Below are 60,948 nucleotides of genomic sequence, written 5' to 3'. Positions count from 1 at the left end.
TCCTTCCCGTCCTCTGTCACCTGGCTAGCTCCTGCTCCTCCTTCCAGGCTCAGCTTGAACATGTCTCTTAGGAAATGTTTTCTACGACTGGGTTAGGTGCCAGCAACACCCTGCATATTTTTCCAATGCGACATGTCTGCACCGTGTCATTTACCACACTGGATTGTCATTAGACCGCCAAGGTGAAGGCGGCAAGTGCACGGACCCTGGAACTGTACCGCTGGGGCTCCAGCTCCACTAGCAGGGCTACCCGCTGCGACTTGCCTCTCAGGGGTGCGGAGTCTCCAATGATGAAGGGCCCGTCTACGGAAGCATATCGAGTAAGTGTAGGCATATCGTCTTATGTCATGTCTGTTGATTCCGATGTTATTAAGTGTGATCCATTGGCCAACTGGTGCCCACCAGCTCCTTCAGAGTAGGAACCTCATTTAGTTCACCACTCTGTCCTAGCACTGAAAACGTGCTGTGAATATTGATTGAATAAATGGATTTATCTTTTCTACTTCATTGAAACCTTAATGGGGAACCCTCTAGTATGATGGGAGATGATAAACCTAGTGACGAAGCCACAATGTGAGTAGGTGGGGGGTATGAGTCACCTCTGCTGGATGCTAAAGCGATCTGATTCCGAATAGGATTACGTTTTGGTAGCACCACAGAACAGCGGTGACGTGGTAAATTACAGGGAAACCAGCATGCGGATGGAAATGGTAATTGATGCTGCGGAGTGTACCCACAGTCAAAGAAAACAAAGCAGCTCAGCCCCCTTCCCTCATTCAACCAGTAAGGACTGAGTCATTTTCTTTTCGGCCTGTCTGCCAGTATAGATCCTTCCTTTTCCAGTCTGTGTCTCACTACCCCAGTGCTGCGTCCACTGTGCACACCCCTTAGCAGGGCTCACAGTGTCATTCAGGACCTGGGCCCACGCCTTCTCCTCTCGCCTCAGCCACTGTCCTTTGGAGCAAGCATCCCACCCCACCCCCACCCCTACAGCATCTGGGGTCTTTGCTCGCACTTGACGTGCTCAGCTCCAATTCTTCACGACTCAGCTCTGGTGTCGCCACTGGGAAAGCACGCTCTGACAACCCCAGTTTCTTCTGTGCCCTGACCGCTTGCTGTGCAAACTCAGTCACAGTGTTACCTCCGCACGTGGTTGTCATTCTCCTGCCCGACTGGGATCAGGGTCTGCGTCTTCCCTGTAGGTGTCCCTAGCACCAAGCACGGTGCACAGCCGAGAGCAGGCGCGCACTAACACCACAAGTGTCCAACTGTGAATGAATGGTGGATAGATGAAGGGAAGGATGGAGGAAGGGATAGATGAGTGTATGGATGGATGGGACTTCCTGGCTCTCCGCCTCACACTCTCACTCTGAATGTTCTTGTTCTTTCTTCCGGCCTCACGGATTTATATTTAGCCTCTGAGGCCCACTTTTGAACAATCTGGGGTAAATGTAGCTTCTCAGAGTCTTATTTTATTTGTGAAATAAAGGTTACTTATGAATATTAAATAGATGGTTCCTGGTTTATTATAAGTTCCATGTAGATGATCATCTGCAAATAACAGTTTTGTGTTTTCATTTGGAATGTTTTATACCTTTGATTTCTTCCCGGGCTGGGATGGCACAGATTTCCAAGTTGAAGAGGAGCCGTGATACTGGGCATCCTCACCTGCTTCTAATCTTAGAGAGAGGACACCTGAAGTTTCTGCATTAGTCAGATACCGATTTACTCAAAAGCTTGTGTGTTACCTCCTGTTGAGTTGGCTCCCTCCTGTCGAGTTGCCTCCCGGTGATCCTGTGAATGAGTGCTGTCCACAGCGTCCGGTGGACTCGTGCCTACGGCTTCCTTCAAGGAGTCGATCCATCTCACATCTGGCTCCCTCTTTGAGTGAACTACCTATTTTTCTAGACTTTGGAGTACAGTGTTGAGTGAAATGTATGCCTTGGCTTATATTACGTAATTTTTCCTATGATTCATAAATTATTTCCCCCTTCCCCTCATCATTACGAGATAAGAAGTTCCAGGTTATACGAAGCCCAGCAAGGACACAGAGCCTTGTGCTAGGGCCAGGGGTATCGTTTGTGGGAGGCAGGCGGTTTTAGAGCCAGTGCTCAGCCAACCCCAAAGAAAAATCCCCTTCCCTCCCTCTGCTGCCTTTGATCAGATGGGAAATACTCTCACTTTCCCCTTCCCCAAATGCTCCTCTAGGGGTTATGACATTCAACATCTGAATACATTATATTTGAATGAAATAGTTACTTTCACATTGCTGATGGAAAAAAAGAAAATGGAGTCAGCAGTGCTCAGAGAGCCACGTGACACAAAGTGGGGAGGCCGTCGGGGAAGGTGCCTCGCACATCTCGTGTCTCAGTTCTCAGAACTGCTGTTGAACTGCCAACCTGGTGCCCAGCTCAGGATGCGGAGCCGTAATCGTCCTGGGACAGCTGCCATGTGGACATATATGGACTTCCTTGTGGTTTTCACTTCCCTCGTTTGCATATTGGAACTAACCAATGCCTGTTAACCTGGCCAGCAATCCTTATTTGCGTGTATTATATCCTTGTGCTTTTTCCTTTATGAACCCTGTCTTTCTTTGTTCTCTCCCGGAGCACAGTGTGGGTTGCTGCTGCCCGGATCTCTGTCTCTTGGATTGCAATCCTTTGCTCAAATAAATGCTTTTTACCGTTTATCACAGCCCGAACCTTTTCTCTGGTTAACATGGCACTATACTTTCATAAAAAGTTTACTTTTTAAAAAGTGTATCCAAGGGAAGTTGCCCACAAGTTAGCATGATGCTCCTCCCTTAAAAATGTTCCTTTATTAAATGTATTCGACAACCATCTTTTGAATTCCTGCTGTAAGTACTGTGCTAGACTCTTGGGACAAAACCAGGAATAAAACACACATAGACCCCACTCTGGGGAAGTTCCATGCTCGTTGCAGGAGAGAAACAAAAGGCAGGAAAACAAAGGGTCAAGTGTTTCAAATGTGAAGAAAAGGAAAGAGGAGCAGAGAAGGGGAGGCTGCTTGAGAGAGAGCGGGCAGGGAAGGTCTCTTGCTAGAGGAAGCGACAAAGGAGCTACTACTCTCTGAGAGGCTGGGGCTGGAGTTACAGCGTCTTTTCCTCTAGGCAGTGGAGGAGGGAAGTCTCTGAAGTGGGAATACAAGCTTTGAGGCTTAAAGGAAGAAGCCAAATGCCACCAGAAAACAAAACAAAACATAGCACCCAAAACTAAGCTTTACCTTACCTTAGCAATTTTCAACCTTTTTTTATCTCATGGCACACATAAACTAATTGCTAAAATTCTGCTCCACACCAAAAAACGTGTTATATTTTTTGCTGATCTCACAAAAAATAGGTGTAATTTTGATCCATTCATACCAGATGGCTATTGTTGTGCTGGCTATTGTTATGATTTTATTTGACAATCTAAGGGAAAAGAGGTCAGTGCCCCTGACTAAATAGTCAGCTGTCGCATGTTTTGAAAATTCTTGGGGCACACCAGTTGAAAATCGCTGCCTTACTTACTAATAAATGAAACAAGCTACTCGGTCACTTTCAGGGTTGGAAAACTTTTTAAGCAAAAGAGCCCATACAAGGGTGAAAGTCACGGCCGAGTCCTCCCACAGGTCAAGCACGCCCCGATCAAGGTGTTCAGTGTCGTTTCCATCCCAAAAGGGGCAGTTTGTCACACACAACCATAACCGGCCTGGACAACGCAATTAGGGCGCGGGCGCCGGAAACAATCGGGGGTCCGGGGAGGAGAGGGACTCTTCCCTGACAGCGTTGTCCAGGTGGGTCCGTCTCCGCCTTGTTCTCCTGCTGTCTCTCTCGGGGATCTTCACCAGGAGGAACAATGCAAAACACAAGGAATCTCTCAGTTTAGTTGGAACTACTTCTGTTGAAATAGGCAGAAATCCAAGTCAAGCAAACACGTCAAAAGAGACAGAATTGTGGTGGTGGGAGACTTAATTGTTCACATAACTGAAAAGTGTGGGAATATATCAGACACGGCTGAACTGAAGACCTCTATTTCCTGTTTCTTCTCTCTGCTCTGCTCTTCTCTGTTTTAACTCCACCTTTGGCCTGCACCACCCGCACCTTCAGGTGTGCGTTGTCTTTCCAAAAGACAAGTGCAACAGAGAAAGAGAGCTTCTCTGGCCTCAGCTTCTGCGCAGTACGCCCGTCCTGGAACAGACCAGGGGTCTGGGCATCCTGGTGGCAGCGCTGGCTGGGGGAGGCCGGGGTCACGGACCTAGCCCTGGAGCTGGAGGAGGAAGAGATGGGAGGAGAGGGAAGGGTGGCAGCCTCTTCCAGATAGGACTCAAGTTTCGGGGGAGAGTTCCTCAGAAGCTAAGTCAGGTGTTGTTCCAAGAAGTGGGAATACATGCTGAGCCATTAAATCAAGAACAGCCTTGAACGGCAGCCCACCCGCTTCCATACACCGTTTTAAAAATGTCCCCACTTAAAAGCATGCAATTATTCTCCACATGTGTGAAAATGCATTCACTCAAATTCCAAAGAGAAAGAGCCATTATTTTGTGTGTAGGTCCTAGGCCAGGACGTGAAATGATGTTCCCTCCCCCTTTCTGACAGCGATGACTGAACTACACATGCGACCGCTCCCCGCACAGGCAGTGTAAAGACTGCGGAGGGAAACAGGGGTAACTCCTGCCTGACAGCAGAGGAAAGGGTAAATGATAATAAGCAGGGAGACTGTCCCCTGGGATGGGTTCAATTCTGCTAATAAGAAATAACCAGAATTACCTGCTCCTTGGGAAACCGAGTTCTTTGGCCAGTTTAGCTATTTCCACTTTAATGCACAAGACAAAGATGCTTATGGACTATTTTCCTGCATGACCACAACTGCATTGGGAATTGGGGAGGGTCGCCCTCCGGGGACTGACCTGCTGTGCTCACCCACTTGCCAGTGCAGTTCAAATGTGTGAAGTTCATTGACGCTCTAGAAGCCCGGCCAGGGGCTTTCTGCCTCGTAAGGAAAGGCCTTAGGGCGGCCATCTAGACCTCTGCCTGGGACACGAGAAACAGTCATCTGGGGTTGAGGAGGACTAAATGGGTTGGCCTCTCGAGGCAGAGCTGTGTCCTGGCGAACAGCTCTTTCAATTAGGGCGACCTGTTTTAGAGCCATCCATCGGGTGTAATTATTAATAACACCCCAGTCACTCAAAATTGTCCCGTGCTGGGTGATAAATTATGTGTCCACCCTACTTCAAATGGGGTTAATTCTTCCCTCCCTCAGGCAGGGAAGACACAGCAGGAGGCGTTTGGTGCGACCCTGGTCTTTCCAGTATCCGTTTTCCACCCATGAGCCTTTGCTGTCACCCTCTGCAAAGGGCAGAGAAGTTCACTTCTCCAACCTGGCATGGCCCAGTGTATCTGACTCTGGACCGCTTGGCTTTGTCGGCTACAGGCAGAAGGACACCTCCGAGACGGGCTGTTGTTTCTTCCTCTGCTCTCCTCCACGGGCCTGTTTCAACACCAGCGGGTCTCTTTCTTGAGAACATTTATGAAAACTGCAAGTAGCCCAAACCTTCTGAAATCCTGACATTCACCAATCAAGGTTTTTAAAATGCCACTCTGGAAAGGCTGGGGTCTGAGACTCCTTTCCTTCTCACACTCCCTCCCTTAACTCAGGAACTGCACAGTTAGGGACCTGCACGGAAATGCCCCGTGCCAGCTGGACAGAACGCTTTGGGAAGCAAGAGACAGAATTCAAAATAGCTTCAGCCCAAAGGGAATGTTTTTGGCTGAAGCAACTAAAAGTCTGGTGGCATTCGGCTTCAGGCATGATCAAACAATATCATAAGGGTTTGCTTGTGTGTATGTTTTCTCTCTCTCTCTCTCTCACACACACACACACACACACACACACTTTTTCTCAGCTCTGCTTCCTCTAGGAGCTTATCCTTAGTAAACCAATGGAGTCACTTGATTGACAGGCCTTGATCACGTGCCCACTACTGAAATGGAGGTAGAGACAGGCTCTGCCCCTCCCTAAATCACAAGGATACAGGGTGGGAAGGGGGTTGTTTCCCCTAAAGACATTGTTACCAAAAAACAGGAGATGGAGGCTTGCTAAGGTGAGAAAAACAACAGATGTCCCGCTTATACTTGCAAGCTTAAACAATGTAGGCAAATCTAGCCAGGGCTGTTCCCCTTCTGTTTTCCTTTGTCCCCCAAAGTATTTTGTATATAGTTTCATATTCATTTTTAGTAAAACAAATTTTACATTAGAATAGTTTTTGAATGCAAATGTGAGGACATAGACTAGAAAAAAGGACATAAAAGCTTAGTTACAGGACATGATTCTTCCAAACATTAAACGTACAATGCTATAATCATTAAAACAACACTCCATGAAATATAGGAATACTAATAGGACATATTTTTTAAAATCCTTGAATATATCTAAGTGTACATAAAATTGGTTTTATTGTTATTATTGTTTTCAATGATCAACTCCCCTTTGAAAAGGTAAGGATGAGAAGAGTTATCTATTTTACCTTGAAATGAAGAAAAAAGAAGGTAAAATACTTGCTTGACTTAAAAATAAAATACTGCCCAAACCTCCAGACTCACAACTTGAGACCTTCCCGAAGCTGCTGTGTACTTTTGGAACCTGTCGGAAAAGGCTCCATCCTCCCACCCCGGGGGAGCCGGGGGCCTCCCTGTCTCCTCTTGACTGTTTTTCCATTACCTTCCCTCAGGACATGAAGGGTGGGGAGGGTGCGTGAGGAGGGAGAAAGGAATTCATTTCTGTCTGGGCTCAGACTGGCTCTCTCAGCTGGGAGGGTGCAGCTTGTTAATTCCAATTTCAACATCTTCAACACTGATGTGTAGCAGGAATTAGTTAATTCAGCAAGTATTTGCTGAATGCCTGATCTCTTATCCTTTCTTTCTCCTCTGTCTTCACCCTCTGCCACTCTCCCAGACCTTTCCCACGGGCATTTAAACATCCCCAAGGAGCTCCCATCGTAAAGACTAAACAAGTAAGAACCATATGGAACGCCCGCCCTCAGAGCTACCTTCCTTCCTTCCCAGCTGCCACCCCTTCACAACCAAATGTTACCCTAAGTTCCCTTTGTGAGATGTGCATTTTCTCACCTCGGGGCCCCTCCTCTGGTCACTCTGGTGCCACTCCTGCTGTCACTGGGACGAGAGAGTTAATGGACAGGGCATCACTTTCTGGGAGCACAAGCCTCTGCATGTGCCTTTGTCACAGCACTTAACATACTGTGTTAGTAGTGACTGTGTGATGCCAAGTGGCATGTGAGCTTCTGGAGGTCCACGCATGGCTCATAGTTACTCCATGAAACCTCACTGTCGAGTGTTATCATGTACCTACCCCAGGCATGACTAGCATGGAGTAAATGGGAAATAAATCGTTGTTGATGCAACTAATTGTCCTAGATTGGAGACGACAGAGAAGGGACAGGTTTGCGTGTCCTGGCCTAAGTTAGAAAAGGACAGGGTACTGTGTCGGAAGCAAGACAATCCCTTCAGCGAGGGCACATTCACAAGGGAAAATGCTGTTGGCAAGTGTATCATCTTTGCGAATCAAACACTAGAAGAGGGTGCTAGGTTTGCCAAGGATGACCGATTCTTTTTTATTTTTAGTTTAAATTTTTTGAGGGATGGAGGGCAGTTTCGCTAGTTGCTGCCAGGCTGCAAACCTTTGAGGAGCGGTAGTTGGGAGGGAACATGCAGGGATCACAGCACAAAGAACCCAGGCGGACAGCCCACGGCAACCTGCGATAGGAACTGCGGGGAGGCAGGTGCTCGAATCTAAGACGTGTGTCTCTTCCCCTCCGCGCCCTAAATGAACCCACCCCATCTTCTCCCTGTGGTTAAGGATCTCTGGAGAATGGGAACTACGGCAGAAAAGTGGATATACTTTTGTTAAATGTAAATTAAATCCCTCACTCCAACGTTCTAATTCGTGTGCACCTACTTGAAACGGGAGAGGCCGAGTGGGTGTGACGGGTCATTATGACCTCCTGTCTCTTCAGACGCGTTTCAGAGGATTCTAGAACCTCGTTTCCCAGCTCCTTGGGAGAGAACACAGCTTCTAGCCATTTAGTCTCCCTGTGGTCCTCCCTTGATTTTCCCACGAGGGGCCTGGGTAGGCAGTTCCATAATTAGACAGGAATTTGTGGGGGATGTTAGCGACTCTTGATAGGCTGGAGGTGGAGCTCCTCTCTGGCAGCCAAGGTCTGCCTTCCCTAACCGGCGCCCCCCCGCCCCCGCAGAAGCGCTTACAGTGGCGGTGGCGTCGGTGTGGTAGGACCCGGGGAGCCGCATCCTGAAGGTGAATGAGGGCGAGAGAAGCAGAAAGCCTAGCACGTTCCTAACTCAGTAGCACAGGGTTTTGTTTCTCTGGGTGTGTGTGTGTGTGTTTTTTTTTAAACGTGTCTTATTGTTCATTCATGTAATTTGTTTTCAATCTCTTAATTTAATTACTTTTCTTGAAAAGATGTCTGGGACGTGGCCAGCCTCGGAGGGAGGAATGTCACCAGGTCAGGATCTGGAAACAATCAGCCCTTATGGTTTTAAGGATACAGTGCCAGGATCTTAAGGAACCTGAATTCCTAGTGAGCGGTCAAGTTCTTTAATCCGCCCCCGGCAGGATTCCGGCAGTTAAAAAAAAAAAAAAAAAAAGGGAACAAGATAATCTATTTTAAAAACAAGTCAACCCAAAGTGAACCCACCCCAAACTTCTCCTTTCTTAAAAAAAAAAAAAAAAAGGCCTTTCCACCGCAGAGTCTTCCCGCACCGGGGACAACTCAGTGGCCGGCCCCCAGTGCCGGGACCGCCGCCAGTGCGCAGAGCGCGAGCGCCGGCTTGGCGACCGCATCCCCGCGAGCAGCGGGGCAGGGCCCAGGGTGCCACTCCCCACTTCACCGGAGCGCTTAGGGGCGCGGGGAGCCCCCTCTCCCCAGTCCCGGTGTCCCTTTCTGGTGTACCAGTTGTCGTGGCGGCAGGAAGTCCCCGGGAACTACAAATCGAGGCATGCTGGGAACATTCCCCCGCTCCTCCCAGGAAATGTCCTTTGTCCAGCCCCACAGGAAGCCCCAGTGAGGAGTCAGCCGGGCAGCCAGCCAGTCTGCAAGCGAGCCAGCGGCCGCTGCAGCTGCCACCGCCGCAGCACAAGGGCAGCCGCGCCGCGGGGCTCGGGCCGGGCGCTCCGTGCCCTCGCTTCTGGCTGCCGCGCTGCCGCGCAGGTAGGAGCGTGCCTGCGGCTGGGCTCCCGCGTCCTCGGGAGATGGGGCTGATCTGGACCCGATGCGACAGCTGTGGGGATGGGTGTGCTCCCGGAGTGGGTGGCGGACCAGCTGGGTGAAGTTGTGCCTCGGAGACTGCACCGCTGTCGGCTCCCTCGGGGCGCAGGGGGTGCTCTCGTGACCCCCAAACCCGGGATGAGCTTCCGCGGGGGGTCAGTGGCGAGGGGCGGGGAGGAGGAGGCTGAGATGCGAGGGAGGGGGCAGCGCTAGGAGAGGGAGTCGGACCGTCCCGCCGACCACCGAAGGGGGCATCCGAGACCCTCGGAACAACGAAGCCCAGGGAGGAGCTTGGAAGGCGAGGAGAAGGTGAAGGGCTTTGTGTGCAGCTGCCGACCCGCACCGACTGCGCTCGCATCGCCTCGTTTGTCCGCGCCCCCGGCCCCACTCGGGGCTGAGGGGGTGGGGGTGGGGGACTCCGAGGAGGGCAGCGCGTCCTCTTGGGTCCTTGTGAAATGTGTTCTCCCTTTTCCCCTCCGCTCCATTCTAGCCCGACTTAGATCAGCGGCTTGGGCTGCCATCAGACTGTCGAATGGCACAGTAAGGATGGGTGGTGGGGGGGGAAAGATGGGCAACAGCTCGCGGCCCTGGAGGGGTGGCCGTTTAGTCCTCCCAGAGCCAGAGGTCCCTGTCTGCTGGTGGGTGGGTGGTGGGGCGAGGCTGATGCCTTCACCCGGGGAGAATGCCGAAGCTCAGGACTGAGCGCAGAGGCGTGGGGTGAAGCGCGGGTTGGGAGGAGAGGGCGATAAGAGGCTGAGCCGGGAGCGGCGGCCACAGGGCGCTGAGTGTTCCTTATGGCCAGCGTTCAGAATCCGATTACCGCTTCCTCTGGGACGCCACACGATTTTCCTTTTCTCCTAACTGCCCTGCCCCACCTTCCATAGTGAATCACCCCACCCCTGGCTACACCCCTGAGCTTTAGGATGGGCTCGATTTGGTGATGTAGCCTCGCCCTAATAGCGGGCCTGTTTGTCCTTTTACCTGTAAGGGCGGCACGAATACCTTGCATTCCATTTGGCATTATCCTCCTCCGGTGGGACAGAGTGTGGTAAAGGCGGTTGGATAAGGGTTAGCAAGTTAATGGTCTCGGAGGAGCTGTGATGGATGAGCCAGCAACTGTGAGCAGGTCCAAGTGTCCCTGCTGTAACTCCGCTCACTCGCCTAAGGGGCCTCGGTGTCTCCCCTCTCCCTTCCCCTGTGGCTTTACTGCTGTACCCAAGTGTTCACCTCGGTTTCTTAACGAGCAGGCATATGAGTATTTTATTGTGGAACACATGTTGAGAGCCAAATGAACCTTCAACACAGCCACGTCAGTGGGGACACGGGAGTACCCAGGGCTCATGGTGAGATGGTAGGGCACAGACCTCTGACCCTGTAGCGATGGCTTGTGGGGGCAACAGACACTTTCCACAAGCTTCTCTAGGGGAGATGAAGCATCTGAAGTGAGGTGAGTGGCGTGGGGGAAATGGAGCGAGGGCATCGGAATCGTGAAATAAAGTGGAAAGGCGCTGAATTCAGGGCGTGATTTCTAGTTGGAAACTACAGGCACGCTCTCTCTCTGTCTCTCTCTCTGTGTCTCTCTCTCCCCCTCTGCCCCTGTGTTGGAGGTAGAGGTGGTAGTTGGTGGGAATTCGATGTCAGAAGTTCAGCTGGGCCCCAAAGACGAGATGGCACCAGAGTGAACCAAACTCATAAATGGGAAGTCAGGCTACCATTTACATTACAGAGAGGAAAACTTAGATAGCCTTCAAAACTGACTGGGATTAAAGGGGTGAGTGCAAATGAAGGACACTGAAGAACCAGTTGCTACAGCTGAACTGGAGTAGCGAGGTGACCTTGCTGGGGGCTGTGTGACTCGGGCTAATGGCTTTGCACACATGTCTTCCAGTCCCCCCAAAGCTCTCTGGGCTTCCTTAGAATCTACACACTTAATTTCTAGTGTCCTGTTAAGGAAAGGAGAAAGGGTAAAAGTTGGAGAAAGGTGATAAATTAAGGTACTACCTGCTGATGTAGGGTGCGGGGGTGGGGGAGCTGCAGTGAACTAAGTTCTGGAGCCTGAGCCCAACGTTAATGCCATTTTCTTTGCAGCTAAGACCCTGCCCCGCCCCCAAGTTTCTTAGTGCACGTACTGTATTGTTAAATGTAACCAGCAAAGGTGACTCCTGTGTTTGGCATTCACAACTCTTCACAATTCATTGCCCACCCACCTCTATCCTCCATTCGCCCCTGGCCACCCCATGTTACCTGCCCATTCTGGCAGCAGACAGCTCGCATCCCCGGATGTGAGAGACGTTCTTCCACCCGTGTGTCTCCGTCATGAATCCGTGCATGTTGGGCATACCTGCACTGTCTCAGACTATTTTCTCCAAATCCGAGCCCAGCTGATGGAGCACCCTTGTAGAAGTCTTCCAAGACCTCCCGGTCAGAATTACTGCCACCGTCCTGGCACTCGTATCCTCTGGATGGCACGCATCTTTGGGTTGCCTTGTGACAGGTGCTTATCTTTCTCCCCTTCAACCTAAACCCCTGGAGGGCAATGACGTTCTCTGCCGTGTGCTTTATACCCAGCAGGTGCACAGAGGACGTTTACATAGAAAACACCGGGTGAATGAAGGAATGAGTGAGTGAAAGAAACGGAAGGAATGCATACAACTTAATTGATTCCTTCCTTCTCTGTAAAGTTGTTCTTGTAGGCCTGTGAGGATTTATAGCAATTGCACGTCTGAAGCATCTGGTGCGAGACAGACTGGAGCTTTTCCTTCTGCTTCTGGGTGCAGAGACCCTGAAAGGGTCTATCAGGGTGCCTGGTGCAAAGACATTCATTAGACGTTTCTTGAGTTTTTCTTGGCCAGTCTAAAATGTCAAACTCTGTAAGCAGGGCGTAAGATGGATTAACCCCAAGTGGATAATCAGTGAATGACTCTTGTCATGCTCTTGGGCCAAGGAAGTGACACCTTTCGATTGTGAAGATGCCATGTGCTTTACAGAAAGCAGCGCCGCAGAGGCTGTCCTGCTATTTGGAACTAAGCCACCGGCACCCACCACGTCGCTTCCTTACTGCCCCCAGCGATCTGCCAAGATAAAAATGCAGCACATAGAAATGCAAGACAGATAAGACTCCAAACTTTTCCCTGAGGCATCGAAATTTGCCACCCCTCCAACTGGGCAATTTTTCATGCTTCCTTTTTATGTGATGACAACAGTTACTATTTCTTGAACAACTATTGAATTAGACAATTTACATGCATTGCCTCAGTCGGGTGATTTACATGTCATTATCTCTACTCTCCAAATGAAACTGAGGCTCAGAAGGGAGTTGAGAAACTTGTTTGGAGTCCCAGATTTTGAGCTGAAGGCTGCAGTGTAGGACTGTTGGCGCCCATGCCTGTTCAGAATGGGTGTCTGTGTGCGTTTCTTGGGGGAACACTGCCAGACCCCTTTCTTTCTTCCCGAGGTCCTCCACTTTCCAGATTTCCTACCAAGAATGCGCTGGGCTTCTAAGTTCCTCTCAGTGGATCTCTTTCTGAGAGGAACTTGTTTTTCATAAATTTGTTATTTTTATGCCCTTGAATGACAATGAGCATCAGTTGGGAAGATCAGGTTCCGAATCCCTAATAAGATCTCTGAGCACAGAACTGTTTGCCTGGAATTCTTTTGCATGTTCTCCCAGCCGATCTGAATTGTTTTTTCCTCCCTCCAGATCAAGTCCTACCCCTTCTAGGTCGCCTTTCTTGACACTCCATGCCACACTTGGCCTCTGCCTTAATCTTTTGCATTATCTCCAATACCTGGGCTATGAATATGAAAGTCAACTTGGGTGCACCCCCACATGGTGCTGGAATATTTGCACATCCCCTGCACGTGGCAGGAACTCTGTCCAGAGAACAACTCAACATAGGATGGGGTTGCAGGAACTGGGAGTTGATGGTGAATTGGTAACAACTAAATAAATGCAGAAACGTAGGCAGGAAACATTTGCGCATCGACACTTTGCAGGAGAGGGATCAGAGGGGTCATTTTCTTAGTTAATTTTGATCTTTTCCCCGTGACTGCAAGACAGGGAAGCACCTTCTGAAAATGTGCCAGAGCAGATGTGTGTGTCGTTGAGGTTCACGGGCTTGGCTCGGTCAGCACTCGGTGATGATGGTGTTTCTTTGATGTTGGGGGACGGGTGGGTCCGTTGCTTTAGTCTCTTCTCCCTTGCTGTCATGCCCGTCTTCTACCATATCTTCTAGAAAGCGCTTTTTTGTTTCACACCTGAGAAATTCCTTACCTCTGCAGATATTAAAAAAAAAAAACATGGAAAGAAAAGAAAGAAAAAGGGAAGGCTGGAGCGAGGAAGGAAGATACTTAACTCATTCCGGTGTTCCGCCATTCCCACCCCCTGCCCCCGCCCCCAGAGGAGCACGATGTGCCTGGCGCAGGGATCGGGTCTTCACTGCATCATGTCTTCGTGGGGATGGTGAGAAGAGCAGTGGCCTCCTCTGGGTAGAAAGGCGATTTTACTCACCGCAGGACTGAACCGACCTCCTGATGCTGACTAAGCCTTCTCTTCCCCTGATTTCAAGGCCTCACTTTGGAAGGCTCGGTGTATACAGACAGTTTGCCGTGGGTTGTCATCAAGCACCTTAGCCATTTTAAAGGAGTATCGGACAGTTCTGGGGATCCTACATTTGTGCAAGTCACGCACCCTGCGTCTGCAGACTAGCAGGCTGTTCCGACCAGGTGTGTGGGAGGGCGGCGTGCGGCTCTGCAAGCTCCCCTTCCTGCAGAGGGTAAAAGCGGAGTCCCTGCTGCTGGCTCTAATTTGCTAAAATGTGTGCAGTTAAGGGAACGGGGACCCCTTCTCTGCAGAGGGTTTTAGTTTATATTGCCTTCTGGGAACTTTCTCAGGATCTTACCGTAAGTCAGAAAACTGGAACCATTTCTCCTGGCTGTTACTAAGCAATGCGTGCTGTGGGCTCAGGGTCACAGTGCTGCGTCTACTCATGTGGTTGGCTCTCTGGTACTTGGGGACATTTAGGCCTTAGAACACATTTCCCGTTGTTGACCCCCACACACCTAGGAACCTTTGTGAATTGCAAAGAATCAACTTTTGTCCCCATTAAAAAATAATAATCCCTCAGGCAGGCATTGACAGTGATTTCTGGTAGCAGTAGGTGGCTTTGAAAGCAATGAATTTTTAAGATGATGTCATTAGAAAGGAAGCTTCACAAGGTAGAATCCGGAGTAGCAAGTGGGTGGCACATGGTAAGTGTTCCATTCATGCTTATGGAGGTAATAAATGTGTTGTATTTTAAAGTATTTCATTTTGATTCCCTCCTAATATGATGGCACTGCCAATTTTTTATAGTGAGGTATATGCTTATGTGTTACATAGACTGGGGAAATTATATATATGTAATTTACATATATTTAAATAGGCTTTCTCTTATCCTCACCTGAGGACATGCCCATTGATCGAAGAGAGAGGAGAAGGGAGGGAAGGAGAGTGGGAGAGAAACATTGATAGGTTGACTCTCATCCATGCTCCAACCGGGGACTGAACCCAAAACCCAGGCATGTGCCCTGACCAGGAATTGAACCTATGACTTTTTGGTTTATGGGACGACGCTCCAACCAACTGAGCTACACCAGCCAGGCTAAATGAACTTCATTGTCAGAGCCCTTTTAGATTCATAGCAATACTGAGCAGCAAGTCCAGAGTTCCAGGGTGGCCCCCACCCCACACATGCATGGCCTCCCCCGCTATCCACATCCTTCACCGGAGTGCTGTGTGTGTTTGTCCACATCCACGAACTCGCATTGACGTGTCTTATCACCCAAATTCATGGTGTAGCACTCGCTGTTGGTGGTGTCCATTCTGTGAGTTTTGACAAATGTGTAATGACACATATCCACCACGGTGGCATCCTACAGAATAGTTTCACGGCCCTAAAGGTCCTCTGTGCTCCGCCTATTCATCCCTCTCTCCTCAACCCCTGATTTTTTTTTAACCATCTCCATAGTTTCACCTTTTCTAGAATGTCATATAGTTGGAATCATATAGTACATAGCCTTTCCAGACTGTCTTCTTTCACTTAGTGAAATACATTTCATTTTCTTTTTTTTAAGATTGTATTTATTTATTTTTTTAGAGAAGGAAGGGAGGGGGAGAGAGAGAGAAACATCAATGTGTGATTGCTGGGGGTCATGGCCTGCAACCAAGGCATGTACCCTTACTGGGAATCAAACCTGCGACACTTTGGTTCGCAGCCCACGCTCAATCCACTGAGCTACGCCAGCCAGGGCGAAATAGATTTCATTTTCAAAATACGTTTTCATGGCTTGACAGCTCATTTCTTCTTAGCTCTGGAGAACGTCCCATTGCACCATGGCTTGTCAGTGCTTCTGCGGAAGGACATCTTGGTTGCTTCCACGTTTTGGTGCTTGCGAGTAAAGCTGCTATAAAGTCCCACGGGCAGGGTTTCGTGTGGTGGACATAAGTTTTCAACTCATTTGTGTACATACCAAGGAGTGAGGCCGCTGGGTGGTGCGGTAAGAGTGTGCTTACGTTTGTAAGAGACCGCCGAGCTGTCATCTGAAGTTCCTGTTGCTCCCCATCCTCACCGGCATTTGGTGTTGTCAGTGTTTTGGAATTTTGCTGTCCTGATAACTGTGTACTATCTCGTTGGTTTAATTAGCAGTCCCCTGATGCTAGGTGATGTTCAGCATCTTCTCATATGCTTGTTTACTGTCTATATAGCTTTGGTGAGATATCAGTTTCGCTCTTTTGCCCATTTTTATTTTAGATTATTCATTTTCTTACTGTTAAGTTTAAGAGTTCTTTGTGTATTTTGGGTAATAGTCCTTTATTAGTTAGGTCTTTTGCAAATATTTTCTCCCGGTCTATGGCTTGTCTTCTCATTCTCTTAATATATCCATATTTTTGCATATGCGAACTTTACCTATATTTTTCTTTGTAGGAGTGTACACGTGTCAGATCTATTTTAATATAAAACCAGGTTACCCCCAAAATGAAAAACCAAAGTGTGACATAGACTTGAAGAAATATTCCCCAACCTTTAAAAAAATAAGTAAATATCAGTTGAATTTAACCAGGCTGCAGCCACATCCTGAGCTAGCTTGGATGCAGTTACTACAGAAAATGTTTCTGTTTCCCCGCCCCCAAAACAGGTGTTCTTGTGCGGAGTGACAGAGTAGGTAGCTTGGAAAATACCTTGGTCACCTACTTCCTATATATCCTATAGCCTTTGTACAGACTTCTTGAAGAGCCTGTGTTTGTCTCATAGCTTAATTCTGGACTCAGAAAAGGGGTTTCCAGGCTGATGATCGTAAGGTGAGAACAGAAAGTAAGGAATGCCTGAATTCCCCGTCCTAGTAAGAAAAACAAAAGAAAACCCCAAACCCTTGAACACTGAGAATAACCTTTGGTCTGAATAGACATTTTTACTGTTAAATACACATTTTCCTGATTTTCAACTGTGCTCCCCCTGGTACCTCCCTCCTCTCCTGCCCCTCCAAGCAACCTCTCGCTTCGTCTCACTACTTCGTAAAGGCTGAATGGCGGTCTTTTTTTCATTCATTGTTTGGTTTCTGTGAGTTCTAGTCTGGTCTCCCCTGCAGGAGTGGGAGAGAAGCAGTTGTCTGTTCGGGCGAGGACAGTCTAGCAGCGTTGCCCACCACAGACGCAAGCACACCCTGTGCCCCGCTGCTCTGTGCACAGCTGACCCGGGCTGGAAAGCTGGGAGCGGAGGGGCCTTGCACAAGACTCTTTGATGCAAACAAGGGCTGTTTCCATCAGATGTCCCGGGCTGACATTTGGCCAAGGACACAGGATTCTTTTCCGAGAAGGTCCTAACTTCTGAAGCTAATCACCGCTCTGTATCACGTCTGTCTGCTCAGCAGCGTAATTAAGTGGGCTGGGCCCCTGGTGCTGACGGGTTATTGGATCCAGTTGGGAGAGCCAGGTTGTTTCCATGGCTCTGCCTTACCTGATGTGATCCTGGCCAGGTCGCTAGGTTTCCTGGTTTGGTTCTTATTTTTGAGACTGAGAGACAGAAATAATTGCACCTCATTGTATCCATTTCCATAAACATTGGAGGGCCGAGCATGTCGGGGAGCCACCCAAGGGCAGCGGACCGTCTGTTCCCACCCAGAGCTTATGTTTGGGAGGTGTTGCGAAGCGAGAGCCAGCAAACAATGAATGAGATGCAAATTCTTTTTCTTTTTTTAAAGATTTTATTTATTTATTTTTAGGGAGGGAAGGGAGGGAGAGAGAGAGAGAAACATCAATGTGCGGTTGCTGGGGGTTATGGCCTGCAACCCAGGAATGTACCCTGGCTGGGAATCGAACCTGGGACACTTTGGTTCCCAGCCCGTGCTCAATCCACTGAGCTACGCCAGCCAGGGTCAAATTCTTTTTCTTTTTTAATCCTCACCTGAGGAGATGTTTTCTTTATTGATTTTTAGAGAGAGAAACAGCGTTGTGTGAGGGAGAAACGTCCATTGGTTGCCTCTTGGACACGCCCCCCACAGGGGCGGAACCTGCAACCTGGACATGTGCCCTGACCGGGAATCAAACCGGTAACCTTTCGCTTTGTGGACAATGCCTAGCCAACTGAGCCGCATGGTGAGGGCACCATGGTTATATTTTAAAAACTGACACTAGGCAGAATATGATAAGGAAAAGTATCTGAAAGTCATACAAAGTGACATCATAATAATTCTTTCTGAGCAGTTAACAATAATCTTATAAAGTAGACACGGTTTCCCCCCATTTTATAGATAAAAAAAACAAGGCTCAGAGAGGTTGAGCAACTTTTCCAAGGTTGCACAGCAAGAGACTGAGTCCCCGGAGGTGGTCTAGCTCTCTCAATCACTGCAGGTGAGGGAGTGACTGCTTCCTGCTGATCCTGGCGGGCAGGATGGCAGGAGAAGAATGACATCTGTGCTGCCTTCCGGGGGTGGAGAGCAACCCTTTTGGCTGGAGTCAGCAGAGAAAGGTCAGGGAGAAGAAGGAAGAGAGCCTTGAGGAATTGGAGTGTGTGCTTCTCTGGAGACTGCTGGCGAGACGACCGGGTTTCCGAGCGGGAGCAAAAATGCAGCAGCGACGGCTGTGCTCTGAGACTGAGCCTGCGGTGAGTGAGCGACACGGGGGTGCACGGAGCTGGTAAGTGTCTACTGCCGTGATCCTGGCAACGGCCAAAAGAGGAGAGAAGTGAAAGGACGTTCTTGGCTACTATTTGACTGAAAGCGGTGAGGAGGGGTCAGAGTTGCCTCCAGGGTTTCGAGCCTGATGAGTAAGAACAGAGAGGCCTGAACAGAAATGGGCACCGACTGGAGAAGCCGATTTGTAGCACAGATGTGGGATGTTTTCCAATGTGACCAAGACTCCATACGTTACAAATGGAAATTCATTTAGTCTTTACAACGATCTTTCAAGGCGGCGTGTTTTCCCCATTGTGTGGAGGAGGAAACTAAGACGGGAGGAAACAGGAGAAAGAACTGTCTTGGGGGCTTACAGTGTGTAAGTGGCAAACTGGTGGAAACCGGGTCTGTTGATGAGGCAGCACATACTGCTCCCTGACCCCCTGCCTTCAGCTGCCTCCTGTCCTGCGCTCCACGTGACACGCGGGGCAGCGCTTTAGGACTGGAAGGGGCTCTTAGGTTCTTCAGCTGCAGTGACTGGTGCGTGATTAGATGCCGTGGAGTGCAGGTGAGAGGTTCAAGTTTCTGATGTCTCTGGACAGAGGAGGGGTTTATTTAAAACTAGGGGAAGGGGCCAAATGGTTGAAAGGGGAGTGAAGGGAAAGAAAAAGTAAACAGGGACTTTGAAGGCTGACCCGTTTTGGGAGATCAGAAGAGGAGACAGGGTGGTGAGTGAAACATGAGAATTACTAACACAGAGCAGTACTCTGGATACAAAGAAGGAGAAAATTCCCAAGGGGCGTGCCTCCATGGGGTTTCCACAGTCATTTACTGAATCCCAGTGTATGTGCCAAGCACTTGACAGTGTTGTTGGGGAGATCAAAGAACAGGCCCCCAAGTTTGGAAGACTGAAAATTACAGCTGATGCTGATGTGAGCCTGACTCACTGAGGTTGACCATTCATACCGTCTGCTGAGACGGCTCACACCTGGGAAGCCTGCACGGTTCACGGGGACACGAATGTGTGTGGTGACGATGTTAGAATTCAGCAGGGCGCACTGACATCGGTGCCTCTTTTCTCCAATGGCCTGTAAGACTCCTTTGGCCCGAAAAGGGCACTGCAGAGGGAAACGTAATATAGTTTGATCATTGGTTTGGGGCATTTAAAAAAAATGATACTGCAGAGGAAAGGGTCTCTGCTTTTAATGAGAGTTTCAGGGTTGATTAAAAAAAGTCCTTAGAAAAGATTTTTTTAAAGTGGCATAACCAGAACTAATTGTTCAGTTTGATGTTTCATAGGCTTTCTCTCCTCCCCCTTTCTCTCTCTCTCTCGATGACTTTTCTTTCAAATGCTGTACCAAGGACTTGGAATTATTAAATATTTACCATAACACTCCATTAAGCCTAGGCTAATTCAAATAACTGTTTTTTTCCCCCTAGCCAACGAAATGTCTGTTTTCTCTAAGACAAACAGTAGACAATCCAAAGCCTCTTAAATCAGAAACCAATTCAGAGGATCACAGGAAGTTGAGTTTAAAGAACATTTTCTACATAAACTTTTAGAGGAAAATAATTAAAATTACAATAGGAAAAAAAAATTAGCAGGCATCTGGGGGAGAACAAGAAGAATGGGAAGGAAGGAGGTAGAACCAGTGAAATGCTGTTGGTTATAACCAGAGCAGTTGACTCACACATGTGGCAGAGCAGGCTGGGAGAGCCTGGTGCCAGAGTGACTGAACTCGGAAGGAATCAGATGACCCCAAAGGCTGGTCCCAATCTGGCCACCCACTCCTACCTTTGTGAATTCACGTAAGGCGCTTCTCTAGTCCTCGTGGTCCTTATCTGTGAAATAAGGGGTCTGGTCAAGAAATGTTCGACAAAACCAAAAAGTGAAATTCTCTCATTGTTGTGGGTGTAGTCTCTTCGGCGAAATGGAGCTTGTCGTGGGCCTGCCACGTGGCCCACTTTTGCATTGCCTCCCCCACGGGGGACGGGCAGCAATGAAGACACAAGGAAAAAGGAGGCAACAGAAAAGAGGACAAATCTGTGAAACTGTCTGTAGCAATGGGCCACGCTGGTGAGCGTGGCTGGTGCACCTCCTACTCGCCATGAAACGGGACCTAGCTCCTTATATTGCAGTTGTGTGTCACTCCCAGCATCCTCCTCTTCTTCTGGGTATTTCCAGGTCATTATTTGTAGGCAGGACGGCTTTGCTAACACTTTGAGGATTTGTTAGGAATGAGCTGGTGACTTTGGCCAAATTTTTATTTTTTCCCTTTGAGGAGGGAAGGATTAACTAACAGCGTTTTGTGTCCTCAGTAGGTTAGGGCTTGATTAATGTGCTTTGACTCACTGCCCAAGTAAGCAGCTGATGGAGCCACAAACCTGGGATCACACTTGTCTAAATTAGCTACATCCCCGAGAGGCAGTGTGTTAGAGGCTTGAAGAGCAACTTAACTCCCTCTTAGTGCACCTGCTGCATAACAAACGATTAGGAAGCGAGAAGCTGGTGAACTGCCGATCGCCAGTGTGAATGTTTTAGCCAAGGACTGTAGGCTCTGTTGGGTTGAGAGGAGAGGGGATTGGAACAAAAGTTGAGATGTCAGGGATTTAGGCTCATCTCTGCCCTTAGCCTGCCTGGGCCACTGTTGCCTGACTCATCTGTGAAACAGTGCTGCTGGGTGAGACCGGCCGACGGGATCGGGCGGGGTGTGTTTGCTCGACCGTCTCCTGTTGAAATGTATCAATCTTGTGCTACTGCCTGGCTTGGGGTTTCCAGTCAGTCTCTCACCTCTTCCCCAGCCCAGCGAAAGGTTCATGGCAGATAGTGGTGAAATTGCTCTCACCCCCCTCCCGGGAAACCCCTCTGGATGACTTCTGAAATGCTGTGATCAGGAATGTATCTCGAGTCCTCTGCCATAAGAGGGTTTTTGTTTGTTTTTTTTGTGCAAGGAATCTGTTCAGAGGCCAAGGGAAAGCTATGGGCCTTCTCATCAGACACATTCACTTAAGGTTTCAGGGAGTTCATGGACTCTGAAGGCTCTTCGGCTAAGAACCCACGCCTTTGGGAAATTCCGTTATTCCATTTACAAGCTGGCATAGGACTGCCGCTCTCCCCAGGAAATGCTAGGCGCTGGGTGTAAAGCACATAAGGAACACAAACAGCCTGAACTTGACTCGGGAATTACGGTGTTCAAGCTGTCCATGAGCCCTGGACGCTACAACTTTGTTCTTGAGACATACGGGTCACTTCCTGGATGGCAGCTGTGTCCTGTGACTGGTTCTGTGCATCATAGACTTACCCGGCACTGTTGGCTAAGGTGGAAAATATCTGTGAGCTCTCGGTTTCCGACGTAAAGTAGGAATATGATATCGTCAAGCTGATCTCTTTGTAATGCAGTGAGTCAAGTTGTATGGCATCCTCTGAGTTTCTCTGACAGGGACACCGGCTAAATTTAAAAGTTCTCAGTTTGGGCTAGTCAAGTAACCGTTCCTGCCCGGGTTCATCGCATCGAGATCACAGGTTCAAATATCAGTGGTATATTATTTTCCTTTTCACTCACACCTTTACATTTTTCACCCCCTTACAAGATCATTCTGGGGATGACCCGTTCTCTGTGTACTTCATCTGTTGGCCACCCCCATCTTGTGTTGGTTTGACTTTCCTGGGGATACGGCACCCCTCCCCCAGAGCCGGCAGGGCCAGGCCCTCCGGCCAAGTTTATTTCCTCTCGGTCTCGAGTGTGGCTGCCGAACGAAGGGTGGACATAAAGAAGCACTGGCTGGGCAGCACCCCTCTTTGAGGTCTTTGGAAATATAAAAGGAGAGGGGAGTGGCAACAGGATTCTGATTCTACTTTGGATACAACAGCTGTTCTTCTGTCTCATAGAAATAAGTTGAAGAAAAGACTCAAAAGCACCAGGCTGGAGTTTCTTTAGCCTCTTTATCCTGTTGCCTTTCCCCAGCTCCCATGGGCTCTAGGTCCACCATTCAGCATTGTGATCACTTCTGATTTGGCACAGTTAGTAAAAGCGGGCTGACCCGTTTGTGGAAGTCGCTGACATTTTATTACGGCCTGCTCAGGATTTAAGTGAATATAATCAACTTTAAATTTCAGGAAAAAAAGTAACTTGCTGTGTTTTCCATTAAAATTTTTATCAGTGAATTTTCTAGCCAGTACAAAAGGAGGTAGCGTAGTAAAACAAAAGCGCGTGTGCCATCCCCCCAGCCTCAGCAGGGCCCGGCGTGTGACCGTCTTGTTTCGTCGGCATCCCGGCGCATTCCGCTTCGTCCTCGAACTCTCGACGCCATTTCAAATGAAGCAAATCCAGAAGTACCGTTTCACCTGTGAATACTTCATTATATACCCCTTAAAGATATAAGAACTCTTTGTAAACTTAACCCCAACCCCAACACCTTAAAAAATGAATGATTCCTTACTATCAAATACCAGTCTTCACCATTCCCCAGTCTCCTCATAATTTATTTTTGTAGTTCATCTGAATTCGGATTCAGGTAAGACCTATGCCCTGAGGTTAGTTGACACATCTCAAGTTTTTTTACTTTCATAGGTTTTCCTCCTTTCTGTCTTGCCATTTTTGCCATCATTGCAGAAACTGGATCGCGTGTCTCCTAGACTTTGCTGTGTTCTGAGTTTTGCTGATAATGTTATTTTTTAAGGAAATAAAACTAGGGCGAGTATTTTTTAAAAAGATGTTTTTCAGTGTCTGTAAATGTTTTACTTTATGCTGCAGACAGTCTGGCTGTGGAGTTTAAATTTTAACTGGGCAGGAAAACCAAAGTATCAGGTGATGTCCCCGCATTTTTATTCCTGCTTTCTCTTCGTTGGAAGACACCCTGGCAGGTCCTGCGCAGGGTGTCACTTCCCCACTGCTGAAATGAACTGGGCAGGAACACGCCGGCCGTTCTTCGTCCACAACACCAGTTATTTTGGGCAGAGAATTACAAGAGCAGTTTTCCCTGTCGAATTGGCAGCGGCAGACTGGGGCAATTGAATGGGCGCCCGAAACCCTTTGGTCCAAACACTCCTCTCTCCCTGTTTGTGGTGGTGAACAGTCTCTGGAGGACGGTTCATTCCAGTAGAAATATGATCGCAGAATTATCTGGGTTGGAAAAGACTTCCTGTGGTCACGTGGCCCCACCTGGTAACCTTAACACACGGGATTCCAGCATCGGTTCTCTCGGAACGAAGCTGCTGGTGAACGGCTCCCATGTCCTGCATCCACACCCTGTGCATTCTCAGTCTGTTTCCTCTTGTCCTTCCGTGAAATGGATTGCTAAATGGCGTTCCGTTCTGCCGTGGAGGTGTGTGCCTCTACACAAACACGTCTGTGCAGATCTTTAATTAAGATTAATTTCAATTCTTTCCTGCTTGCCTTCTGTAGAGACCCCATTCGACAATCTGATAAAGACTTTCATGAAAGATAAGATGTTTAATGTGTACCTTTTGACATATGATGGGATTATCACGGACCGTATTTTTTAGCTACAGTGTGTGCGATGATTAATTGGGTGCATCAGTTTGGCTGGGCCAGTCGGTACACTGATATTTGGTCAGATGTCATTCTGTGTGTATCCGTGGCAGAGTTGTTAGACAAGATTAATATTTACATTGAGGGATTTTGAGTTAAAGCAGGATGCCCTCTATAGTTGTGGGTGGGCTTCCCCCAGTGCACTGAATGCTGAATAGAACAAAAAGGCTGCTTCCCCTGAGCACAGAGCAATTCTCCAGCAGGCCTTCCGGCTGAAACCGTAGCGTCGGCTCTGATTCCGCCGTCTGCTGGACCACCCTGCAGATTTTGGATTTGCCAGTCTCCATAATCACACAAGTTAATTATTCTTATAATAACTTTCTACGTACACCAACTATTGGTTCCATTTCTCTGGAGAACCCTCAACAAATAGCGTGAACAAAAACAAACAAGTATGTGACCCAGTTCCCTCTGGCTGGCTGTTTCTGCAGTGGTGTTTTATTTTAAAGGAATTGGAAGATCATTGGAGTGGCCATCAGAAAAATGAGATTCTGGCTACAACTCTTCTAGCAAACTGCCTGTCAGTCTCTTGACGGGGTTGCTCTCCCGCTCTGAACCTCAGTTTACTGTCTGAGGGGGGAGTTTGAGATAAGGGATACCCGAGTCCCTGATTCCATGAAATGCCAACGTTGAACTTTTGAACATGCTGAGGAAGTATCTAAAGATCCTTCTTCCTAGCCCCGCCCAGTGATAGATAAAGAGAGAAGCCGAGGGTGTATACAGGTAGGGGTGGTGTTCTGAGACCACGGCGGTGTGGGATTGGCTGGGTGGGGTGGGAGGGGCGGGAGATGGGAATCACGAACACGGGGATTCTCTGTGCGCTGGTAGAACATCCTAATCAGTGAAGTGTAAAATGTGGATGAGTGAATGTGTGCATGAAACCCTTCAGGGGTGTCCAGCCTTTTGGCCTCTCTGGGCCACACTGGAGGAAGAAGTTGTCTTGGGCCACACATTAAATACACGACAAGACGTTATTACAAAAAATAATCTCATGATGTTTTAAGTCAATTTATGATTGTGTGTTGGGCCACATTCACAGCCATCCAGGCCTGCGTGCACCCCGCAGGCCGCAGGCCGGACACCCTGCTAGCCTTTGCGCCTTCTCACCTGAGGGCAGATGGTCTAACTCGAGTGGTTCTTAGACTCTTCCCTGCGTTGCAACAAATCTTACTTTGTGCGGGAGGAGTGGGGTGGTGGCGAAGGCTTGCTTGGCAGCTGTGACAAGCCAAGGCCCTATGGCCACACCTGGGGGCTCCAGCCCAGCCAACAGACAGGAAATGCCCGACCCCAAGGACACTGAGCTATTCTTGACCACTGAGATTGGAAGGCACCTCAGACTAGCTCTGGCCAATGGGGTCGAAAGCTGATTTCTCAGTTGCCTTCCTTTTGATCCTTTGTCTTTTTTTCCACTTGGGCTTTCCTCCCCAGGTGAAAACGTAGTGACTGCGAGGAGGAGACCACATCATTTTAGCTTCTTCTGTCTGGCAAGTGGTTATTCCTTAGCTGCAAGAATCTTTTTGCTTTCTCTGTCTGGAATTCACGTTCACCTCATGCAGCCGTCTGCTACTTGAAGGGCTGGCATTTTGGGTTGGACAGTGTGGGTGTAGGACTGAGGAGGTGAGCTGCCCCCTGGGATGCAGACACCTTCTCCTTGCACCTGGAGGCATCCCCTGCAAATAGGCAAGGTGGCTTTCTTTGCCCTCAGGGCTCTTTCTGGTCAGAGTGGGGTGGGAGGACCCTGGTGGCCTTATGCCCTGAGAGGCAGGTTGACTGTTTACCCATTTGGTGCTGAAGACTGACAAATGATTAACCCCCTGGAATCCCTGGTTAGCCCCTGGTTGTGGTCATGAGTTCAGCCTTTGGAATCACAGACTGAAATTGTTTTCCAGTCGTCTACCCAGTGGGGCGGCCCGGCCTGGCCTCCGCTATAGAAGCCCTCCCTTGGGAGAGCGTGGTGCACAGGGGGCGTGGGAAGTGAGCAGGCAGCCTGGGCCTGCGGCAGCGGGGGCGGGGAGGTAAGGCGGGACCGCCAAGGGGACAGGGGGACAGGAAAGGAGCTGCAGCCCAAGGAGGCGGCGGAGAGGGAGCTGCTCCAGGCCAGCCATCTGACCGCTTCCTTCCCCTGACATGAAAGCCCCACCACAGGCCTGGCTGGAGGCCACCTGGCAGTGGCCTTGGCAAATGACTGCCCTGCACCTCCTCCGCACCTCCGGGGCTGGAGGGGAAGAGGGTAGGTGGTGGGTGGGAGAGGTTTTCACTCAGGGCACAGGCTCCCTCCTCTCACAGCTCCTCAGGCAGGCCTGCCAAGTGGTTGCTCCTGTCCTCCTCCTGTGAGGTGCCCTGCCCCTTCCGCCCCGAGGAGCCGGAGGAATAGGAAATGGGATGGCAGGGAGTCCAGAGATGCTGGTGTGAGTCCTGACTCTATCTGGGAACTGTGTCACCTGGAGCTCACCTTACAGAACCTTAGTTTTCTTCACATGTAAAACGGGGTGGGTGACCCTTTCTGAATTATTGGAGGCACATGAGAGACACCTGCTGTAGTGCTGGGTCAGCTGCCCTGGTTGTTCCGGCGGGCGACTGGCCGCAGCAGCACCCCAGTCGGAAGATAGCGTGACAGTGTGGGATCCTGTACCACCAGGAAACCCAGGCGGTGGTTTCTCTTTTAGGAAGGTGGGGAAGAGGTGTGTGCTTCTGTGCCCCAACCCCTTTGCAGGAAATGAGATCAAATCCACATCCATAAAGTGATGGGGGCTCTTGCTGTTGGGAAGGCCCAGACTTTTCAGGGAACCTTAGAGAGGCCATTGGGAGAATGCGCCACCAAACTCGGGTTACATCCCAGTACCCACTCTGCCGCTGGCTTCGCTTCCTCTCCCCCACTCCTTTCCCTCCCCATCCTTCTTTCCCTCACGCCTTATCACGTTTACTTCCACTCTGTAGCAGGATCTTCACATTGATCTGATCAGTCTTTCAAATGGGGTCGAGTTGTCTGGAGTGCACTTAAGCATTCTCCTAGTGACTTTACAGGGTAATAAACATGACCTTTTTTTTTTTTTTTTTTTAGCTGGGGACTATGGGGTGGGAGGAAGGGACATGAAAATATTGCAAGTTCTGCAAGCTAGGATTTGAGCAGTCTTGGCAGAGCTGGCTGATCCCACCCCAAAATGACCTGCATCCAAGGGAAAGGTTTGGCGGCAGTGGTGGTGGCGGTGGTGCTGGTGCTGGTGCTGGTGCTGGTGCTGGTGGGTGTTTGGGGAGTGGTCTCCCTGGATGAACTGACCTGCCTGTCCTCGGACAAACTGGAAGAGGACCCAGATACACTCAGACCCAACCTCCTCCCTGAGCAGAGGAAGCGCAGAGGGGACAGACTCAAAGTCACGCAGCACAGCGGCTGTGCTGGCCCAAACCCAGGGCCATCGTCTATGGCCGCTAATTCAGAGGCTGATGCAGAATTAATCTTGTCTACCTGACTGCTCCCGTCATGACCCCTGTTGTTTTTCCCCTTACACTTCTGTCCCTTCTGAATGGGGAGAAGAGCTCCCTTACGGAGGGTAAAAGTCGGGTTTGTTGAACCATCCACCTCATTAAGCTGTAGGTGTATACTTCCTGTGTACAGGAGGGGTTATCAGCATGTCCAAGCCATATGGAGCTGAGCCTGTTTTCCTTCACCCCAGTTCCCCGAGAAGCTAGCCTCTGCCTGGCCCTTGTGTCCACAAGGTGGGTTACTCATTAATAGAGTCTTTAGCAGCCAGGCCAGAGGAAGCTCTGCTTGTACTGGCCAAAGGCCATGCTTGGTGAATGTAGCTGTGACCCTCAATTTAGCGGGTATGTGTGTGTGTGTGATTTCTTAAATCAAGAGGTTGGCTTAAGTTTCATAACTATCAATTACCATGTCTCCACTACCTGCCGGCTGCTTTTACAGCAATCTTATGTGGTCAGTGGCAGCATACTTGTCTGTGTGGGTGCCGGCTCTGAGGTTCAGCAAGGCTCAGCAACTTGCACAGAGGGAAGTAGCTGACGGAGAGCAGAGGATTTGAACCAAGCCCGTCTAGCCACAAGGCCGTCCCAAGGCCCTGCCGCCCACTCATTATCCAACCCTGGCCTTGCTTAGGAAAACATGTTGCTAGTTTTTATTTTGAGAATGAATGGGAAAGGAGTTGGGACAAAATGTGCTTAGCTATCTGTTGACTGGCAGGCACAGCGTCTAGATAACGTTTCTGAAATTAAGTCATCTAAACTGAGGTCATCCCGTCTCGTCCTTGTCTTCCTTTTTGTTGCTTGTAGAAGAATCGTAGGTTTCCCTTTCATGTGTTTTGTCAGGCTAAAAAGTTGGCTGATGAACAATACATCTTTACTGAAGAATACATAGATGTTCACAAAAACGGGAAAGCTGCCCCGAACAGCACACCAGCTTCTGGGCGAGAATGCGGGCGCTGGAGCACCGGGGTCTGTCTGGGTCCCTGCCCTGCCGCTCAAGATTGGGCGACCTTGAGCTACCCACGAACCTTCTGTGCCTGTTTCCTCATCTCTGAAATTGAAAAAATAATCCCGCCTCTTTGGGGAATTGTTAAGGTGAAATGATGCAAAGCTCCTAGAAGTGACCAAGAGATGTTTGATGAACATTTTAATCATCTGCTGGTTGTCCTCTCTGAATCTGTGTGTACACGTGTAAATACATATGCTAGTGTGCATATACTAATAAACTCAGTGAGACTAATTTTAAACCAACCAGTTTCCATCTTATAATACACAGTGACTGCCCTTCCTTACATCTACGTAGCCTTGCCCGTTACTTGATAGCTGCCCAGAACCCGGAGGTGTGACGGCATGAGTGGAACTGGCTCTGCATTGTGGCGCGTACAGATTTCCAGTCTTGCACGGATGTAATGCATTTGAGAATAAATTGGAGTGGAGGTTGTACAACGGGTGTCCTCGGGTGACGGGAGCGTCCCCCTCTTTTCAGAGCAAACCTGACACTGCCTGTCCCAGTGTGAATGAGGCCATAGACGGGCTCCCTTTGGGAGCTCGGACCCTCCCCCGTCCCGAGTGTGGCAGCACCGTGAACTTGAATGTGCCCACCCTAAGTGGGAGACTCAGATTCTTCCTTTCTCCGCGCTGCCCCTTTAAATCCAGAAAAACCATGTTTCTTTATTTAGTATCTCTGGTATGAATTATGTCTCAGTTCCCAAGAAAGCATAAATCAGAAAGTCCTCTCACTCTGTTTCTGCATCTGAAGTACTTTCTAAGAAGGTGCTCTTACCCTCTCGAACGGGCTTAGAGCTGAACCTGAAGATTCCCTGTTTCCCAGGGTGGACCCCGAAGCCCCACTGGGCAGGACAGAGAGCTGCAGCCACTTCAGTTCCATTCTGGGCCCCATATCTGCCATTTTGGTTGTGTGAGTTTCTGGTGAGACATGTATTTGACTCCTTTACTGATGTAAAGTTCTTCTTGATGGTCTTAGATGGGCAGAAACCATTAATTAGGCCCCCCCTTAGCTTTTCCCCCACCCCGCTGCTGCTTTTAGCCACTAGCAAACCAACAGGTCTTAAAACCTGTTTGAAAACCCCACTCATCTCCCTTCATCCCTCACCTTCGGGGTGTATCATAAATGCAGACTCAGGGAATGCACTTGTGTTTCGCTCCACGAGGCAAGAGCATGATGGGTAGAAGTGGTTTGGGGTTAGTAGTCCTTTGTGGGATAGAACTCATAAAAGGTTTATGACTTTAATGGGGTTTTCTAGAGCCTAATCCTGAGTGTTTGGAGCCTGTCTTTTTTTTTTTTTTAAATTTTTAATCTATGTGTGGTTACTTCTCATATGCCCCCTACTGGGGACCTAGCCTGCAACCCAGGCATGTGCCCTGACTGGGAATTGAACCCGCAACCCTTTGTTTTGCAAGCCAGCATTCAATCCATTGAACCACACCAGCCAGGGCAGAAGCCTGGCATTTTAAACAGAAGGTATTCTAAAGGAACTCAGCTGCATCCCAGGATACTGTTGACTATCTTCCTATGCTGTTTAAGAGAAGGGCTTGAGTTTTCCCTCTGATCTAGGGAGTGGGGCATCTCCAAGAAAGGATATACAATGCTCTTTAGGGCGATAAGTTGGCCAAAATTAGGGTGGTGCCGGTGTGTCTTTGAGGTGCGCTGGAATGGTATCAGGACTTAAAAAGAAAAAGAATGTGTGTACTCATTAAAATGAGAAATCACATGTTTATTCCACATGTGTAAAACGCAGGAGGATCCATTCCTCTCCACAATATTTCCCCTCTGACCTGCGCCTGTGAGGAGGGTTGGGAAGCGTTGTCCACCTTGCACTGAGGAAGACACTGGAGCAGTGAGACTTTCATGGCCTTTCCTTGAGCTCCAGAGTGAGGCTGGCCCAGCCAGCATGGCTCCTGCCCTCCACTGTGAGTCTCTGGAGAGCTGCGGCTGCCTCGGAGAGGTCCCCAGTAGAGGCAGGAAAAGCTCCCGGCCAAGGAAGGGGTGCCTTGCTTAGCCATGTTCTTGTAAGTTCTGTGTGGGGGCTGCTGAGGCAGAGAGCTGGACACTTCTAAGTCTTAATCCAAGATCCTTGACCTATAAACTGCTCCGCTGCTGTGAGCCAAGCTGTGGGAGTGATGGATGGCAGACGTAAATTATTTTTGGCTCCATTGCTCAGCTCAGTCTTGGCAGGGGGCCCTTTAAATTTGAAATGTAAACTGACGTCTACAAAAGATTTAGGAATCTGAGGTCATTTTCTCCCTACAGTTCCCATGTCGGCCCGTTCTGTAGAGGGGTCACTGATGACGCCAGGCATGTGCTTTTTTAAGGGCTCTCGACAACTAAAGTATACGTGTTATAAGGTGAACTACGTAATGGGACGGCTTCTAATAGAGAGGGTCCCTGCATCCCTTCCATCCACCTCCCACAGACCTATGAAAGCTTGGTCCTCATCACAAAGCCAGGCTGGAGCTGCTGCTGGTGACATGGTCTTAGACCAGCAATTCGTGTGCCATTGCTTCTGTCATTCTTGTGTCCTGAGTGTGCTTTACACTCATCATTAGCTAGAATCCTCACAAGATTGCCGTGGACTTGAGGATGGCAAGGCTCCACCCCCACCCCGGCTTTACTGAGGTGTAATTGGTCAATACAAATTGTGTAGACTTAAAGGCAAGCTTTAATAAGAGTAAGGGACGTATGGAACTTTGAGGCAGCGGAATTGGTTTGAACCCCACTGTACTGCCTACATGTCAGCCTTGGGCTAGTGGGTCTTCTTTTCCAGCATCATTTTCTCAGCTGTAACATGGGATACCATCGTTACCCCTTGGTTAAAGCTACAAAGCCATGTCAATAGAATCATTCACTAAACAGGTGGAAACAGATCAGAGTGTGGTCCAGTGAGAGTTGGCCTAGAGCCTCAGGTTGACCCCTCTGTTCCTCTGGCACCCAGACCAGCCTCCTTTGCACTCAGAAGTATTAACCTTAAAACGTGAGGGGGAGCGGAGATTTACCATCTGAACCTTGGAACTCTACATTTTATTGGACTATACCTCCGGAATTCAAAGGTAGACATGGTGAGGGAATAAGGCCAATCTGACGTGACCTTTATCTGTGTGTTTTGTCTGGAGCAGGGATTCCGGGTCTCCTCCCTTGCCCTGTTCCTCTCGGATGGAACAAGAAGACAAACAGGGTGTGTGTGAAGCCCTGGATTCAGAAGACACAGGGATGGGCTCCGATTTTGAGAACTCCGAGGACAGGGAAGGGGACCCAGAAGAGAGAGAAATGGGTTCTCGTGCACAGGATGCGGACAGGAGAGGCGGCCACCCAGAGCAGGAAAGGGGCCCCGGCCCGCAGGGTGAAGCTCCAAGAGAGGACTCCGAGGAGCGGGAACTGGTGCCTGGCATGTGCGCAGGTGAGGAGACAGCGGGAGTTCCCAGGGAAGCCACCGCACTTACTTTTTTCTAGTTCCTCTGCAGTTGCCACTGGGGCAGCATTCTTGTGAGGGAGCTCTCCAGAGGAGACCAGTGAGCTGAACCTGTACCATCTAAGGCCTGAGAAACACCCTTTTCTTCAGTCCAGTGTGAGGTGGGCGGTTCTGGTAAACGGGTGAAGAGTGCTTTCATTGGCGCAGAGCACTTGACACTACACAGAACACTGCAATAGATCAATACTTGGAACAACACAGGAGGCAGCACGGATGATATCAGAACCTACCTTATCGGGCTATTGGGAGAGTTAGGTGAATGGCTGCACGGAAAGGCTTACGAGGTGCAGTACCGAGCAACGTATTCAGATGTTTACAATTATTGTTACCATCTTTTGGCAGATAAACAGACTCAGTGGTGAGAGACCAGCCCAGGTTCATGTGACTAATTCTGGGTGCCCAACGGCTCTTGCTATTCCTGACCTGGAAACAATGCATGCTGGGACCCCCTCTGTATTCAGCGCTGTCTTGGGCTTTCCTTACTTTACCCTGCTCTGTGCACGCCTCGGGGACAGAAATGAGCTGAAACACCTTACGCCCTGGACTGGGAGATTACATTCTTCACCCTGTAACTAACCCATCCTGGGCCCCAGCCATGCACACAAGCACGTGCTTTTTCATTTCCAGTGCCTTTCTGCAAGGCCCTCTGCTTGGGCATAAGCAGCCAGAGATAGATGTGTGTGCTGGATCAGCCTCTTAAGCTGGGCTCACTAGCTCCAGGCCCCGTGCTCACTTCCCCTTTCCCCCTACATCTTCCTCACCCTTCTTAGATAGTAAGGCTCTGAAGTTGGGGCTGTGTTTGGTGTATTGTTCCACCTTAAGCTGTTACAGAATGACCAATCACAGATTTAAAAATCAGTCTGGGGCCTGGTTAGGCCTGGGTAGGCCAGGTGGTCTTTTCTTGTGATTCACTTGGAGTGGTCTTACCTTTTGAGGCCAGGCCCCTGAAAGGCATGAGTCACTCTTACAGTGAGCACAGCCCTTCCGAGATCCCACCTAGTCCGGACTTGACCACTTCAAGCAGACTGTCAAGCCCTCAGGTGGCTCTAATGCACAAAGCCTTGGGGAAAGTGGATGGGGCCCCGGGCCCAGAGGCAGCTACCAAGAACTGGTGAGCCCAGGGAGCAGGTGCTTAACCTTTGCCCAGGTTTCCGAGCGTACTCTCCTTTAAGCCTTTCTTCCCCAGGAGACACCAGGTGGAATCTCAGGGGTTTTGGAGAGTGAGGTTGGGAGTACCCCCGGGGAGGGGATTAATTACACCGTGGCCCACACTCTTCTCGGGTTACTTTTTGACCTCCAGGTATAGTCACCCCCATTGTCACCTTTTGCTGTTGCAGAGGGGCTGCTGAGTGAGGAAGAAGGGGTTGCTCTCCGCGAGGAAGAGAATGACCGGTCTGGTGTAGCTGAGATGGCCGTGTTCCCAGGACTGTCTGTGTCTGAGAGCATATCCCGGAGTCCCCGGGAAGAGGAGGAGGAGAGCGCCCGTGAGAACCGGCTGGAGGAGGAAGAGGAGCAGCCACCCCGGCCCGTGCTCCCCTGGAGGCGGCACCTCTCCCTGGGAAGTAGGCACCGAGGTGACAAGCCGGCCCATCGCCGCTTCCGACGTCTCCACCACCCTATGGCAATGGACCTCGGGGAGCTGGACAGCCTGATGGCTAGCATCATGGATTCGCCCACCATCTGCCCCGACTGTGGAGAGAGCTTCAGCCCGGGTGCCGCCTTCCTGCAGCACCAGCGCATCCACCGCCTGGCAGAGGCAGCCGCAGCAGCCACTCTGGAACCCTTCGGCCTGACGGGCGAGTGCGGCGCAGTGGTGGGCGTGGCCGGGGGCTTCGGGGCGGGGCCTGCGCTGGCCCGGCCCCCGCGCGAGAAGCCTTTCCGCTGCGGAGAGTGCGGCAAGGGTTTCAGCCGCAACACCTACCTGACCAACCACTTGCGCTTGCACACGGGTGAGCGGCCCAACCTGTGTGCCGACTGCGGCAAGAGCTTCAGCTGGCGTGCGGACCTGCTCAAGCACCGGCGGCTGCACACCGGCGAGAAGCCCTACCCGTGCCCCGAGTGCGGCGAGGCCTTCAGCCTCAGCTCGCACCTGCTGAGCCACCGGCGCGCGCACGCCGCGGCCAGCGGTGCGGGACCCGCCGCGCTGCGGCCGTTCGCCTGCGGCGAGTGCGGCAAGGGTTTCGTGCGCCGCTCGCACCTGGCTAACCACCAGCGCATCCACACGGGCGAGAAGCCGCACGGCTGCGGCGAGTGTGGCAAGCGCTTCAGCTGGCGCTCGGACCTGGTGAAGCACCAGCGCGTGCACACGGGCGAGAAGCCCTACATGTGCTCTGAGTGCGGCGAGACCTTCAGCGTCAGCTCGCACCTCTTCACGCACAAGCGCACGCACTCGGGCGAGCGGCCCTACGTGTGCCGGGAGTGTGGCAAGGGCTTCGGCCGCAACTCGCACCTGGTCAACCACCTGCGCGTGCACACCGGCGAGAAGCCCTTTCGCTGCGGTCAGTGCGAGAAGCGCTTCAGTGACTTCTCGACGCTGACGCAGCACCAGCGCACGCACACGGGCGAGAAACCCTACACGTGCATCGAGTGTGGCAAGAGCTTCATCCAGAGCTCGCACCTGATCCGCCACCGCCGCATCCACACCGGCAACAAGCCGCACAAGTGCGCGGGCTGTGGCAAGGGCTTCCGCTACAAAACGCACCTCGCGCAGCACCAGAAGCTTCACCTGTGCTAGGGCTGGGCCTGAGGGAGGCTGACCTCCCGGGAGCATTTGGGGCCCAGATGTCCTGGGGACAGACCCTATAGAAAGAAATGGGAAGGGGCGGGAGGGACAATCTGAGAGCAACTGGGGACCTATTGGTGTTAGGGGGTCCTGAAAGGGAGGGTTGATTAAGAGGTGTTCTTTGGGGTGTTCTATTCTTGCCTGCCTCCTCCCCGACGAAGAAATGTTTGGGAGATGTGCTTGAGCATGCTGACTTCTCAGGCACGCTGTAGGAGCAGAGTGGGCACTTTGAGGACCTTGAAGAAGGGGAGTTAGGCGGCAGGGGAGGGAACAGGATGGCCGGAATAGAGTGGGTTGGGCTGTGATGGCCTGTGGGAATCAGGGGAGAGGGCGTGGTTGGAGTGAGGGTTACAGGGTACAATAAAAAGCCAGTGTGGATCATTCTATCCTGGTCCCGCCAGGTGTTGAGCCACCCTTTGCCCTGTCCTCCCCTTCACCCCTCCAACATCAGCTCTAGTCCTACAAAAAAGTAGAGGAACCTAGCCAGTCCTGTAAGGAATGATATAGTGTATGCTCTTCATTTCTCTGAGCCACAGTTAGCTGCTATTTTGAGGTGTCCAGGGGATACTGGGCAGAAAAGCTACACACCCTCATTTCAACAGTAAAACTCAGAGATTCATTCATAACTGGTCGTCAGATCTAGGATGCCCTGGCCCCACCTCTGGCTCATTGCTACTTCCTTTGAAATGTTCTAGCTTCATGCTGGGGCAAGGTGGTCTGTGTGAGTTAGCAGACCCTGGCCCCCAGTGTCAGGTGTGTGCCCGGCTCCACGTTTCCTTCAGGTCTCACTTGTGATCTTTTATGTGCAGGGAAATGGAACAATCCCAGCTCTATGTGACTTCTCTTCCCCAGGTCAGCTGGGTCCTCATTTCAGGTGAACCTCAGACCGTCAACAGTTGACCCAGTGACCTGCTACAAAGGTCAGCCAGCTCAAGAGTTTTGCTGGCCTTGTGTGAGAAACACAGGGAAGTGGAGTTCGCATGCTGGGGCACACGTCTCCTTGGTCTCATTTGCCTTTGTGTTGTGTCTTGCACCCCTCCTCCTCCATAGCATGGGGGAAATCACGGAAGCCCCACCTCCACCCCTATTGGTTTGGGCTCTGGTCTGAGTAGAAACTTGTTTTTCCTACACAGGGAGGCACGGTAGAAAGCTCCAGGCTTTATACAAGAAGGGCACAAGCAGGGAGAGGTGTACATGCAGAATTGCCAAATAGCACAAGCAATGAATGTTTCCTGGTTCTGGAAATGCCAAACTAGCACTTTTATATTTGTAAAGTGCTTTATGCTTTTTAACGATTGTTAGTTGTTTCTCACATCTCTGTGAGGTAGATCAGTATTATGACCCTTGTCTTAGGGAAGGCCTGGGGACAGGAGTGCTGAATGCAGTTCTGAGGAGAGGCTGCGATGGCGTGGGTAGGTGTGGTCTCACCTTTTGTGCTCTCCAGCTCGGCTGCTAGGATGACTTACCTGTTGCGATTTATATAATAAACCAAGGACACTGAAAATTCGTATGCTTGATGGAAATTTTAAGGCTAGTCTAGAAGGGCCAAAGATGTCCTTGTTGACAAAGCTGGTCTTTGTCACATAGTTAGGGTGTCCTAGGTATGTTACATTTCTATTAGGTGGCTGTAGTTAGATGACTCTTGTGTAGATTTCAGTTGCCTGTGCTGAAATCCCTCACCTAGGCGGGCCTTTAGACGTTAGAGTTGTGGAAAGCAGCCTGTTTTATTCACTAGTGATTGTTACCCTGTGCTTTTCATGGAAGCATCTTCATAAACTGTTGGGCACATGTGAAGGGAAAAAAGACAACTACAAGGTTGTTTTTACAATTTAGCAAATTTTATGGGGATGCCAGTAATTTATACTTGATCCGCTGTAGTCTAGCAAAGGACCTCTTGGGGGGCTGTAGGAAAGCATGTTTTTGTCATTATAAAAAACACTTTAAAAATCCTGAAAATTGTGGGCTTGTATAATGCTTGTTAATCTTGCCCTCTCAATCAGACTATTGTTATTCAGAAATGCAAATAGATTTTCAAAATAGAGGTAGTTTTGGAAGACACTAATTTTTTTAAAATTTTCTTTTAGTTGAGAGTAATGAGCAAAGCAAGTGTCCATTCTTTATTCTGAATTTTATAGTCTGAATACGAAGTGTATGAGGCTCACGTGAAAATAATATAGCCCTTTTGTAGGTAATCTTATCCCTTTGGGGTTTTTTTTTTCCATGCACATCTACCTCTTCCAGCTGTTTTAAGTTCTTTCAAGTCTGTGCCTATGAAATGTCATTGAACTTTTGATTCTTCATGGGTTGACCATCCACTTGATGGATTAGTTGGCCTTTTGCCGCCATGGTTCGACTATTGCACAGTCTCATCTGCATCAATTCCATTACATATTAGCAGCTTTTGAGAAAGGGTTCAACAGGGAGGGGAGATTGAAGCAATGGAAAGTAATTTAGAGGTCATGGAAATCTCTGGAGTTCATTGACCGCTCTGGATCTTCCTGTTAGGGTGGATCAGAGTCAGCTTCTACTTCAGTATCCCCTCCCTGAGCAAACCTCTGTGCGGAAGGAAACAGACCAACCATCCACACCCACCCTTACGGTGCATCTAAAATGTGATTCCATTTTTCTCACAATTCTTCAGGGAACATATCTGCGTTTCTTGTATTTAGTTTTAGGATAATATTTCTCAAGCAAACCCTGTTGACTGTGGTTCACCCTTACAAATGTTCATCTGAAGACTCCTACCAACCCATTCATGAAGGTGGAGACAAGTGCATCATTTGTTTCCTGGGAGTTTGGTCAAGTGCAGGCTGCCCTTTCCTGAGCAAAATCTGGAGCAGATTAAATAGGTTCAGTGGCTTGCTTAACTCTTGAGCTCCCAGTGGGGAGGAGAAGATGACAAGTTAACCCCTTGAGCCATGTGGTCTCTTCGAGATCAAGAGGCTGTACATATGTGAAAAAGTACAAATTAGGGACCTGTGTTCATAGACAATCTGAACTGTGTTTCTCAAATTTGTGCACACTTTCCTTCACTGTAATGTTATTTTACAGCTGTTTGTTAAAATAGTGAATAATTTAATGACCCTGAAAGTAACAGGTTTTGTGTGTGTGTGTGTGTGCGTGTGCTTGTGTATGTGAGATTTGCCTTATTTTCAGGTTGTTTTATTTAATGATGGTTCCCTGGACAGCATTCTGGTGTTCAAGCAAACCAATATGGAATATTTGTCATTAAATCCTTATCTGTCTTTTACCATGTCATTCGTTATTCTTTATTTGTCACCCATTAAATGTTAGTTCAATCTATTGAAGCTGTGTTCACAAATGCAAATAGATATTCAAAATACAGATAGTGTGCCCTGGCTGGTGTGGGTCAGTAGATTAAGTGCCAACCTGCAAACCGAAGGGTCACCGGTTTGATTCCCAGTCAGGGCACATGCCTGGGTTGTGGGCCAGATGCCCAATAGGGGGTGTGCAAGAGGCAACCACACACTGATGTTTCTTTCTCTCTTTTTTCCTCCATTCCCCTCTGTCAAAAAATAAATAAAATCTTAAAATATATAGATAGATAGATAGATAGATAGATAGAGTCTGTTAGAACAGGGGTCAGCAAAGCACCAAATCCAGCCTGCTTCTTTTTGTAAATTAAAATTGTATTACAAGACAGACCCATATGGCTTTGCTTGCATATTGTCTGCGGCTGCTTTTGGACCACAGTGACAGGGCTGAGTAGTTGGGACAGGGGGTCTGTGGCCCACAATCCTTGTGATCTGGTTCTTCACAGAGAAAGTTGCTGACTCCTGTGTTAAAATGTTCAGGTGGATGAGGTCATCCTGGGAATGGCTGATACCTAATAATCTTCCCATTCTAACCAATAACTCCGTGCGGCACTTCTGTACTGATGCTGCTCGGAGATGTTGGGAGTGTGTTAACGTCATACCATTGGTATCGATTTCCAAAGATCTGTGTGTCGTTCCTTGTAAGAACCGATCTGTGCGAAATTTTGGCTGTGGGTAGGAGAAGGTACTCACAGAGAAAGGGAGGCAGTGTTAGGTCTCATCTCTAATCTATTAAAAAATGGTTTCCTGAATCACATAACAAAGTATTTTCTTTCTCCCAGTTCTCAGAAATGTAATGGCTACTGGTAATACTGACTGCAACGTACCAGCTATGCTGGCCTTTTGCTCGAAATACTTTTTGCTAGTCTCCACCCAACTTCATAGAAACAATGAGACAGCAGTTTGTAAGGAAGGCATTAATGAGAAATAGAAAAGAGAAAGCATGAAAACACCTTATTTTCTTTTAATGACCACAACTACCTCCTTGTGTGAATGTCCTCGAGCCCCTTCCGTGCTGACCAGGGCCAGCGAGTGCAGGGTCCAGGCCCTGATCCTGGTCCTGGTCCTGGTCCTGGTCCTGCGAGGAGGCGGCAGCCCTGTGATCACACTGTTCCTTCCCGAGCCTGAGCCTTCCAGCCTGAAGCACCCACCAGTCTAGCTTCTGGGCCCTGGGAAAACCACAGGTGTGTCCTGGGAAGATGATGTGGCACCAAGTACTTGCTCAGTGCCCCGTGGGGACAGCAGTGCACCTGGTCTGGGCCACACCGTGAAAAGATGCTCAGCCTGCCTGCTGTCAGAGCAGGCCTGTCCAGTTCCAGTCCGAGTTGTACCTGGTCAACTTGGAATTCTTGGGGCTTGATAGTTTCATACAGGAATTTTCTTAACCTTAACTGCACTGTAGAATTACATGGAGAGCTTTAAAAACAAGCAGAAACAAACTATTCAGAGATTGATTAATTGGTGTGGGGTGAAGTCCAATTACGTGTAATTTTATAAGTGTTTCCTAAGCAACCAACGGACAACCGGATTGAAGAGTCTGTAGGACCAGTTAGGTACCTTCTTTCTCAGGGAGTACGGTAAGTAAAACTTAAAGCCTCAAGTCCTCTCGTCTGCTAAGGGCATTGTCAGAGGCAGCAGGCTTTGCTGCCTGTCTATTCTTGGTAGGCCTGCCTTCCACACACGCCTTCTCCAAAACAGTTAAAGACAAATTAGGAAGGTCAAGAGAAAACACTTGTCTTTGAAATTCATTGGATAGGGCCAGATAGCTGTTGCAGGTGGCTGCTGGGACTCCACCAGTCATAGACTGTCTTCCTTCCTCCCGCCCTCCTTCCCTTCCATCCTATTGGTTGTACTGCTTAGTGGCTTGACAATCAAATACTTTACATAGTACTCCAGCACCCCACTGGCACCACACATAGCTAACCAATGTTATTGACTGTACTTCCTATGCTTTGCTTACTTCCCCATGGCTATTTTGTAACTATCAATTCGTGCGCCTTAGTCTTAGTGCCTTCACCTCTTCACCCAGGGCTCCAGCCCCACTGCCTTCTGGCAGCCACCAGTTCTCTTTCTGTATCTCTTCGTCTGTTTCTGCATTTGCTGTCTCTGTGCACTTAATGGAGCAAAATTCAGTGCCGTACTCCGTTTCGCAGGTGCTCTTGGCAGTGGAGTTTCCTAAATTTTGTTCCTTGGGGGAAAGGGGAGGGGTGCACCCATCAGGTCTCCAGTCTGAATGAACTATCGCCCGCTGGGCTCTTGTTTCTCAGGCAGTGCCCCAAGTGTCTGCAGATCACAATTCCCTGCCTGTGTTTTCGAGGTCACTTCTAACCCGAAGCACATTCCAATGGCTTTGCATTTCCAACTGCCCCACTGAGATCCAGGCCCCTAGGGGTCTATAGTCCCCTCTGTGTCCATCCGGTGACCTGCCTCATCACAGAAGCTGGGAGGCTCAGGTTGGGGAATCAGAGGTGAGTGGCGAAGTTTTTCATGAAACAAGTAGCCTTGTGCTTAGGAAGGTTGACAAACACACCAGTGTATGTGCAGTATCAAGCTGGCGTTCCCACGCGTGGGTGCAGGGGTTTCATCCTGCATGAAGGGTCTGATGGCCCCAGGCCTCGCCAGTTGCCGGAGAGTGGGGATTCCGTGGGAGCAGTTCCTTTATTCACAGGAGGTTCTCCCCTGAGATCTCTTCCCTGGCCCTTGAGGGCTGGGGTGATTCTTCTGCAGGGGTATTCCCATAATGTCCTATATGTGTTTCCTGTGTACAGGCGGCTTCCCCTTGAGGTTGTGGTTCATAGGAGGAGAGACCCCAAGAAAGAAGTCCATTCATAACCGTGCTGAGTGCTCATGGGCCGGGACAGCACTAGATGCTGGGGCTCCAGGGGTGGGGGTGGGGGAGCTCACATGTGCTATAGGAACTATTTTGCACACTGTGAGTATGCCTTTGGGGAATTGGTCCCTGGTAGGGTGAGGGCTGGGGGGATAGGAGGACTTTCTTAATAAGGCTTCAAGTATTACCCCTGGGCAAAATGGTACCTTCACGAAGTCTCAGGATGAAGAAGAGGACGTGTGAACTGTAAGTTGGGGTCACTGCAGGTGTGATTCAGGCTGTGTCCACTACCTGACTTGGCTGAGTGGGGGGAAGGTGTGTGACTTTGGAAAGGCTCATGAAACTAAGGGGCTGCTAAGGGATCTGGCTAGATGTTTCTTTTGTTAGATCTACTGTAGGAAGTGTCTGAGTCAAACCGAAACTCGGCAGACGAAGACCGTCCCCAGACTTCGGCTGAAGCAGCACTCCTGCTCTCTGGGTTGAAGTTAATGGACATTGCGGAGTCATGGACATGACTTCACAGCCACAGGCTGCTGGAGGTCACTGTCCGATGTTGCTGCAGCCACATGTGCAGACTTGATCTTGGCCTCCTCTGTCCAGTGGAAAGATGCAGGTGTGAGGTCTGGGGAGGTTAAATAAAATAACAAATGTGAAGGTTCCTGGAAGATTCAGTGCAGAGGAAGAACGGAGGGACCAGCCCAGCTGCCCCTTTGTGGGCATGCTGTTCTGGGGAGAGTGCAGGGCAGAGCCTTGGTGTTCACTGGCCGTGGTCTTGAGCAAGGCTCAGATTTCTCTGCTTCCTAGTCAGGAGGCACTATCTCCACGGACTCTCCCTACTCTAACGCCTAGTGGTTGTCAAAGAGCTTAAAGCCCATTTGGTAAACATCTGTAGCTTAATGAAAGAATGACGTGAGAACTTGTCTAAATCCACATGGGTTTGCGGCTCTCATGGGATGTCAGAGGCAGGAGGAAACCGATATCTGGTGGGGCCCTGTTTGGTCCCTGGACTTGATCCTCTACAGCTAGAGGGGCATTGTGTCCCTTTACCGATGAGGTCCAGGTGCCCAGAGAGCCGGGGAGGGTTAGGAAACCACATTCGAAGCTTCGGCTTCACACCAACAAACCAGTCCTCAAGGGGAGGGCTGTCCACAGGGCTGCTGCAGAAATGTGGAGGCACCAGACGATATGCAACTGACTCACAGCTGCCCAGTGTCCCTGGGAACAGAACCAAGAAATGGGCCACCACCTTCATTCAGCAGATAAGGAAACAGACCCAGGAAAGGAAAGGGATTTGCCTAACTCTGACGGCAAAATGAAAAGAAAACCCATTTCCATTCTTCATGCAGGATGTTGCTTCCATGAGCTGAGGTTAGAGCATCGGAACTATACAGTCTTCATAGAAGGTACAGACAGCTGGAGTGCTGGTTAGGCCTTCCCTCTGCCCTCTTTCCAATGTTCCCTCTCAGCCTTTTTTTCCTCCTTAACAGATGTGTTGGCAGGGCGGCCTCCTGGCTTGGTGCCCCCTTCGCCTCCAGGAGGCTGTGCCTTACCCTGCTCCCTTTCTCAGCACTGAGCTCTCAGGCCAAGCTCCGGTGGGTGTGGAGCCCAACTTCGTCTTTCTTAGGAGACAATCATACATGGACAACCTTCACTCCACTCCCCCAAATCGTGTTGTTTTTTTCCTGGTTCTTTAAGAACATCGCCTTCCTTCCTTCCTCCCTTCACTCCATGTGTTGACTGAGTGTTCATTCATTCTGAGCCAGATGTGGGGATACAGCAGCACACGGGTGGTGAGTACGGGGTCCCTGCGGTGCCTTCCCGGAGCCCACAGTCCAGCCGAGGAGACGGGTTAATAAGCAGCCACCCTGGACTGTGACAGGTGCATGGCGGGGGCAGCCTTCTCCCCTCCCTGGAAGGCAGGAGGCTCCCTGCAGGAGGCGCAGCCCGAAGCACCAAGAGTGAAGGGTGTCAAGGGAACGGAACTGGTTGCAGACAGGAGCAGGCGTGGTGGGAGCTTGGTGACCGCTCCGCCACAAGTGAAGTGACAACAGAAAGTTCATGATTTCATTGGGCCCACTTCCTCATTTTCTAATGTTATTACAGTCATGATTGTTATTACATTTTCAGTTAAATATATATATATATATATATATATATGAGCAAAAATGGACAATTTAATGTGGCACAACCCACCACTGATCTTCTGAGAATGGTTGTTGTTAAGGTCATTAAGGAATCTTATACAAAGCATTTGGCCATAATTGAAACCCATTAAATTTGCTAGACTCTGAAACATCTAAAAGTGACTTTCGGTTTCCCAGTTCAACTGATGCTGTCTACTATCTCCTACAAGGCAGAGACAATTGCTTTCTCTTGGAGAAGCGATTTTATCAACATGAATGAAAGCATCAAGATATCATGTTGCTTTAACATTGACCGAAAACAAATGACTAAGGTTTAAAGAGAAAGGAAGTGAAAACCTTACTGTAATTATTATTTCAAAGAACCGTCAAAATATCAGAACCAAAAAGAACTCAGAACTTCACCCTTGGAATAGAGTTAATAGGTCACTCTAGCCAGTCATACTTTTAAATGTATGCTCCAACTAATCTTTAATTTATCTTTAATTTAATCTTTAATTTATGTTTACAAAATCAATAGTAATACTAATAATAAAATTCTCATGAAAAAACAGTATTTATTAGCTCTATTAACTCTATTAACTCTAGACCTATTAACTGGAGTTATAGTAGACAACATCAGTTGCACTGAGAAACAGAAAGTCACTCTTAGATGTTGTGGAGTCTAGCATATTTATTAGAAATCCTGAGCCTGACAACACCGACAGCTTCCTTACAATCTATTATGTTGTATCATTCAGAGATTCTTTAGTTTTTTTACCCCAATCTATTATTTTAAAACATGGTTAAGCAGATCTATGAAGTCACTGAAGACAATTAACGTAAGTAGTACACAGGTGCCCATTAATTTGACAAATGCATCTTTTCGGTAACTCTTACAAAGACGTCATCAGTCCCTTCGCGGGGTCCGTTGTGTCTACACGTCGTGGGTGCAGGAGGGGGACTGGGGTGGAATCAGGAACTTGAAGTCACTCATTTGAGATGTGAAATTACATGTGCTACTGATGTAACAGGTAAAATAGACGTGTGGTTCTTAACATCTTAATACTCTTTTTTTAAATCCTCACCAGAGGACATTTTGTCATTGCTTTTTTTCTTTAGAAAGAGAGAGGAAGGGAGAGAGAGGCATTGATTGGTTGTCTCCCACAAGTGCTCGGACCTGTGATTGTAGGTGCCTAGACCAGGGGTGGAACCTGGAACCTAGGTAGGTGCCCTGACTGGGATTGAACCTGCAACCTTTCGGTTACCGGGTGCTCCACCACATCGGTGAGGGCAACACCTTAACATTCTTAACAAAATAGCCCTAATCCTGCCAGTTGTTATTATTACAGAGTTTATAGCTGCCTTCCTAACTCCTCCTTAGCATAGTTTGAAAATGTGTTGATTGCTGTTTTTAAAAAGTTTACTGAAATTAGTTTATAAGATCTAGGAAAGCCCTAATGGGCACTACTTTCCTCAAAATGGATGTAAGAAATATAAATTCTATAACAGCATTATTTATCCTGGTTCAGTTCTTATGGGTTGCCTTGTTCATTTTATGATGCAATTAATAAAAACATTTTCTTCTTTACAAAATAAAAAATTACACATGCTACACAGACTTTATTAATCAATTCACCAGATATGAAATAAACACTATTTATAAGCCAGAAACTTGTTTAGTTATTGGCGATTTGGGAATGAACGCTGCAGGCCAAGGCCCTGTGTTTATAGACATTTCATTCTAGAATCCTGATATGGGTGTTAAATCAACTGACGCCATTTAACTGTAAACGTTTGTAAGAGAGTAGGTCAGGATTGACAAATAATAATTATAGTAGTAGTACTAATAACTAAAATTCGTTGAGTATCTGCATAGTGATAGGCACTCAGCTAAATAAACACTGCACTGTTTTATCTCATTTAAATCTAAAAGACCCTGCCCTGACTGGTGTGGCTCAGTTGGTTGGGCATCATCCCACAAAGCGAAAGGTCAGGTATGTGATTCCCCATCAGGTCCCTGCTCGGGTGCATAGCAGAAGAAAGCAATCAATGTTTCTGTCTCACATTCGTACTTCCCTCCCTACTTTCTCCCTCCCTTCCCCTCTCTCTAAAAGTAAACTAAATCTTATCATTCTAAAAGACCCATTACTTACATAGCACAGGAAGGGAAGGGAAGGGGAACATAAAAATTTAAATTAGATTATGTCTCTCAGTAAGGAGATTATCAATAAGTGAATATGAAGTAGAATTTGTTTTGTGATACTGAAGTATTAAAAGGCATTTAGTACACTAATACAATATTGCATAAGCACATTTTACTTTATACACATACATAGGCATCACTGTAAATTACAAATTAAGGGTCATAGAGAAATAAAGGCAACGAGGAAATGTTTATTAAAATGAGGAGCCTGTGGAAGAATAAGAATTATATGCAAATATCTGAAGGTTAGAAATGTTGAAAAGGCAATTGTCCTGCTCTAGGTTGTCACAGAGAAAAGAATTGTGCTAATTGATAGAAAATAAATTACATGTAAATGATTTTGGACAAATAGTTCCATTAGAAAGTAGAAGTCATCCCTTTTCTTATATTATCTACCACCTTTTTATAATATCTGTGGTCAAAACCACATTAGTAAGAGATAGACATTATATTAACAGCATATATAGCTATACAGGAGTAGCTCATTTCCCTCATATCCCTATAATCATATTACTTATATTAGTAAAGGACTGTTAGCCCTGACTGGTATGGCTTAGTGGATTGGGTTGTGGCCTGCAAACCAAGGGGTTGCTGGTTTGATTCCCAGTCAGGGCACATGCCAGGGTTCTGGGCCAGGTCCCCTGAATGGAGCACATGAGAGGCAACCACACATTGATGTTTCTCTCCCTCCCTTCCCTTCCCTTCTCTATAAAAATAAATGAATAAAATCTTTTTAAAAAAAGGACTTTTAGTTTTCTGAAACTTATACCCAAACATTTTTTTCTTACTATATCTATGCCAAATTAGCATTGGATGGGTAGTAAATTCCATTTTTAAATTAATCATCCAATTCTGTTCATAGTATCATTTCAACACACATACCCAGAGAAAGCTGTCTAAACAGTTGTGTAGTAAATACACTAAACAAAACCTAACAAGATCCCGCCAGTTAAAAAATAGGCAGTGTTCCAGTCCCATGACTCCTTATATCTTTGCCAGTCATAAATTTCTCCATTTGAGAATGACAAAAAAGGCAACAGAGTTGGGTATGCAAAAATGCAAAGCAAAGCACTGAAGGGAAAATAAAACTACAGTTCTTTAAGTTAAGAAAAAAGGGGGTAGGGGAATATGTATACACTACCAAAAAATGATAACAAAAAAAACAATGATTCTACATGTAACTTTAAATGTAAAAAGTGTTAAAAATATAAAAAAGACAATAAACCATGATTGAGTAACAATGAAAGAGAGTAGTTCAACATTTATCTAATTTATACAAATTTCTATCCCAATATTTAGGGGAAAAGTTAAGAATAACTTCATTTCAGGGCCAATTTTGTAATATATACATATTAGGAAAAAGCAATGCATATTTTAATATAGGAAAATATTACTGAGATTTATTTTTATTCCTTTAATTATCAACATTATTTGTTTCATAAGCCTAGGTATTTTATAGTTTGTGATACAGAATACTGGCACGAACAAACTTGCTGTAAACGAATGTATTTCAAGGAGTAACACATTTTGTAAAATGCTTTGGGAACACTCGCTATCCAACTCACTTTCCACAGTAGCGATGTACTACCCAGTGAAATCAGTACATAACCTTAATCAGAATGCCGATGCATGAGTATGCATGTGGAAAACACTGGGAGTCCGGAGGGAAAAAAACTGCCAAGCACTTCAAGGAAAAATAAAGAAGCAGCAAAAATTATGAATCTTATGAATAACAAGGATGGTAACCAAAAGAAAACGCACAGCGTGCACGAAAAGACAAAAGAGAATACTTGAAAGGGGCAACAGTAGTGAGCACAAAGGCTGAACTCCAGAAGGAACTGTCAATGGTAGCAAGGGAGATTAGTGAGTGCCCTGGACTTGAGTATGAGGAAAAAGAGATTACGGGTGAGGGGAGATGTAAAATCACATTAAACAGTAAAAATAAAATGTTCTTTAATAGAATAAAAGTAAAAAAATATGATTTAACTAAAATAATGTTAAATTTACACCATTCTTGTACTTGAAGGCCATGCCTGATCACACATGAGTACCATTTATATGACCTCCATTGGACGGACGGGCAAATGGACCTGTTCCTAAGCCACAAGACAGTTCTCAAGTTTGCACAGCACTCCTTACTTAAAAGTACTTCTCCTGTAAAAACACTTATGTAAAATTGTTTCACAAAGCACGTAAATCCTGACCATTGCTTTATCAGTGATATTGTATGAACACAGCAAGAGACAAAGGTTTGTAAACATTATTTATTTTAATGAAATTCTATCACAGTGCTTGATGTGCTTTGTCATAAATGCAAATCAATTTCACATAATCTTGCATATATGTATTCTCCTATTTTAACAAAGAAACATGAAAACCAATACTTGTTAATGAGAATTAAGCCCAGAATAACCTGCACTAATTCAGCCAAAGTGTTGGAAGTAGGTTATTTACAATTAAAAAATCATCTTTTTGCTTGCTTTTTATTAGTTATTCAAATTAAGCCTATTTCTTCTTTATACATGAAAGGTTTTCATGTTTGTGTATGTTTTAATATTGTGTGTATTCACTTTATTTCACTTAGTTATTAGCTTTATACGTATAACTTCAAATTTCATTTGATCGATTTGCTCCAAGAATTTAAGCTATACTGGTTATGTGCTTTACAATACTTCGTAGCTGCCTGTATCATGAAGGTTTTTTTTTTGCTTCACCTAGTAATATTTAAAATTATAAAGGTTGCCTCTTCCTAAACCAGGTATATATTCTATTGGAATTAGTTACATAAGAGACTATTGTCACCATGCTAACAATCGTATTGGTAATGAATCTACTAGAGAAAATAAAAAATACTTAATTTGATGTAGTTGTGCTTAAGGAGGGAGGTTGTGCTGTCCAGCCGCAGGTGGGCTGTGAGCGTCCCTCAAGCTACACCCTGGCTGCCGGGGAGGCGGACGCGGCGGCAGTCGGCGAGAGGTTTGTGGTCTGGCCGGCAGACGCTCGCAGTGGGAACGGCGCTGGCGCGGTTGGTGCACGGAGCGCGGCTGGTGCGCGGAGCGCGGCTGGTACAGGAAGCCACACAGGTGCTCCGCCGGCGGGCGCGCACGGTTATTTCGTGGCACCACCTGGGCGCTCGGCGTGCCCCACCCGCCCGCTGCCTAGTCCACCTCAGCCGCCAGTCCCGGCCGCGTGTGTAGCAGCGCGGTCCGCCTCCGCAGAGGGCGGCGGTGGCGCTGCAGGGCACGGGGCTCGGGCGGGATGGCGGCCGTCAGCTCCCCCTTGCTAAGGCTGCTGGCTAGCAGATGCGCGTCGTATCGGGGTGCAAGGAAGAAGGCCCCGGCTCCCGCCGTTGTGATCGGCGAGAACGGCGTCCAGAGGACTGCTCTGGAGGGATCGGGGGCTGGTCCTGAAGAAGAGGCTGGTGGGGCGCTGGAACGTGGTGGCGGGGCAGTGTGCGGCCTCGGGGGCGCCGGGGAGCAGTGCAAAAACGGGGGCGGGATGGCCGGGCGGGATGAGGCGCGGGTGGGCTGAGGAGCTGTGCGGGTCAGTGCCTGGTGGCGGCGGGTGGCAGGGAGGTGGCAGGAGCGCTCAGAGGGTTGGTCGGAGGGACAGTCACGGCTGCTGTCTCGCCCGCGCCTTCGGGGCTCTGAGTCTGTGTGTGCCCTGAGGGTTTTTTTAAAAGAAATATTTTTTTTACATGTCCCCTTTTTATTGTTCATGATCACAGAATGTGCCAGGAAGCCTGACACGTTCACAATTTCAATCATTAGTTCTGCATTTTAGTATAATGCCAGCATCTGAGAATCAGGCCTGACATCAGTAACAAGTAGTAGAAACGGAAGAATGTGAAAGACCGTAAGTCAAAAGTGTGAGGCAGGTCCAGCTGCCTGCCAATATACTCCACAGGCAGGTGCTGATGTAAAGGAAAATGGTTCATTTGCAGATGCCAGCCGTCTGGAAGATGGGGGACTCATCACAAAGCCAATTTCCTGGGAAGATGGGGGACTCAGGTCACAAAGCCCATCTCCACCTCTCAGTGGAGGCAGAGGCTTTTATAAGGAGGCAGAGGGGAACAGAATCAAGAGACCAAGGGAGAGGGCTGCAGAGTTCGCTCTGTGCAGATGAGCATAGTCCATTCCGACAAGGCAAGTGATAGTTCCGTGTACATCATTCTGCTTTAGTCACCCTGAAGGTCAGCAAATCTACTGGAGCTGGAATGCTTGAAGGTTGGAGTCTACCTCTTTCAAAACTAGTTTCTAGGATTCCCTCAAAATCATGCTGTTCATCCACAAGCCACATATTAGAGTCCACACTTACAGAAACAATGTCAAAAGACTGGTGGGGTGGGTTACAATTTTCCATTGTTAGAATTTTCCACTGTTACAAAAATATTATAGTCCAAATTTCCAGGGGTCCTATTTAAATCACTGTATCCCAGCTAAAGGGGGGTAGACCTTTTATGATCTCACAGATTTCAGTTTGAAGTTCGTACTAGAGTTTAAGGAACTCGATAAGAAAATAGCATTTTATTTTGAAAATTAAGGGTAAAGTGGCTGTTTAAAACTGAACTTTTAGTACTGGCTGGTGTGACTCAGTGGATTGAGTGCTGGCCTGCAAACTGAAGGACTACCAGTTTGATTCCCAGTCAGGGCACATGCCTGGGTTGCTGCCAGGTCCCCAGTAGGGGGTGCTCCAGAGGCAACTGTACATTGATGTTTCTTTTTCACCCTCACTTCCCCTCTCTCTGAAAATAAATAAATAAAGTCTAAAAATATAAACAAATATAAAATATAATATAAATATGAATGTAAAAAATAAAAATATAAAATAAAGTTAGGCTTTTAATACATATGTTTGACTAGGATAATTATTTTACTCTCCCAGCGTTTTTGATATAACATTTTAAATATAATATACTTATATTATATTTAAATAGATACAAATAAATATCAAATATAATTTTGTATTTATAAATATAAAAATATACAATATAAAAATATAAATATAGAATAAAATTGGGCTTTTAATGCATACATTTGACTCGGGTAATTAAATATTTTACTCTGCAAACATTTTTGACCCTGAGTGAAATGGGGCAAAGGCATTTGAACGATTGGTTCTGGTAATTAAGCAGCAAATTAAAAAGTGGTTAAATCTGTTAACTAAGAGATGACTGAAATAAATTAGAATATTCATATAAAATATGTCAAGACAGGAAATTTGTAAAATGAACTTTTAAAAGTTACTTAAATTAGATTCAATTGACATTAAGCAGATAAGTTAAATAAAATTTAGACAATGTCACTCACAGTGAGTCACCATTAAAATAGCTGCTTTGGGTAAAAGAAAAAAATTTTTTAAACTAAAAACAAGATGCATTTGTCATTAGCTAGAAGCTCAGTTTGGTCATGGAGCTGATTACCTGTGACAAGAATCATAAAACCTGTCAGTAAAGAGTAAGGAATGAGGAATTCCTACAATCTTGTCTGTTTCCTTGTCAGTGAATGAAGAAAAAAAAAGTGGAAAAGAGGATGCTTTCTAGGGGTCTTAGTCTTGCCTTATGCTAAACCTTTGTCCACTGAGGACAAAGATTAAAGCCCTGATACTGTGCCTAGCAGAAATGTTCGCTTTCCACCTGAAGCGGAGAAAAGAATGTCCACAGTCCTGGATTTCCCAGCCCACTTGGGCAGTCAGCTTTATCCAACTTAATTAGCAGAGACAGTCAGATTCCTATAAAAATTCAGGGGTTTTTAAAGGAGGAAGGATACCTGCTGTTTTATGTCCTACTTTATATTTTAAAAACGTTTCAGGTAGAAATCAAACAGATAAAGCAGCCCCTTGTTTGTCTAGGTCACCCTCCTTTGTTGCTATTTCCTGGAAACGTGGGAATTCACAAACAGAACCTCTCATCCGAGAAGTTCGCAGATTATCTTGCAGAGCCAGAACACACTCAGGCTGTTGAGGACGACCGGGATCCCGAGGGCATAGTTCTCAGTGAGTAGGAGCTTTGGCATCTGGCACCGGTATTAATGGAATGAATTGACTTATAAGGTGTTGAGCTTGGGAAAATTTATTTTTTTAACTTTATTTTTATTGTTGACACTATTACACATGTCCTCATTTCCCCACCCCCCAACCCCTTTGCTCACCTTCACCCCACCCCCACACCCCTTCCCTCTGGCCATCACCACACTGTTGTCTAGGACCATGGTCCAACATTTATGTTCTTTTTTTTTTAAGTTTTTATTTATTTATTTTTAGAGCGGGAAGGGAGGGAGATAGAGAGAGACAGAGAGAAACATCAATGTATGGTTGCTGGGAGTCACGGCCTGTACTCTGGCTGGGAATTGAACCTATGCACTTTGGTTCGCAGCCTGCTCTCAATCCACTGAGCTACGCCAGCCAGGGCCAACATTTATGTTCTTTGGCTAATCCTGTCACTTCCTTCATCGGTCCCCCCCAACCCGGCCCCCTCCCCTCTGACAGCTGTCAGTCTGTTTCATGTATACATGCCTCTGTTTCTATTTTGTGCACTCCTTTATTTTGTTAATTATTTGGTTGATCACTTTATTTTGTTCATTAGTGAGATCATCTGGTTTTTGTCTTTCTCTGACTGGCTTATTTCAATCAGCCCAATAATCTCCAGGTCCATCCATACTGTCACAAAAGGTCAGATTTCCCCCCCCTTTTTTTTTTAAGCCATGTAGTATTCCATTGTGTAAATGTACCACAGCTTTTTTATCCATTCATCTACTGATGGGCACTTGTGCTGTTTTAATATCTTGGCTATTGTAAATAATGCTGCAATGAAGATAGGAGCACATGTAGCCTTTCAAGGGAATGCCTTGTAATTGTTAGGGTATATTTTCCAGAAGTGGGATTGCTGGGTCAAAAGACAGTTCTATTTTTAATTTTTTGAGGAAACTCCATACTGTTTTCCATAGTGGCTGTACCAGCCTGCAACCCACCAACAGTGTCCTAGGGCTCCCTTTTCTCCATGCCCTAGCCAGCACATGTTTTTTGTTGATTTATAGATAAAAACCATTCTGGCAGGTCTGAGGTCATATCTTACTGTGGTCTTAATTTTTATCTCTCTGGTGATTAGTGATGTTGGGTTTTTTTTTTTTTTATATGGCTATTGGCCATCTGTATATCCTCTTTGGAGAAGTGTCTATTCAGGTCCTATGCTCATTTTTAAAATAGACTTTTTTCATCTACTTGGTGTTGAGTTGTATAAGTTCTTTATATATTTTGGAAATTAACCCCCATCAGATGTATCATTGGCAAATATGTTCTCGCATATAGTAGGTTATCTTTTCATTTTGTTGATAATTTCCCTTGCTATGCAAAAGCCTTTTACTTTGATTTAATCCAATTTTTTCCCTTTGTTTCCCTTGCCTGAGGATATATAGAAAAAATATTGCTACGAGAGATGTCCGAGATTTTACTGCCTATGTTTTCTTCTAGGACTTTTATGGTTTTGCCACTTACACTTAAGTCTTTAATTCATTTGAGTTTATTCTTGTGTATGACGTAAGTTGGTGGTCTAGTTTCATTTTTTTGCATGTAGCTGTCTAATTTTCCCAGTACAGTTTATTGAAGAGACCATTTTTACTCCATTGTATGCTCTTGCCTCCTTTGTCAAATGTTAATTGACCATAAAGGCATAGGTTTATTTCTGGGCTCCCTGTTCTGTTCCATTGATCTACATGCCTGTTCTTGTGCCAGTACCAGGCTCTTTGGATTACAGTGACTTTGTAGTGTAGTTTGATATCCAGTAGTGTGATTCCTCCAACTTTGTTCTCCTTTCTCAAGATTGCTGTGGTTCTTTGGGATCTTTTCTGGTTCCATATAAATTTTTGGAATATTTGTTCTATATGTGAAATGTGTCATTGGTATTTTAATAGTAATTGCATTGAATCTATAGTTTGCTTTGAGTAGTGTGTACATTTTAATGGTATCAATTTTTCCAATCCATGAATACAGTATATGCTTCCACTTTTTTCCTGTATTTCTTTCTTCAGTGTCCTATAGTTTTCTAAGTTCAGGTCTTTTACCTCCTTGGTTAAGTTTATTCCTGGGTATGTTATTTGTGGTTTTTTGTTGCAATATTAAATGAGATTGTTTTCTTAGTTTCTCATTCCGATAGTTCATTATTGGCGTATAAAAATGTCATCAATTTCTGGATATTCATTTTGTATCCTGCTACTTTGCCGAATTCATTTATTAGATGTAGTAGTTTTTAGTGCAGTCTTTAGTGTTTTCTATGTACACTATCATGTCATCTGTGAATAATGACAGTTTTACTTCCTCCTTTCCAATTTGGATGCCTTTTAGTTCTTCCTCTTTTCTGATCACCGTGGCTAGGACTTCCAGTATTGTGTTGAATAAGACAGTACTACTATGTTGTAAAAGTGAATATCCCTGTCTTGTTCCTGATCTTAAGGGAAATTATTTTAATTTTTGCCCTTTGAGTATGATGTTGGCTGTAGGCTTTTCCTACCTGGCCTTTATTATGTTGAGGTATGATCCCTCTATTTCCACTTGGCTGAGAGTTTTTATTATAAATGGTGCTGGATTTTATTGAATACTTTTTATGCATCTATTGATACAATCCTGTGATTTTTATCTTTCACTTGTTTATGTGCTGTATCACATTTTATTGATTTGTGAATATTGCACCAGCCTTGCATCCCTGAAATAAATCCCACTTGGTCATGGTGTATGATCATTGATGTATTACTGGATCCAATTTGCTAATATTTCTTGAGGATTTTACCATCTATATTCATCATAGGAATATTGGCCTATAATTATCTTTTTTTGTAGTGCTTTTTATCAAAACTTTTAATTTATTTAGATATTCATTCATTCATTTGAGAAAAGTGTATTGAGACAGCTGCAAGCCAGACATTATACTTACTGCTCCTCAGGGAGTATCTAATCTAATGGGGGTGTCAGAAAAAGAAAGTGTTACCATACAATGTGATACAAGGCTGCTCTATTGTAAGGCTTTGCAGAAGAAACTAATTGCACTGAAGGTGCAGAACTTCCAGCCTTGAGGGAGTCAGAGAAGTATTGCAGAGGAAGCTCTGCTTGAGATAAACCTCAGAGAACCTGTAGAGGTTTACCAGATGGCCAAGGTGGAGCAGCACTAGCACTATGGATGCAAAGAACAGGGTAGATGGGGTTGGACACTGGATCAGATGCTCCTGTGCTCTCAGTTTTTCTTTGCCTTTCCAGGACAAAGCTTTCAGTGTATAACCAATCTTTTAGAGCAGTATCCTAAATAATTTATATGTGTGGAAAATATGACTGGAGCATTACTCAACCAAGGCTCATCAAATGAGCACCCTGCAGAAAAGCCTGACCAGCTCAGCAGACGGGTGGAAATCTTAGCCTCCCCTCCCCCACCAATGCAATCTAAGTGATTGCAAGCTTTCTATTCAAATGTGACTCATAAGACAGAACTCCAGATCCCTGCATTTATCCAGTTTGCTGCCCTAACCCCTTATGATGGAAAAACTCTAGAGGTACTTCAGGGTGGATATCGTAAGGTGAGGATGAAAACAATCTGTCTGCATAATAGGGCAATAGAGACATCACGTGGACAAAATTGTGTTCTAGAATTGATGAGCTTTGTTTCTAGGGAGCAAAACTGGTTCAAAAGACTTCTTCAAACTTTTCATTGCTCTCAAGTTTAATGAAACTCTTGCAGTGTTCTTAACATCAGCTTAATTTGAGGAGGCCACTAGTGAAAATCTTCTAGAAGAAACTGAGGGTAACATGTTAACGCATCACAAGCAAAATGGTTCTAACTTGAGTAAGTCCATTTGGCCAAGGATTCTATTTTAAGAGACTAAAAGTTGACATATGTTAAAAGTACCATTGGAAATAGTGAAACATAAAAATGTCGGGGGCAAAAGGAGCACGGGTGTGATTGGGGAAACATAATTGAAAGCATTTACTGTGTTTCTTTATACCCTGCCTTGTTCTAAAGTAGATTTTGCTGTGAGTTTATTTCCTGGGCAAGTATGGAAGGCTGCTCTCGCATGAACCTAGCTAAGTGCAGACCAGGCGCTGTCACAGCCTTTGGAGCTGAGAGTAGGGCCAGCATCGGCTTTAGACACCAGGAGTCTGAGCAGGGCACTTCCAGGAAAGAAAGCCTCTTCCACCCCCGTGTGGAGGTGGGCTGAGGAAATACTGGCTGTGGGCTGAGAAAGACCTCAGATTTCCTGTTGAACTTAGACCAGTGGAACTGGAAGAAAACAAACCACTAAAGAGCAGGAAAGAGTGGGCCCAGGCAGGCAAAAGAAGCTCGTAGTCTCAACAACCTTCTTAAAACTTGTCTCATAAAATGCCCCAAGGTTTGGGACTGTAATTTCACTGGACATCTGTGGCCAGAACTGACCTGTCCAATGAGCATTAACTGCCCCGATGGTATGGCACACTAACACCCTTATTATTTTTCCAGAGCGTCATATCAATCAATTAACATTCTCATCTCCATTGATTCACTTGGCTGAAAGAAATCTACATGCTGGGAGAAGAGAAGGTGTGAGGAGAAGATTTTAGAAAGCACGGGAAAACACAGATAGGAGAGGCACTGGACAGCTTACTAAACTATGAATAGCAGCACCACCACATGCCCCTTACTGAAAAATCTGGATTATAATGATCTGATGTTTGAAATGAGAGAAGTTAGTCTACATCAAATCAGGTATAGTAATTCTTAGCATTTTTGTTCACGTATGCCTTTGTGAACATGACGGTAATAATAGGCTCTTCCTAGAAAAAAATGTGTATAGTACTCACACACAAAATCCTGTGCTTTAAGAATCTTAAGAATCACTAGTTATAATACTCAAGATGAAACCCTGTTAGTTACAGCACAAAAAAATATGTGATTCTGATTGCTTGACTGCAATACAATTAATTGTCTTGCATCTGACCTAGTTTTATTGTATTTTTTTTCAGGGCATCACAGCAAATAAATTAACATTCTCATCTCCATTGATTCACCAAAAAGTGATATTCTTAGCATGTCAACTTCTAAGAAATTTTCTTATTTGCTTTTTGTTTTGATTTAGCATGTGCTATTTTTGAAAATATAAATTGGGGTGTCACAAAACAAACTTAGCATAAGGAGGTTTATATCCAATTTGAACACAAGAGCTCCATTTCAATTGCACTTAACAGAACGAAAAATCATCTTCCTCTGCAAACCTATTTGTCTTCCCGCGCTCTCTGTCTGGGAGAGAGCCAGTGCCATCTACCCGCTCCCCCAACCCAGAACCCAGCCGTTATTTCTGCCTCCCCTCTGCTCTTCTCTGCGTGTGTAGTCCCCAAGTACTTCTATTCTGCTTCCCAGATGAGCTCCCATCCTTTCCTTTTATTCCAGCCACTGGCACTGCATTTTGTTTACACCCTCAACTCCCCTCTAGATGAACAGTGTCTTAATTGGTTTCGTGTTTCCCTCATTCTGCCTTATTGTCTGGAGTGATCTCACTGAAAACCGTCTGACAGTGACTCCTCAAATTCATGTTATTTGTTCGTTTATGTTTCCAGGATAAATACTAATTCTTTCCCCCAGCATTGCAACTGGAAGAGTCAGCATTTGTGCAGCCTGTCACTACCTGAACCAACAGGTAGAAACAAGGACTGAGTCTTTACGGGCACTTTATTCAGATGCTGGAGAGATGAGAAGACAGTGGGTTATGCATCCTCGAAAACCTTTTTAAGGTCTCATTTCAGGCTGACCTTTTTATACGGAGACGAAAGGGCAGGTGAGGGGTCTGGGAAAAAAGGTTAATTGGATAAGAGGTGCAGTCCTGCAGCGATTTTCCTAGTACTTCTTTATCTGTTGATCAACAACTCTTTCTGCATCACTGGTGTTCCCTTCCTGGAACACAATGGCTCAGATGCCATCCCCATCCCTTGCAGACGCCCTGGGGCACAAAGGTTGAATTGCCTGTCAGCCTCCTGGAGTCACGTGGTCCTGCATCCCGGTTCCTGGAATAACAGCTGTTTTCACATGCATTAATCACTTAAACCTACCCATTATGACTGAAGCTAAAATCTTTACCACTTGGGGTCCCCTATCAGCAACTACTTTGGGGAACATAGATCTAGGCTGGAGTCCCCAGGTTAAGCACTTGCCAGCAGTGTGGCCGCAGACAGGCTCTCCAAGCCTCGTCTTCTCGTCTGACCGAAGGTGAAGGACGAGCGCTTCACACAGACAGCGCCTGGAGCCTAGGAGAGGCTTAATACTGAATGACAGAAAATACATTTAAAATTCACACCAAAAAGTTGTTCTCCCTTAAAAATCCTGCTATAACATGTTTACCTCCCACATTTTACTTCTCCCTTTATTTCCTGATAATCACGATGAAGCTCCTGCAGGGACCCACACTGTCTAGAAGCAAATCCTGGGCCCACCCCTCCAAGCCACCCACCCCACAGCAGTCGTGTGACCTTTGGGAGCGTTAGTTCATTTCTGCATGTCAGTTTCTTCTGTCAAGTCCATAAGAGAGGATTGTTTTAGATGGTTAAATAACACCTCACTTGAAGCAAGGTTGGCGGCATATAAGTGTTTGCCAGATGTTAACCGTCATCACCATCATCTTCATCAAACCGGGATAGTGGGACGCCTCTTTGTGGTCCTCAATTTTGTGTGAGAAAACCGTGCTTTAACCATTGTTGGGGAAAAAAGGAAAATCTGGAAATGCCTTCCATGGAAGGGACAACCAGAGGTGAGGAATGCAAATTGGTAAATTCCTGCATTTTCGAGCTGGGAGGAAGGAGTTTGGTCCCAAGGTTACCAACGAGGAAGTGGAGAGGTGACATGTCCTTGAGCCTCATTTGAGACACACGGTCATAGCTCTTTACTGAGAGTGGGTCCAGGCCCCAGGGGTTGCTATGGTCAGAGTGCAGGTGAAAACAAACACTTTTTGGAAGGCAGCAGAGGTGGAGCATTTAGTTACAAAACAGCCAACATTTACTGTGTAAATATGTTTGGTGAGCAATAAATCAAACTGGCCAGCTGTCAGACCCCATGAAACTGAGTTGCTTGCGAAACTGGGCTCCTTGCTTTAGCCAAACCTGCTGGGCTTCCTGCAGCCCGCAGTGAGTGCACACCGGGGTCTGGGGTGCTTGGCGCTGAAGGGGAAAGAGGGCAGTGGTGGGGTAGGTGGAGAGGGCGGGGCGTTGTAAGTCACATGCTTGCTTTGTGAGGTGGGCACATAAAGAGAGCTATGGCATGATTGGTCCCTCGTAACCAGGTGACCACATAATGGGCTCTGTTTGGTGGCACCCCTAGGAGACTGGCCTTCAGTTGAGAGGTGGCTGCGGAAGGAGCGGGACACTTGGCAGTCCTCTCTTCCCGACGTGGTTGTAGTTCTCAGCGCTTGTTTGGTCCCCACCGCTTTTAAAGTAAGTCCCGCTGGTCGTGGTCCTCACAGCCTAGTCCACCCAGTGGAGGCAGTAGCTGGGCGGCAGAGGGCTTGCTGCGGGGCCCTGAGCCGGGCTGGATTCCTGCAGCCCTGCAGCCAGGGGATCCTCCATCCTCCAAGTCTGCTTGAACTGTGAACCCCCCAGGCTACCCACGCCAGTCGTGGGGGGGAAGGACAAGTGACGATGGTGACGGAAGTGAGGAGTGGAGGTGCCCCATGGGAAACAAGCTGTTCTGTTGCCTGAAGCCCAATGGCAGCCCCGTGCGGGGCCAGCACTGGTGTCACGTGGGCTGTTTTCAGTTGCCTGGATGGAAGCTGCCTTCTGCCTTCCCGCTGTGATTTAAACACAAAAGAAAAGAAAATGGTGGGAGAGAAAACGTACAACTGAATGATGTAGAATGTTACTGCCAGCGCTGCAGAGAATGTTTTTTTTTTTTGGTTATGTTTTATTTTAACCCAAAGGAGAACCCACAGAGTCTGGATTACTTTAAAATTTCCACTTTTGCACAAACCTGTCTTTCGTCTTACCTCCGTGACTACACGGACTTGCCTTTTACATGCCCTGATCTGTTGGTCAAAAGTTTCAAAAGAGGAGAAAACAAATTTGGGCTTTAACGTGCAATGTACAGGTTTGGGAGTCCAGATGCCAGGTCCTGCACAGAAGGTGTCTCCATGGCTCCGCCCCCTCCCCTCCCCCGCTGCCAGAGAACCTGCCATTAGGAGTGTTGAGTGAAAAAGCCTGAAGACCAAATGGCTGGGGCTGGGGGTTGGGGGGGGGGGGCGGCGGGCAGAGGGAGGAGAGAAAGAGGGGAGGAGAAATGTTTGATTTAAAGTAATGAAGAAGAATTATTCTTTGGCTGGAGAAGACTGTGTTCTTTGAAGTAGAAGACATTCTATCATAAAGACGTTAAAGCCACACTGGTCCTTTTGTTTCATTGAGATGCCAGAGATTACTTCATAGAGGAAATGCCTTCTAGCCCTTATTCTATTTACGCTTTGGTTGAGCCCTTAATTTCTTTAAAAGTCAGAATAATGAAGCCTGTGGGTTCTCCCAGATGGTGGACGTGGTGGCTTTGTACAATAACTGGGAAGTTCGCCCTTTTTAGAATATTCAAAAACATGCTTGTAAAAATTCCTGCTCTGCTTGGTACTGTAAGGTAAGCCTCTGGGTGACTTTACAAACCAGTTAGGAGGTGGGGAGTGTTCACAGATGCTCATGTTAGAGACCAAAATAGGTCTTCTAATAATTCTTTTAAGATTCACGGTGCACCTTCACGTATATCTCATTTGGCTCCTGTGCGTGTGTGTTCTCCGCTCCTCCTGGTGAAGGAACTGAGCCTGGGAGACCGGAGTGACTGTGTAACACAGCGCCGAGCAGAAGAGGCTGGTGTGCAGGTGGCAGGTGTGCACATTCAGTTGTTGTAGTGCTTAAGCCCCCCTTTTGAACTTAGTTCATATTTTATAATTTCGCCATAAAGTGGGCCTAGCTTACTCCAGTTTTTTCTACAATGGAGATCGAATTATTTGGTTACTTACATGAAGTGATAATCTGCTTTGCTTTTCTAAAAAAACACAACATGATTTCTTTAAGCCATTTCCAAGAGGTATTCTTAAGAACCTAGTATAGATTTCAGATAGACTTAAATAATTTTTCTACTGCTTTGCATTTATCTGTCAGTATATATAATATAACTGATGGTGGTAGCAGGAACCGGTAAAAACACTAAGGTGCTCTTATCCAAATTTATTATTCTTCATCAACTTTCCTATAGCCTTTTATATTCTGACCTTATGAGCTTTCATAATTTTCTGGCTAAAGGTGTTCTCTGAAGTTACCCCTTTCTCTCCCTGCCCTTGAGGAGTGAGTAGGGAAGGAACTGATAATATTAAGTGGAAAAATTTCTTGAGCAACACATCTTTCCTCTTTATAGTAGCTATTTTAAATCCTCTTCTTTTTTTTTGCTGTTTTTAGTGGCAATAGTAATAAACTTCTTATGTAAAAGATTTAGAAAATAAATCAATTTTGAGAAAGAAGAAACTAAATCAATTTTGAGAAAGTAGGAGGGATCATCATACTTGACATCAAACTATACTACAAAGCCATGGTAATCAAAACAGTCTGGTACTGGCATAAGAATAGACACATTGATCAATGAAAGAGAATAGAGAACCCAGAAATAAACCCAAGTCTCTTTGGTCAATTAATATTTGACAAAGGGGGCAGAAGCATAAAAGGGAGTAAAAACAGCCTCTTTGACAAA

At 47.0% G+C, this 60,948-nt stretch overlaps 1 protein-coding gene across 2 annotated transcripts; it reads left to right on the top strand.

Annotated features, from left to right (window-relative positions):
• The first annotated feature begins 9,086 nt into the window (after positions 1–9,086).
• Positions 9,087–37,995, top strand: ZNF697 (zinc finger protein 697). Of its 2 annotated transcripts, XM_036015841.1 has the most exons (3): positions 9,087–9,243; positions 31,611–31,891; positions 33,301–37,995. In XM_036015841.1, exons 2-3 carry the CDS (start codon positions 31,648–31,650, stop codon positions 34,695–34,697), a joined length of 1,641 nt encoding a protein of 546 aa, XP_035871734.1. In that variant the 5' UTR covers positions 9,087–9,243; positions 31,611–31,647; the 3' UTR covers positions 34,698–37,995. The 2 variants fall into 2 exon arrangements, with proteins under 2 accessions (XP_035871734.1, XP_028359060.1); XM_028503259.2 differs by lacking the exon at positions 9,087–9,243 and having other exon boundaries at positions 30,262–31,891.
• The last annotated feature ends 22,953 nt before the right edge of the window (positions 37,996–60,948 follow it).

The sequence above is a fragment of the Phyllostomus discolor genome, chromosome 14 (genome assembly GCF_004126475.2).
Source record: "Phyllostomus discolor isolate MPI-MPIP mPhyDis1 chromosome 14, mPhyDis1.pri.v3, whole genome shotgun sequence".
Lineage (NCBI taxonomy): Eukaryota > Metazoa > Chordata > Mammalia > Chiroptera > Phyllostomidae > Phyllostomus > Phyllostomus discolor.
The sequence above is the reverse complement of the archived record's forward strand: the minus strand, read 5'-3'. Positions and strand labels throughout refer to the sequence as shown.

Coding starts and splice junctions, on each gene's coding strand:
- ZNF697 (XM_036015841.1), top strand. CDS start 31,648: ATGGAACAAGAAGACAAACAGGGTGTGTGTGAAGCCCTGGATTCAGAA. Junction 31,892..33,300: donor GGTGCCTGGCATGTGCGCAG/GTGAGGAGACAG, acceptor TTGCTGTTGCAG/AGGGGCTGCTGAGTGAGGAA.